A 64,660-nucleotide genomic window follows, 5' to 3' on the forward strand; every position below is an offset into this window, starting at 1 on the left:
GACAGGTGCTGACAAGGCTAGAAAAGTAGGTGCCTCTTCGATTTCTGAGATCGGCCCTCGTGGTCTCTGAGCAGCCCAGCTTTTGAGAAAGCGAGCGCCTCTTCGATTGATTCCGAGAACGATGCCTCATCGATTTTTGAGAAAGCAATCATGCTGGGGGTCTGGCTCTCGAGATTCGGGGAGCAGTGTCTCTTCGATTTTTTAGAAAGTAATCATGTTGGGAGTCTGGCTCTCGAGATTCGGAGGGCGGTGCCTCTTCGATTTTGGAGCAAGCAATCTTGTTGGGAGTGTTTTCTCGAATGTGAGTAAAGGTTGGGCATGTTTGCTAGTCTACCTTGCCACGAAGCACAGAGGTTGACACACAGGGACTTTCCAATTATCCAGCAATGGTACTGTTCCTTTACCCTCTCTTCGATTTTTAAGAAAGTAGTCATGTTGGGAGTCTGGCTCTCGAGATTCGGAGGACGGTGCCTCTTCGATTTTGGAGCAAGCAATCTTATTGGGAGTGTTTTCTCGAATGTGAGTAAAGGTTGGGCATGTTTGCTAGTCTACCTTGCCACGAAGCACAGAGGTTGACACACAGGGACTTTCCAATTATCCAGCAGTGGTACTGTTCCTTTACCCTTGTGGGTAATAATATGGTAGCTAGACCTTCAAAATTTATGGGTCTAAACTTTGTTAGTGCTGTTTCTTTGCTATTCTTTTACCCTTCTTGGTCAGAGCGATGTAGTGGGAGCTGCAAGCTTCACGTGCTCAACTTTGGCAGAGAACTTTGCCAAAGTTATCTGTGGTACCCATGAGCTATTGTTGCGTGTGGGAAGTGGGTGATTGAACAGTAAGATTCATGTGTTTTCTACTTCCCCAGAAGTCTTTGACAGAATGCCCATAATTTCCGCAAAACTGAGTGTGCGTGTGACAGGTGCTGACAAGGCTAGAAAAGGCTGGAAAAGTAGGTGCCTCTTCGATTTCTGAGATCGGCCCTCGTGGTCTCTGGGGAGCCCAGCTTTTGAGAAAGCGAGCGCCTCTTCGATTTTTGAGATCGGCCTTCGTGGTCTTTGAGCAGCCCAACTTTTGAGAAAGCAAACGCCTCTTCGATTTCTGAGATCAACCTTCGTGATCTCTAAGCAGCCCAGCTTTTGAGAAAGCAAACGCCTCTTCAATTTCTGAGCAGGCGCCTCTTCGATTTCTGAAGCTTCGTCGAGTGCAGATTTTTATAGGGGATGGCATTAAGTTCCAAAGCACACTTGAATCTCCACCAGTAGAAGCTTCATTCTTGCACTTTTAAGATCTTGATTTGTCCGACCTCTTCTCTCTTCAACACCTTTGAAAATGTCTGGCCCCTCCGACCGTCGTTTTGACTTGAACCTTGTTGAAGAGGCAGCCCCGCTTTCTCCAGACAACATATGGCGCCCATCCTTCGTCTCCCCTACTGGTCCTCTTACCGTTGGGGATTCCGTGATGAAGAATGATATGACCGCTGCGGTGGTGGCCAGGAACCTTCTCACTCCCAAAGATAACAGACTACTTTCCAAACGGTCTGATGAGTTAGCTGTTAAGGATTCGCTGGCTCTCAGTGTTCAGTGTGCAGGTTCTGTGTCTAATATGGCCCAACGCCTATTTGCTCGAACCCGCCAAGTTGAATCATTGGCGGCTGAAGTGATGAGTCTCAAACAGGAGATTAGAGGGCTCAAGCATGAGAATAAACAGTTGCATCGGCTCGCACATGACTATGCTACAAACATGAAGAGGAAGCTTGACCAGATGAAGGAAACTGATGGTCAGGTTTTACTTGATCATCAGAGATTTGTGGGTTTGTTCCAAAGGCATTTATTGCCTTCGTCTTCTGGGGCTGTACCGCGTAATGAAGCTCCAAATGATCAACCTCTGATGCCTCCTCCTTCTAGGGTTCTGTCCAGTACTGAGGCTCCAAATGATCCCCCTCCGGTGCCTTCTCTTTCTGGGGCTCTACCGACTGCTGAGACTTCTCCTAAGCAACCTTTGTGAAAGCTCCCTCTTGTGTGCTTATTTTGACTCATGTATATGTACATATTTGTAGCTTATCGGGGATATCAATAAATAAGCTTTCCTTCATTTCAACGTATTGTGTTAAATACACCAAAGCCTTCTTCGCTAAGTTCTTTGAATTTTCTTTTGTTAAAGCTTGTATGTTGAAGCTTTCTGAGTGGAGCATGTAGGTTGGGGTAGTGTTCCCTTAATTTCCCGAGTGAGGAAAACTTCTCGGTTGGAGACTTGGAAAATCCAAGTCACTGAGTGGGATCGGCTATATGAATCTTAGAACGCCATTGTGCTCGATCCTGTGTCATGTCCTTCGTTAGATCCAAGTACTCTAAGTCTTTTCTTAGAGTCTCTTCCAAAGTTTTCCTAGGTCTTCCTCTACCCCTTTGGCCCTGAACCTCTGTCCCATAGTCGCATCTTCTAATCGGAACGTCAGTAGGCCTTCTTTGCACATGTCCAAACCACCGTAACCGATTTTCTCTCATCTTTCCTTCAATTTCGGCTACTCCTACTTTACCCCGGATATCCTCATTCCTAATCTTATCCTTTCTCGTGTGCCCACACATCCAACGAAGCATCCTCATCTCCGCTACACCCATTTTGTGTACGTGTTGATGTTTCACCGCCCAACATTCTGTGCCATACAGCATCGCCGGCCTTATTGCCGTCCTATAAAATTTTCCCTTGAGCTTCAGTGGCATACGGCGGTCACACAACACGCCGGATGCACTCTTCCACTTCATCCATCCAGCTTGTATTCTATGGTTGAGATCTCCATCTAATTCTCCGTTCTTTTGCAAGATAGATCCTAGGTAACGAAAACGGTCGCTCTTTGGTATTTCTTGATCTCCGATCCTCACCCCTAACTCGTTTTGGCCTCCATTTGCACTGAACTTGCACTCCATATATTCTGTCTTTGATCGGCTTAGGCGAAGACCTTTAGATTCCAACACTTCTCTCCAAAGGTTAAGCTTTGCATTTACCCCTTCCTGAGTTTCATCTATCAACACTATATCGTCTGCGAAAAGCATACACCAAGGAATATCATCTTGAATATGTCGTGTTAACTCATCCATTACCAACGCAAAAAGGTAAGGACTTAAGGATGAGCCTTGATGTAATCCTACAGTTATGGGAAAGCTTTCGGTTTGTCCTTCATGAGTTCTTACGGCAGTCTTTGCTCCTTCATACATATCCTTTATAGCTTGGATATATGCTACTCGTACTCCTTTCTTCTCTAAAATCCTCCAAAGAATGTCTCTTGGGACCCTATCATACGCTTTTTCCAAATCTATAAAGACCATGTGTAAATCCTTTTTCCCATCTCTATATCTTTCCATCAATCTTCGTAAGAGATAGATTGCCTCCATGGTTGAGCGCCCTGGCATGAACCCGAATTGGTTGTCCGAAACCCGTGTCTCTTGCCTCAATCTATGCTCAATGACTCTCTCCCAGAGCTTCATTGTATGACTCATTAGCTTAATACCCCTATAGTTCATGCAATTTTGTACGTCGCCCTTATTCTTGTAGATAGGCACCAAAGTGCTCATTCGCCACTCATTTGGCATCTTCTTCGTTTTCAAAATCCTATTGAAAAGGTCAGTGAGCCATGTTATACCTGTCTCTCCCAAAAGTTTCCACACTTCGATTGGTATATCGTCTGGGCCTATTGCTTTTTTATGCTTCATCTTCTTCAAAGCTACAACCACTTCTTCCTTCCGGATTCGACGATAAAAAGAGTAGTTTCTACACTCTTCTGAGTTACTCAACTCCCCTAAAGAAGCACTCATTTCATGTCCTTCATTGAAAAGATTATGAAAATAACCTCTCCATCTGTCTTTAACCGCGTTCTCTGTAGCAAGAACCTTTCCATCCTCATCCTTGATGCACCTCACTTGGTTTAGGTCCCTTGTCTTCTTTTCCCTTGCTCTAGATAGTTTATAGATATCCAACTCTCCTTCTTTGGTATCTAGTCGTTTATACATATCGTCGTAAGCCGCTAACTTAGCTTCTCTGACAGCTTTCTTCGCCTCTTGCTTCGCTTTTCTATACCTTTCACCATTTTCATCAGTCCTCTCCTTGTATAAGGCTTTACAACATTCCTTCTTAGCCTTCACCTTTGTTTGTACCTCCTCATTCCACCACCAAGATTCCTTTTGGTGTGGGGCAAAGCCCTTGGACTCTCCTAATACCTCTTTTGCTACTTTTCGGATACAACTAGCCATGGAATCCCACATTTGGCTAGCTTCCCCCTCTCTATCCCACACACATTGGGTGATTACCTTATCTTTGAAAATGGCTTGTTTTTCTTCTTTTAGATTCCACCATCTAGTCCTTGGGCACTTCCAAGTCTTGTTCTTTTGTCTTACTCTTTTGATATGTACATCCATCACCAACAAGCGATGTTGATTAGCCACGCTCTCTCCTGGTATAACTTTGCAATCCTTACAAGTTATACGATCCCCTTTCCTCATTAGAAGAAAATCTATTTGTGTTTTTGACGACCCACTCTTGTAGGTGATCACATGTTCTTCTCTCTTCTTAAAGAATGCGTTGGCTAAGAAGAGGTCATATGCCATTGCAAAATCCAAGATAGCTTCCCCATCCTCGTTTCTCTCCCCAAAACCATGGCCACCATGAAAACCTCTATAGTTGCCTGTCTCCCTGCCCACGTGTCCATTTAAATCTCCTCCTATAAATAACTTCTCCGTCTGAGCAATTCCTTGCACCAAGTCTCCAAGATCTTCCCAAAATTTCTCCTTCGAACTCGTATCCAACCCTACTTGAGGTGCGTACGCACTAATCACATTGATAAGTTCTTGTCCTATTACAATCTTGATTGCCATGATTCTATCTCCTACCCTCTTGACATCTACAACATCTTGTACCAAGGTCTTGTCCACGATGATGCCAACACCGTTTCTCGTTCTATTTGTGCCCGAATACCAAAGTTTAAACCCTGAGTTTTCTAGATCCTTTGCCTTACTACCAACCCACTTAGTTTCTTGTAGGCACATAATATTTATCCTTCTCCTCACCATAACTTCCACTACTTCCATAGATTTTCCCGTTAAGGTTCCTATATTCCACGTTCCTAAACGCATTTTGCTTTCTTGAACTCTACCCTTCTGTCCTAGCTTCTTCACCCTCCCCCGTCTAATAGGATCAAAGTACTTCTTTTGTGTGTCCCGGGTAAAGTTGATAGGAGCATATGCTCCCAAACAACTTTGAGTGGAGTCGTTCGAAAAGAAGTTTCTATGGCCCCCTTGCTCATTTAACACTGCATCCGGGTGCCGATGGAGATACAGCGACCCTTGCTCACTTATCACTGTGCTCAGGCCACACAGCGCGCCACTTACGGGTGACGCCCTAGCTTTAGCGCGATTTTGTTCTGGATTCATTTTCATAAGGATTCGACGTGATCATGGAGTGTCGGTTGTCGACTACCTGACGCCCTCCCCCTCCTCCTTTATCCGGGCTTGGGACCGGCCATGTAAGACATAGGCGGAGTTTAAGGACGTTAATCAACGGTTAAGTAATAATCTAATCATCAACAATCATATTATTTAGTCGCAAATTTGGTTTAAAATGCTTGGTTTCCCTAGCATTGTTCATAAAAATGAGAGAGATACAAGAAGGAATTGTCACACACAGCACACGCCTCTCATACCCACGTGTCTTGCGCGAGTATCTCTAAGACGATGTCAGCTGGCACAATCCTAGCCTATGAGCTAGTCTAATCTCAGCTATCAATTTTCAATTCAAACAAACAAGAATAAGAGGTAAAGAACTTAAGTTTAACTCTAAGGAAATCAGCTTCAAGGCTTAATCACTAACAGTACATACCTGATCGAAAAGGAATAAAAAACAACTTTACAACACACGGATAAGTAAATACTGACTACGTACAAACCGCAGGTGAAGAAAGAAGTAGGTGAAAAAGAAAAAAACCAAATAGAAGAGCTCCAAAAAATACAGAAACCAACTCAAAACTCCAAAGAGTCGCAAACTCCACCACAGAAAATCACCCTTTCTTCCTCCTCCCTTGTCCCAAGTCTTACTATTACATCAGTGATGATGCGCCAAATACCTCAATCCCCATAACCCCTTGACCCACAGATGCAACCCCATATCCTCCCACCTCTCCTGGATGCTGCCACCGCCTTCTCCTCCTCCTCTGCCTCATGTCTCGACTGCTTGAGATCACTCAAAATTGCCTTAACAGCCACCGCCTCCTTTTCCTCGTAGCTTGAGGCCACCATATCACTCAAAGGTGCGGTGCTCTGAAACTGATCCAACTACCCCAAAGTGCTGAAAATTTGCCGTTTTGGGTGGGAACCGGTTGATCCATGATTGTTGTCTTGATATATACCAGTTTCCTCTAGCATATTCTCTACCTCAAGGAACTCCAAATGTCGCTGCCTTGTCTCTTCCTCATAGCTTGACTTCTCATGATCAATCAAAATTTCTGAATCATCGCTCCAGGTCAGAAGGGATTCCTCATCAGCCGTTGCCTTTTTTGCTCCTTGTTTGGGCCCACAATATAAATCGCAGGTGCGGTGCTTCGAAACTGAGCCAAATCTCCCAAAGTGCTAAAAAACCGCTGTTTTGGGTGGTAACGACCCGTTGGTCCATGGTTGTTAAGTAAAAAAGCTCCCTCTACGTCAAGGCGCTTCAAATACCACAAGTCCTGAGGCAACTTAGAAAGTTTTGAGCACCCAGAGAGTGTGAGCCATTCGAGACTTAACAAATTGCAGATACTGTCCGGAAGATAGACCAGGCTTTGGCAATTTTTCAAATTTAACGACACTAGCCCCTGAAGCCGTTCAATTGATGCGGGAAGCACTCTGATAGATGTATGATCCAAATCAAGGCCGGCTAATCGTTCCATATTTTCTAATATGTCTGGAAACACCTCAAACTTTCTACAACCAGAAAGAGAGAGATAATTTAGGGACTTGAGTTGACAAATGCTACTTGTAAGACTCTTAAAGTATTTGCTATACCGTCGCGTCAAAGTAGCAAGTCCCGTAAGACTATAAATTATGGATGGCAATTCTTCAATAGGAATCCCTGAAGACATTTCAATTATTCGGCCGCGAGAGGTTTGGTGATATTCAAGCTCTATAAGATTTTTTAATATTGATGGGTCTTTTGTAACTGTAGTCCAATCTAAATGAAGCTCTGATAGGTTCTCCAATCTGGAAAATTCTTCAGATTTAAGCAGCCAGAAACATTCAGGGCTTGAAGAGATCTCATTTGAATGTTGCCGGGAAGAATCTGTAATCTTCTGCAATCCTTCAGGTTCAAAGTAACGAGTCCCGTAAAATTTGTAATAGACGAGGGCAGTTCTGAAATTGCAGTCTCATCTAAATTAAGCTCTAATAGGTTCTTCATAACTTCATGAATTTCTGGAAACTTCTCCAGATTTGAGCAACGGGAAAGATTAAGGGTTTGAAGAGATCTCATATGAATACTGCTTGGAAGGCTATGAAGTTCCTTGCACTGCTCTAGACTCAAATGCTCAAGGTTTTGAAGAGATGAAATTGATGGGCAAAGGTCTCCAACAGATGTCTCATCCAAGCGAAGCTCTCTTAATCCTTCCATATTTCCAACATTTTCTAGAAAGGCCCTGAGCTTTGAACAACCAGAAAGATAAAGAAATTTAAGGGACTTTAGTTGAACAATACTGCTTGGAAGAATCTCAAGTTTTCTGCAATATTCAAGATTCAAAGTAACAAGCCCCGTAAGATTGTGAATTGACCGAGGCAGTTCTTTTATTGCAGTCCCTTGCAAATAAAGCTTTGAAAGCTTCTCCATAACTTCTGAAATCTCTGGAAACTTTTCAAGTGTTGAGCAAAAAGAGAGATCAAGGGTTTCAAGAGATTTCATACAAATGTTGCTTGAAAAGGTCTGGAGTTGGCCGCACCAACTTAGATCCAAGAGGACAAGTTTTTCAAGCGCAGAAATGGAAGGGTGAATCTCAGATAAACTTGTACAACCACCAAGATTTAGTTTCTCAAGATTCTTTGCCTCAGTGAAGTCGGGAGTAAGCTTTAGGTGATAAGAGCCTTTTAAATTGAAAATTTTCAACTTTTCCAGAGGCTGTCAATATACATGAAGGAAAATATGAATTACTTACACAATAAAGCATATAAAAACCAAAACATGTAAAAGCAATATATATGCAAATGATGAACGTACCTTGGTTCCCTTCCAGAGATGTTCAACCATACTATATTGCATGTCAATGTCAACAAGATTCTTTGGGTTAAAATAGGGGGATAAAGACTTTAGGGGACATTTGTGCCAAAATAGATAACTTAACTTTTCAGAGAGAAACGTTAAATTCTTGTACTCCCATTGCTCATCTTTCTGATCCATGACTTTTGGTGATAAATAGTGGGTATAGATTTTGAGTAGTCTTAGTTTTGTCATTTCGACAAAAGCATTATCTAATTCCACAATATTGGTTGAGTGTGGCCAACGAACAACTATGCTTTCAACAGCTTTCGTAGCCTGCATAACCAAAATTGCAAATCAAATGAGTATGAACTTAAGATTATAATGCTTAATGCACATATTTCTCGTGAATTGGATTTTGGTCAAAGTTGAAGCTTTATACTTTTTTATTAATTGTAATTTTTAAAATTTATTATTATTAAATGAACGGATAGCATTCAAAGCAATTACACACGAGAAATGCTAAGGAGACTCTCAAAAGTGTGACTTTTCATGAACTATCTGCCACCTCATGTTTTTTGCACTATTAAAATTTTAGCAAGGGAATTGACGTTAAACTGTAATGTGACAGAGAGTTTATGGAAAGTCCTACTTTTAGAGAGCCTCCTTAGCATTTCTCATTACATTAATTTAAGGGAGGAGGGAGTTTCGAACTCAACACATACGGGTTGAAACCCAACACCCTATCCACTTAAGATATTGGACCACATGCAAAACTGAAGTTTTTACTAATGACTGCTACAAAAGGAAAAGAAAAAGAACAATAAAAAAGAGGTCATGAGTATAATGTATTTCTTACCGTTTTTTGAGTTAGCACATGACGAACATCTTCATAGTTCCACAACCTACTGCGCTCCCCAGGCTCTTTAATAGATTCCTGGCGTACGATTTCGCAACCCATTTCCTCTAGTAAATCATGCATCTGGAGTACACCGTCAGATGAGATAGCGACTAGAGCTCTCCTAACTAGAACGTCTAATCCGGCATGGGGATGGAAGCCACAACCCTCCAAAATCCTTGTTGCATCGTCTTTCTTCATTTGTTTAAAGAAACATGCAATATCAAGAAATATTTCCTTTTCTAAACCATCTAGTCCATCAAAGCTTGTTCTAAGGACTTTCTGAATTCCCAGGTGCGGGTTTCTCGCTATTTTCTTTAACTCGTCTTTCCACACAAGTACACTTTTGTTATCGAGAAATGCTCCCAAGATTTGAAGTGCTAAAGGCAGGCCTTGAGCATACTTTATGAAATGGCTTGAAAGATCAATTTGTTCTTCTGTAGGTTGCATTGTACTGAAAGCGTACTGCATAAACAGCTCGCGAGCGTCACTGTCATTTAACAACTCGGGCTTATATATTTGATCACCAAGTCTACTTAGTGACTGGTTATCTCTAGTTGTTATAATGATTCGACTTCCTCCACCAAATGAGAGTTGCTTTCCAATTAAGGCTTCAATTTGGGATGAATTCTCCACATTATCAAGAACAAGTAAAACTTTTTTCTTACCAACTCTTTCCATCATCTTCTGAAAACCATTTCTCAAAATCTCTGAACTCCCCACCTTCCCATTCGTGATACTAGATAGAAGTTGTGCCTGCATTTCCAGTGGTGCTTCACCTGCACCGGTTGACGGAAAACGTCCCTTGACATTTTCAAGAAAGCAACGACCTTCGAAGTGATGATTGATTTTGTCATACATAGCTCTAGCGATGGTGGTTTTGCCGATACCACCCATACCCCATATTCCAACAAAGCGAACGGTATCCACCTCTAGACATAATAATGAATCCATTTTCTGTAAGCGGGAATCCATTCCAACCAAGCCATTCTTTTCACTTGATGAGATATTGATCAATTTCTTAAAAATATCATCTACAATCAACTCAACAAGCTTGGCATCATCCCTGCCAAATATGAAAAACAGTATTGTGAAGTCCTGCGATTGCTAGTAATTTGAACTAATCATCTTTTAGGTAAAGAAAGTGGACTTTGATTCTCTCCACATATTTTACAGACCTTTTAATCGTGGCCGTATATATTGATCTTGCGGTCAAGAATTAATTTAACTTGTTCTTTTTTTACTTATTCATGCTGGATGACGTCATTTGTACACTATGCCTCTTCTCTTTGTTGCTCTTCACACCTGCTCTTTCCTCATCATGAAAGAGGGAGAAAACAGATTTTGTGCGAACAAAGCCTTCGTCCCACGTGAAAAAGTAAATAAAAAACAATTGAATTCTTCACCACAAGATCAATATCAATGGCCCCTAAGATTACAAATCAATCTTCAAGAGGTCGCACTTGGTGCGATGGCAAGTGCCTTCGCCCATGAGCGGTAGGTCTCGGGTTCGAGACTTGGGAGCAGCCTCTCCATAAATGGGGGTAAGGCTAGCCGACATTCACCTCTCCCAGACCCTGCGTAAAGCGGGAGCCTTGTGGTACGACCGACCTTTTTTTTTTTAGTTTCCTCTTCCCTTCTCATGGCAAAGATCTAGGTGTGGTGGTATAGAGTTTTGCAGAGAGTTGGTGAGTCTTCAATTTTGTAGGGTTGGTTGGGAAGCAAGTCTTGGTTCTAGTTGTATTATAACACTAACAACAACTTTAACATTAACATTTTAACACTATCTGCATGAATAATATCACAAATTACAAAATAAAATAAAAAAGTAGAATCGTAATCTTAAATGAAATAAGAAAACCCCTTAATATGTTGTAAACTAGTAAATTAAAATGGACCAAAACGGGAAATTAAATAGCTAAACTTCTAAACTAGTAAACTAATTAATAAGATTATAGAGAGGAGTGAGAGTTACTGGTAATTTCGCGAATCCCAGCCAGATAAATTGGGGGCTCTTTGTAGAGCGGATCTCCATTGCCGCACCTCTTCCATGTCGGCATTAGGATCATGTTCATGTTTAGAAAAAGCTTCCCCAAAACTGCCCTCGAGTTTACGAACATGAGATGGATCTACTTCGTAGAAAATAGGAATGACAATCTGCTTCTTCTGATCCATGCATTGCAGGATCTGGACGAGTTCTTTCAAGCACCATGTTGAAGAAGCGTAGTTTTGAGAAAAAACTACAATCGAAAGCCTCGAGTCACGAATGGATGTCAGTAGCTGCGAAAGGTCGTTGCCTTTTCTGAGCTCTTCGGCGTCAATGAAGGTGTTGACTGCGTTCTGAACTAGAGCTTTGTACAGATGGCTCACGAAGATCTTGCGAGTGTCTTCGCCTCTGAAATTCAGGAAGACATCATACTTCCAATCAAAAATGGAAGAACAAGAAGCCATGAACAAGAACAAGATCTTGTTGGATTAGATGGATGCTCAACGAGAAAGAGAAGGTGAAAGAAGATGGATCTTCAAGGGGTAGCTCGGAATGATTCCAAAGTTCAACGGTCAGCTCGGCTTAAAAGTCCAAGAGAGGTGCCCAGAACACTTACGCTATGCCTAAAAAATAATTGAGTTAATTTGTGCCGCAGGATTGTATATGAACGGCCAGGGTAAAACCGTCCTCTGGCTCCACCCAAGAAGGATCCGGAGAGGATCGGAGTCCACCTTACACCATCGTGTCACTATTGTTGACCAAAAATATAAAACAAACCAATCATTCTACAATAAGAATCAACTAATTAATGAGCCGTCTAAAAAAAAAAATCTTATTTACCTCCATATTATTAAATTTAGTATTTGGGACTTGAGTAAACTGTCGGTTTACCCCCTGAACTTTTACCTTACTTTCGATTTCACCCCTAAACTTTTCCATTGGAAAATTAAGGACTCAAACTAATTTTTTTAGCCAATTTGCCCCTACCGTTAGTTTTTCATATATTTCATCCATATTTCCGTTAAGTGAGACCATGTGCACAACATGTGAGGGTAGTTAAGTTATTTCACTCTTAAAAATGATTAAAAAACTGAAAATAATAAAAAAAAAACAAAATTTTCCCTCTATTTTTTCACGCTAATTCTTATCCTCGATTTTATTTTTCCCTCTCATTCCTATGCATGAGAAATGATATATGGTGTTATTGTCTACCATTTTTATTTTCTCTAACAAATTAATAATTTGACAAATGCTAATGGTGCTATTGTCTCCAAAGCAGTGCATTAATATAAGAAACCCTAGTCTTTTTTATAGACATGTTTCTTATATTAATGCACTGCTTTGGAGACAATAACACCATGAGCATTTGTCAAATTATTAATTTGTTAGAGAAAATAAAAATGGTAGTACATGCTTCAAAAAAAAGATTAACTTAGCTACTTATGAAGACAATAACACCATATGTTATTTCTCATGCATAGGAATGAGAGGGAAAATTAAAATTGAGGATAGGAATTAGCGGGAAAAAATAGAGGGAAAATTATTATTATTATTTATTTTCAGTTTTTAATCATTTTTAAATTGAAATGACTTAACTATCCTCACATGTTATGCACATGGTCTCACTTAACGGAAATATGGATGGAATATATGAAAAACTAACGGTAGGGGGCAAATTGGCTAAAAAAATTAGTTTGAGTCCTTAATTTTTCAATAGAAAAGTTCAGGGGGGAAATCGAAAGTGAGGTGAAAGTTCAGGGGGTAAACCAACAGTTTACCCTTGGGACTTTAAATTTACAGAAGCCTGATAATTTCATGCCAAGTTATAAATGCATGGTTCTAGTAGACGACTGATAGATTTATATTTTCAGTATATGTGTATGCTAGTGGGACAAGGACGTTATCGCTAATGGGGACATGAAGATGCACCGGCACTAGAATCCAGATGTGTTTTATACTGATTGGGGTACAATTTGTATGTTGGTTGTCCATCATTTCTTTACAAAATTTAATTTTTATTTTATTTTAACGAACAATATTATCTACATTAAGGGAGAGGGGATTAGTTTACCTTCACAATGACTAACAATAATATTGTTCAAATTCGTTTTTGGTGATATTATATATATATATATATATATATATATATATATATATATATATATATTTGTGTTTGTCTGCAGGAACCTATGAACTTGAAGTTCATACTCCTTTCAAAACCCGAAGTATTTCAAAACATGCCTTGTTTGAAAACCTGAAGTTTTTCTTAAAACATCACCCATGAAAACCTGAAGTTTTTCTTGTAACTTTAAACCAATAAATGTCTATTAGAATCTGAACATTCTACTCCTATGTGAGTGGATTGATTTGTCTCCATTACACTAACCACATTCTCGTCCATTTATTTTATGACATGGACATGTCAAATTTGAACAAACTCGACTTCATCGTTTTATAGGTCTGTGGAAGAAACTACCTCAAGTGGGTTCAAGATATGAAGTTCCACCTCACCGCAAAGAATTTGTGCCCAGCTATTGAAGTTGAGACTGATAACTCCGTTGGCGAAGCTGAGAAAGCCATTGCTATAATCTTCATCCGAAGATATATTCATGATGCACTGCAAACCGAGTACCTTGCTGAGGAAGATCCATGAGCACTTTGGGTCGTTATAGCTGATCATTTCGATAACCAAAGGGACATCTTCTTGCTTGAAGCAAGACACGATTGACAACATCTGCGCTTCCAAGACTTTAAGCTTGTGAATGAGTATAATTTTGAAGTTTGTTGAATCCGATCACTTCTCAAGTTCTGTAACAAGGACTTGACCGAAAAATGATCTTCTGGAGAATACCTATTCGGCCTTCTCTACGACCAATATTGTCCTGCAAAAATAATATAAGGCTCAGAAGTTCACTAAGTTTTTGGATTTGATCTTTGTTTTACTTCTTGCTGAAAAGCAGAATTAGTTGTTGATGAAGAATCATCAAGCCCGACCTACTAGGGCGACCGTTGTGCCTGAAGCACACCATAGCGAGAACCAACGCCCAAAATGCCATTCTAGGCATGGTAGGGGTGGCCAGAAGCCACCTCGTCTAGGTCAACGAGTCAAGGCCTATCTAAATGAGGAAACCGAGCCCAGAAGTGTTCTAACCTCACTCCCAAGGTCTCGAACTTGAAGAATAAGGGCAAAACACCTGATACCATGGATGCAAATATATGCTACCATTGTGGTTCAAATGACCATTGGTCCTGTGTTTGTCTTGCTCCCTCGAAGCTTGTAATTGAATATCATTCTCGTCGTAAGAAGTTTGAATCAAACTTTATGCAAGTAGATGAACCGGAGAATACCAAGATGGAGGTTTCTGATTTTTCAAGAGGTTGTTACCCCTGAGGAAGATTCGAATCTTAGGACCATTTTTTAGTTGAATTTTAGACCCCTGGAGCCGAATTCCACTAAGTGGCTGAAACCCCCTTTGTTTTTTTGTTTAAGTTTGAGCAATTTTCCTTTATGTTTAGATTATTTGTTGGTGATTTGTTTTAATTTTCAATATTAAATTTATGAATTACCATCCTCGAGTACTTAATTTATTTTTTTAGAACATTTATGCATGTGACCAATTCAAATTAATTTTATTTCTAGGTATAATTACTGGAAAAGTTAGTTGTTTGGCAGATAGTGTAACCATACACACTGTGTTGCTTGAACGCATCTATTTCACTAACTTCGTACCTAAGAATACACCTTTGACAACCTTCTTAGGCCCATAACCTGATCAAAGGATACGGTAAGGCCCGTATAATGATGTCCAATGGTACAATCTTGACCATTGATGAGGCACTTTATTCTCCACATTCCGGAAGAACGTTGTTAAGCTTTAAAGACATTCGAGACAATAATTACCACGTTGAAACCTATGTAGAAAATGGAGTTGAATTTATGTGCATCACTTCCTACAAATATGGCCAGAAGTGTACTGTACACTACAACCATATGCCCTATAGAAAGGCACTATGTGGGGACTGCGCACGAAATTACACTTTAGCATGATCGTTTGAGACACTTTGGATAAACAGCAATGCGCAGTATCCTTAAATCTTCACACGGCATCCACAACCCGAAGTTTAGGTTCGATTCAAGGAATCGCATGTCAAACCTGCTCCATTTAAGCCTTCTTATGACAAGATTCATTTGAATCCTCCTACTTTTCTACAAAGGATTCAAAGGGACATTTGTGGACCGATTCAATCTCCATGCGGACCATTTAGATACTTTATGGTATTGGTTGGCGCTTGCACACATTGGTCACATGTGTGCATGTTGTCCACAAGGAACGCTGCCTTCTCCAAACCGTTGGCTTAGGTTATCAAGCTCAGGGCTTACCACCCCAATTATCTGATCAAATCTATTCGATTGGATAATGCTAGAGAGTTCACATCTAAAACTTTTGATGAATATTGCATGTCAGTTGAGGTTGAAGTTGAACATCATATACCTTATGCTCACACCCATAATGGCCTAGCATAGGCATTTATTAAGCGCTTACAAATGATTGCTCAATCGTTGCTTGGGGCCATACAATATTGCACATAGCCATGTTGGTTTGCCCGAGGCCCGTCGCAACCCAACGATATATGCGTTTTTGTTTGTGCGGTCTATGTGCCGATTAAGCTGCCTTTATGTACAAAAATTGGTCCTCAGAGAATGATGGGAATATATGTCAGATATGATTCTCCTTTTATTATTCGTTACTTAGAACCTTTGACAGGTGATTTTTTTTACCGCTCGTTTCACGGATTGTCACTTCTATGAGACTGTTTTCCTGTCGTTAAGGAGATAAGAACGTCCCCGTTCCTTAAGAACGACGCGAATTATTGTGGACGACTCCCACTTTGTCACATTTAGATCCCACACCGCTCAGTCTGAAGCTGAAGTGCAATACATATATGATCTTCAAAGTGAAGCTCAAAGCATGCCAGATTCTTTCACGGATCTAGCGAGCAAATGTGCATGCAAAGATGGATGTATCAAATGTACAACAGACTTCCCTCCTAGAGGCTCGAGACACTCAAGTGGCCGATCCACATACATTAGTGGCTAGCCAATCCTTTACTCTTACACAAAAGCGTGGTAGACCTCTTAGTTCAAAGGATTCACCACCCCAGAAGAAGAAACCCACGACACAGGCTGTTGAGCCTACCATGAATCTGACTGTCGCCTACTCATTCTATCCAACTCATGAGGAAATTCTAGATTACGGAAGCGTCCTGGAAAAAATGTATCCATCCCCCGAAAATCATGAGATTTTGGTCCATTTTACTAGTTTGGATGATGTTTGGTGTAGAAATGAGATGATAATAGATGATGCATTAATGTATACAGTAGCTACCACTGAGCGATGACATTGAACCACATTCTATTGATAAATGTTAACGTAAAATTGATTGGTCAAACTAAAAACAAGCAATCCAAGTCATACTCGATTCGCTTGCAAAACGTAAGGTGTTTAGGCCTGTAGCTCTTACTCCTTCACATGTGAAGCTCGTTGGCTACAAGTGGGTTTACCTTCAGAAGCATAATAAGAAGAACGAAATTGTGCGTTACAAAGCTCGTCTTGTTACACAAGGCTTTTCATAACGCCCCGGGATTAACTATGACAAAACTTATTCACCCGTTATGGATGTGATTACTTTTTGCCACCTTATTAGTTTGGTAGTTTCCGAAAAATTGAGTATGCAACTTATGAGCGTAATAACTGTGTATCTCTATAGGGATCTTAATACAGAAATTTATATGAAAGTTCCCGAAAGACTTACATTGACATGATCAAATAGTTTCAAACCTCGGAACACACTCTCAATTCGGCTGAAGCGTTCACTCCACAGTTTGAAACAATCCGAAAGAATGTGGTATAACCGTCTGAGTGAGTATTTGACTAGTCATGGATATGTGAACATCGAACTATACCCTTACGTGTTCATAAAGAATTCACATTCTGGTTTTGCAATTGTTGCAGCCTATGTCAACGACATGAATCTCATCAGAACTCCTGAAGAGCTCGGGAGAACTATCGCGCACTTGAAGTTGAAATTTGAGATGAAAGATCTTAGGAAAACTCGATATTGTCTCAGTCTAAAGATAGAGCATCGTGCGGATGGAATCTTAGTACATCAATTGAACTACACCCATAAGGTATTGCGTGGCTTTAACAAGGATAAAACGGAACCTTCGAGTACTACTATGGTCGTTCGATCGCTAGATGCAAAACAAGATCCCTTTCGTTCAAATGAGGATGAAGAAGAGATTTTGAAACCCAAAGTTCCTTATCTAAGTGCAATAGGCGGTTTATTGTACTGAGCTCAATGCACTAAACCCAATATCTCCTTCACTGTTAATCTTTTGGCAAGATACAGTAATACACTGACACGCAAACACTGGATTGATGTTAAAGACATCTTTCGTTACCTTAAGAGTAAGACAGATATGGGTATGTTCTATCCCTACGGATCCTTAAGTGATGCCACAACCCCCTTGGTTCTTGACTCGATTCCTGCCTTGTTGGTTATACCTACGAAGGTTACTTATCTGACCCGCACAAGGTGCACTCACAAACGGGTTACGTCTTTACCGTTGGAAGCACCGTAATATCTTGGAGGTTAACCAAAAATACCGTAGTTGCCACTTCATCTAACTAAAATAATAGTTTTACATGAAATTACTCGGGAATGCTTCTAGCTGAGAGTAGTTGTGGGCCATATTCAAAGCTCTTGCGATCTTTACCCCGTCATTGATGTCCGCACGATGATCTATGAAGATAACGCAGCATGCATCAAACAGCTCAAGAAGGGTTACATCAAAGGAGACAACACCAAGAACATTACGCTGAAGTTTTTCTTCTCACTTCTACAAAATGAGTATTAGAAGATTGAAGTCACGCAAATTCATTCACAAGACAACCTGGCAGACCTATTCACCAAATCACTATCGAAGGTGATGTTTCAGAAGCTTGTTCAAGTAATAGGTATTCGTAAACCTTCTAAGTTGTAACATTGTTAGTTATCTTTGGAATTATGTCAAACTCAGAGGGAGTATCCTGAAGTATACTTGCTTAATCTTAATGCATTCTTTTTTACTACAATTAGGACCATTTTTTTCCTTTGGGTTTTTGTTACCTAACGATGTTTTGATGAGACACCTACTTTGGGTTGATCATATCTTTAATGATGTACCATAGATGTTTCATTTGACTTTGTATTTCTCACGCACTTTTCCTTAGACTATGAGTTTATTCCCTACTTGGGTTTTACCATAGCCATTGGGTTTTTTGTAACACTTAGTTCCATTTGCAAGTTCCTTCTTTGCTAGGACTAGTGTGTTCCCAGAATCAATGCTAACGAGTCAACTTCCTCAACTCTACATGATGCCGAATCTACTTGAGTATTTACACACTAAAAGGGGAGTGTTATAAACATTGTATTAAAGTGTGGTTATGTAAATCCTAGATTATATTTTATACTAGTTATTCTTCCCTATTAGGACTTGTATTTAGTGGAGAATGATTCTTCCCTCCCTTATTACTATAAATAAAGGCACTGCGTAGGGGGAATAACACATGACGCGCCTCCCCCCTCTCTCTTGTCAAATTAAATAAGCCATAACAAGAAGTTTATTACTTAATAGAGGTGTCATTACAAAATTTATTTATTTTAGGGTAAACATCCAAAATAGTCCCTGAGATTGTCCACCATCCATGATTTTGGTCATTCCGTTAAAAACTCTTTGGGCAATTTTCAAAGCTTCGTAACTCAATCGATTCTTAACCAAATTCTATCCATAATATATCAAAATGAAGATAAGAAAGTATAGAACAAGATTATACCTATTTGGAAGCCCAATGATTGCCGAAGATGGTCGGAAAATAGCCTGAAAGGTGACTGGTCCGCTCACCGAAAATTGGTTAAATTTGAAACGTTCATAACTTCTTCAATACTCAACAAAATCAAGTGATTAAAAATAAAAATCATACTTCTCGACAAGACGAAGAGAATGGCATCTTTCTTGACTGCTAACTCGTTGTGGTTTGGTCGGAAAACTGCTCGAAAATGGCTAACTCGAAAATAGTTAGCCACTTTCGAGCCGTTGTCTGACCAAACCATGGCGAGTTAGCCTTCGAAAAATGTATGATTCTCTTTGTCTCGTCGAGAAGTATGATTTTCGTTTTTGCATCACTCGATTTTGTTAAGTATTGAAGAAGTTATGAATCGATTGAGAATCAAATTTGGTTAAGAATCGATTGAGTTACGAAGCTTTGAAAATTGCCCAAAGAGTTTTTAATGGAATGACCAAAATCATGGATGGTGGACAATCTTAGGGACTATTTCTATTGATTTTCAATCTCATGGATCATTTCTATTGATCATGGAAATCTCAGGGACTATTTTGGATGTTTACCCTTTATTTTATTTAGTTATATAATGAAAGCTTTATGGATACAAATATCTACATGAGCAGTGAGCATGTCAATTTTCAAGACGTAAACATTTAAAAAAAAAAGAAGAGAAACCTCAGCCTCAATATTAACTAATGCATGCGTATGTAGTGCTCTTTTTAATGCCTAAAATATGCTAATAAGTTGTAAACATGGTTGAGAAGTTATAAACACTTTAGGTTTAAGAACACAATGTCATGTTGATGTACCCGCATGCTCAATGACATAATATCAACTCCAAAGAATAAATCATTACCCTAGATAATTTTAGAGAAATGTTTTATTTTGTCTTAAATTTTTATTTGTGACATTGCATATTTTTGAACTTATTGACAATTATTACTATATAGAGACAATTTTCTTAAGATGAGAACTAGAAAAATTATAGCTTATTACAATGTGATATTTATTCCTGTATATAATTGGCCCAAGTTGGGACTGGAATTTTTTATGACTAGATGAAATATTTTGAAATCAAACCAAGCGAAGGTTATTCCTATATAGATATCATTATAGAGATATTGTACTATAATATCAAAGAAAGTTTGACAATACTTTCACAAAGAAAAACAACAATCAATGAGCAAAGTTTGACATGGCTTATACAAACTCTATAAACATAAGTATTCAAAATCAAGCAAAGAGTCTCAGTATTCTAAAAATCAGCCTAGGCCAGGTCTAGATGCTGAGTGGTGGGGTTCCGTGGTGATTTTAGGCAAAATGATCACTAAATGCAGGAAGGGGTTAGGCAATCTAGGTGACCTAGTATCACGCCCCAGCCCGCGAATAAAGACTATTCACGAGCTATGTGAGTCATATCTTAGCTATAGAAATAAATTCTACAACCAAGATATGGTGGAAAATAAAATTAAATTACAACGATTACATTGTATAACAAATCTTTCAGAATAAAAGCTTGAGTTTACTACATATAATTTATTGAATACACAGCGGAAATAAAATATTAGTGTACAAAATTCATTCATACAAGCACTTCCCTTTAGAATATGAGTTAACTTCCGTTCATCCCTTAACCTTAATTTTTGTAATTAAACTCTTAGTTTCCACTTTATTATACAAACACTTCCCCTGACGCCCAATTGTATATTCAAGCCCTTCCCCCGACACTTGACATATACAAGATTTCATTATTTTTATAATCAACCAATTTGTATACTCAAGCCCTGCACCCTACACCTGACATATAAAAGGTTCATTATTTTATATTTAAGGCAAACTTCAACCCTTGAATATCCTCACAACTTAAACACTTTACACAAGTGAGCACTTGACATAACACAACTCTTTTTCTTTTTTTGCATGAATGTTTATGTATATGTCATGTTCATATAGATATCAATACTCACATGTTATCTAACAAACCTACAAGCTTCCACATAAGTCAAATTGATTAGTAACAAGAGTAATATAATCATAATATTAACAAAATAATAATCTTTAATGTAAATGATAAGCAATATGTTACCATTTCCTCATTTTTTTATTGTTTCAATTTCATTTCCTCCCTCTTGTTCTCTTTCTTCCTTCACCACTTCCCCTTCCTCTTCTTTAATATAGCTGAAATTCTACATATGCAATTAGAGTCGGATTGCTGAAAAACTTCCATGAAAGGGAGAGAAAGAAACTGGAGATGTTGGCCATGCAAAGAGGTTGGCAGAGAAGGCTAGCTCAACCGAACGTCAGCTGTTCGAACTGGGGTACAAGTCAGCACATAGATTGGATTATTGTGGTTTTTGGATACGTTATAGAGGAGATGATAAGGAACAACTTTTGTGACGGAAGTGTTTCAATCGGAGCTACGAAAAATGGGGTTTTGGTGCTGATAATATGACTGTCCAGTTTTCTGCGGGATTAAAGACTCAGTTGGTATTTTAAACATATTGGACAATCTCACCGTTGGAGTTTCCTGAAATTTGGATATATCATGGTAGAGAGATAGACAAACAACTCTCATGAAGAAAGTACTATGATATAATTATGGATGATGGTGTTTTGGTCTGTTAAATAGGCTAGACGAATTTCTAGTTTTTGGTATCTTTCTTTTGATAGATGAAATGACGGTGAGTTTGGTGGAGATTTGTTGGGTAAGGTCTCATGTATTTTTCTGGGATTTGTCTCACCTTTTGTACATCATTCTCAAGGGAGATAAATAGAGATTTTCGATAGTTTGGTGGAAGTGCTTCTCATGGCAATGATCTCCAAATGTAAATGCATAAACAACACAAGATTTAAGTGGTTCACCAAATCGACTACATCCATTGGGGTTTGCTTTCATTGTATTTCACTATATATATAAGGGACTTACAAATACAATGAAAGATGGCTTAATACCCTAAGAACATTTTAAAGAAATATAAGAAGGTAATATGAAAGGGAGAATTGTTTTCTTGTTGGAGTGGTTCTTTCTTTTCTTTTTTTTTCTTCTTCTTCTTCCTCTCTCTTTTTCTCCATGTCTTCCATTGGTTCTTGCTCCTTCCTTTATATAGATTGCATGACATCTTCATCTCCAAAATATCTCCCAAGTGGGCCAATCATTAGACATAAAATGTGTTCCAATATCAAGGCAACAAGTGTTGTCCTAATGATTAAGAATGATAAGTGTTCAAGTGGCAAAGCAACAAGTGTCTAGTTAATTATGAATATCATGCAAGATGTTTCTTGCATCAAAGGCCACGTCCAAATTCTAAGGAATATGAATCCTTAGAGTTTATTGCTTCATGTCTTCCATTGGTTCTTGCTCCTTCCTTTATATAGATTGCATGACATCTTCATCTCCAAAATATCTCCCAAGTGTGCCAATCATTAGACATAAAATGTGTTCCAATACCAAGGCAACAAGTGTTGTCCTAATGATTAAGAATGATAAGTGTTCAAGTGGCAAAGCAACAAGTGTCTAGTTAATTATGAATATCATGCAAGATGTGCCTTACATCAGAGGTCACGTCCAAACTCTTAAGGAATATGAATCCCACCTGTTCCCACCTCATTGGAAGATTTGGAACAAAATTAAATAGAGAATATTGTAGCCAAATGATTAAGATTCCTCTTAGCCTTGTGAATCATCACTCTAAAACCACAAAATATTGCCAACTCATGCACCTAGACACATGTATAAGCCAAAGGCTTCCCACCTCCACATTTAGAGTGGTGAATAATCACCAAATCATTAACTCCTAATGATTACAAACTTGCCAACTCATCCTTATGTAGACTTCCACCTCTTCACCCTAATCATTAACTTCTTTTAATTTCCAACTTCCCCCTCAACCTATCTAAAGTAGTGACTAACTCCTCCTATTTATTCTTTTATGGTTGCCAATAGGGCTGGGTTCGGTTTGAATCGGTTCGGTTTTTTGCCAAAACCGAAACCGAACCGAAATTTCGGTTCGGTTCAGTTCGGTCCATTTTTTTTTCGGTTTTTTTTCGGTTCGGTTTTTTTCGGTTTCGGTTTTTTTCGGTTCGGTTTCGGTCCGGTTCGGTTTTTTTCATTATTATTATTATTATTATTATTATTATTATTTTAAGATATGGATATTGGTAAACTAGCCCAAAAGAGCACCTGCCAAACTGCCCAATAGATCCAACAAACAATACAGGCCCAAGCCATAAAATACAACAAAAGAAAACCTAGGGTTCTACTGCATCACCCGCCGCCAAGCATCCACAAACCCTCGCCACCAACCAACCGACGCCTCGCCGATTGTAACATCCGGCCACGAGCACCTGTCCGAACACAGCCAAACAGACGAGATCCAAGGGTTTAATAAAGAGTATAGATCCAAAGACCAAAGATCTCTACCACATAAATTCACGAACAACATCAGCCAATTTTTCTTCAAAAATTCACAAAGCATAGTCAACAAATAAATTCACACAGCATAGTCAACAAACCAAAGAAATAAAAACTATTAATCAATACACAAAAAAAACTACCATTTTCAGCACTCAAAGAATTAAACAAGAAACAGAAAAAAAAAAGAAAAAAAAAAGAGAAATTGAATACTTACTGTTAAAGAAATCCGGAGGAACAAAGATGGATGTCTGGACCGTGCGACCTCCATATGAATCCCAGATTAAAAAACTATTTGACTTGTATTTGAAAAGCAGAGATCGAAAGTTTATGGAGAAAGCAAGGAATATTTGACGAGGAGCAGAGAGAGAGGAAGAGAGGAAGAGAGGAAGAGAGGAAGGAGAGTTGAAGTGAGGAAGAGAAGAAGGAATGAAAGATTGAATGAGGAAGCAGAGAGGAAGAGCTGCGGATGGGAGAGAGGGAGAGAGAGAGTGAATGTTTGAGAATGAAAAGGTAAAGGGGGTGACGGCTGCTACTAGGGTTTGTAAGCTTTATAAATTTTATAAAACATTAAAGATTAGAATACCTATAAATATTATGCTGGTACAATCATAGCAATACAAACCCTACAGTCAAGTTGGCTTGAATGAGCTATCCCCAACCTGGACGGAAGGGGTTCGAACCTTCATTCCAGCAGGTTTTGAATATTTATCTTTTATTTTCATATTTCGGTTCGGTTCAGTCCGGTCCGGTTTTCATACCTAAAAAACCGAAACCGAACCAACCAATTTCGGTTCGGTTCGGTTCATCAGATTCGGTTCAGTTTTTTTTTTCGGTTCGGTTTTTTTCGGTCTCGGTTCGGTTCGGTTGTCGGTTTTTTTCGGTTTTCGGTTTTTCCAACCCACCCCTAGTTGCCAAACGCCACTTAGCCTTTGTGAGAAAAATAAAGCCAAACTCATCATAATCCCCTTCTCCAAATTCAACCTAAAAATATCTCTAATTACATATGAACATAAAATACTACTAGCTAGTTTTTGAAATAATTTGTAGCCAAAAAGATTTTACATTGAAACTATTTTACATATCGAAAGTAGGTTCTTGCATAAAAAAAATATAATAAAATCATTACATAAAAATAATTACCCAACATACACCCATATATATATATACATAACCATTTTTTTTTAAATACGGGGTATTACACCTAGATGGTTCCAATTTTTTTTTAATTAACCAAGTAAGTTAAATTGGGTAACGCGTAGCCTACCCTAAGGAATTTGTTAAATTAACTCAATTGTTAATACTGTTTTTATATTTGTAATTTGTTAATTTTGCTTACTGACTTTTATTGCATTTTATCTTTATTTTATTCTCAACATAAGTATATTTGTAATTCGTAAATAGGCATTTATTTATATTATTTAATAATAAAATATATTTATTTAAATCCCGCTTAGATCCTAGCTCATTGCCCGACCAGCACCTATCATCTTTAAAACCAACCAATATGTCATATTACTCACACTCTATGCATTTGAGTAGTTACTAGATTCAGGCTGCTTGATCCTATATATAGCTCACTCAAACTACCAGTAGAATTCTTTACTTAATATGCAAAATAGATTATGAATATTGTACAAGGATGATGCTATCCACACATATCTAGTTAATTTATATCATTTGATAATTTTCAATTTATTCGATCTGACGACATAAAATTGAAACAAATGCAAAAAATTAAAAAAAATATGTAATAGCAACCCCTTACATAAAGGCGTTCCAACTATAGATGATGTTTGATTTGTGATATATATAAAACTACCACTTGCCAAAAGCATAAATCTCCAAATGAAATCATAAACCTCAATAACTAGGAAATCCAGCAGGCACATGGGTCCGCATAACCATTCGAATCCGGATGTCGATTTAAAATTAGGCTACAGGTTAAACCAAGTTGGTCCACGTTGGAAAAGATTCGTCCAAATCCGAATGTGATATAAACAAGGCTAAAACCAAGTTGGCCGTCTCACTTTGTTTGTGCTCATGTTAAAATCTCTTTCTACTAAGTAATAATACTACGTTTACATTTTACAGTGTAATGAGTCATTTCTTTTTATATTCACGTGATATTACTTCAGTATATAATTATTATAATTAGAATTGTTTATTTTCTTTAATTCTGTTCAAATATCATCTTTAATTCTTAATTCAAAGAGGTTGTTTAACAATTCATATTATCAAACAAATAGACAGTTATAATAACAGTGTAAGGAGTTATTGAGGTTAATGATTAGTTGTCAAATCGTTTGAATCATATAAAGAACTAAGCAACCTCAAAATTCAAAGAGATTTTCTTAAAAGTGATCTTTAGATGACGATGAAGAGAATGAATGCTTGAATTTTGACGTTTGTTCAGCAAAATGATATCACATCGTTATGTAAAGAGGAATTGCTTGTTAAAAGTAAGAAGTTAAGTAGTGTCCCAAATAAATAAACGTAAAAGTTATGATGAGTCGATGTTGAATCAATAATTATTGTTTAAATTTCACTCTTAATGTATATGTATTGTTGTGCATAAGTAAAAAGGGATTATAGATACAAGGGTCCACAGATTAGTTAAAACCTTGAATTGTACTCCTCCATGATCCCACATCATTTCAAAAGTTAGGTGTGTAGCCCCGTCATTTTATATATTTAGCCTTTATCCACAACTAATCACATCCAAAATTCCAATATAAGTGTCTCAACTTTCCTCCACTAACTAGCATGCGCTTTTAATTATTTACAAATATTGAGAAAAGAAAACAGAGAACGCTAGGTGGATATGGTCGAGACATAACATCAATCTAACAATTATTAACATAAGGGTGCGGATTCTATAGAGAGATCTTCTTCAGATCTCACTATTCAGAGTCTAAAGATTAACAATTCAAACCACCCAAATTAAATCCGATGATTTTCATTAACTTATTTCGCTAGCGCATTTCACACAAACCAAAGAGTTCTGATCTCTCTTGGACAAAACAAAAGCTCGAGTTTCAGGGTCGTTAAGCTTCGGAGGATCCAAATTCGCGGATTGTGTCCTACTTTACCTAATCTTCTAATCTCAACCGGAAATAATAAATTAGTTGATGACTTCTACTCAATTTTTTAATCCAAACAATCCTGTAAACACTCTACAAATAATTTATTTTTATTTATTTTTATACAAACGAAGAGATTCAAACTTAGATACGGAGATGAGAGTACTAATCAGCTTAGCCCTAACCAACTTGACTAAGCATTAAATCACATAGCATAAATTAAGAGAGCATTAAGGCACATTAACATCCATATTTTAGCTAGTGAACGACACACTGTTGATTGAAATAAGGTATTTAATGTATACAGGAAAGCCTGCATTGTATTACATTTGATCAACCAAGTGTGCAGGTTAATAATATAAAGGAAAAACAGAAACAACTTCTTCCTTGCAATGAAGAAGAGAAAACAACTTGAGATAAAATTAAATACAATTAGACCTATGATCGATCTAACATCTGTTTCTCTGCTGTTTTTATCATGTCAATACCTCTTGATTCTTCGTGGAGAACCGTTTCAGAAACTCGTAGGTGGTGATCATTGTTGTTGCAGAGACTGACATTGAAGCCCAACGCGGCCCCAATCCTCTGTAACAAGCCGTCCACCCACCTTCCTTAACCAGATTCCGAATAGTCTGTCCAATTGTTGGTCCACGACGGCCGTTCTCCTCCCCATCCAAAACTTGCAGCCTTGTCTTAACTGTATCGAGGGGCATTGTGATCAGGGCTGACATGCCACCCGCCATGGCTGCACTGACTCCCTGAACTGCCATGACTGTTTTTGAACCCGGTGTATACGTGTTGACTCCATTCTCATTGCTCAAATCACCTTTTTTACAAAGGTAATACCCAACTCCATCCCAAACTGTTCTTTGGGCAACAGAGTAAGATGCCCACCAAATTGCACTTGACGGTGCATATGTCACAATCGATATCCCAAACCCTCTATACAATCCTCTTGGCCCATCTGTCTTCATGATTTTCCTAAATGCATCGATCCCGTTAACATATTTACAATCAGATGCACTAGGAACTTTGGGATTTGACTTCACACCACCTTGCACCATCAATCTCTGACTCACAACATCAATTGGAGTCCACACAAGCTGTGAAGCCATTGATGCACTCAACCCTGCAGCGGCATTGGCAATGGTGGCAGCAGTGGACTCCGAGAACCCTAACCTAATTGTGGCAGTTCCGACTTTACTCTTAGTGACCTCAAGCGCCGCCATGTAAAGCGCCCGGGCAGGTATTGTACCCATCAAAGAAGTCCCAAATCCTCTATACAACGCCCTAATTCCATCATGCCTAACAATCGAAAGCGCGGTCTTGATGCACGAGACTTGGGATTGAGCTACTTGTTGCCGGGTTTTCAACACCACAACAGGGTAAAGAGTCGCTGAAACGCCGGAAAACAGCGCGGCGCCAAGGACGAAGAACTTGGATTTATCAAGCATCTGCCAATCAATTTCAGCAGGAATACGAACTTCTTGCGCCGATTCCTCCTCGGCGGTGCTCAAGTTCATCTTAGCCACCTTCTCTACGACTCAAATTCCCCAAAACTGATCAAACCCAGACCCCAATCACCCCCAAATTTCACCACTCAAATCCCTAATCTCCTCCAATCTCGCACGAAGTTCCACAGTTTCAACTACAAACCCTATATGTACACAAATTTACAAATCGAAACAAAAAAAAAAAAAAAAAAAAAACTAATTTTGCGAGCTTTACAAGGATGAAGCCTTCAAATATGATACAGATTCGATAAATTTCATGACGAAAAAGAGGATCGAATTTCAACGGATCAGGGTTTTTTTCCTCCTGTGAAACCAGGTCTTGGATGGGACAAGAACCGCTCCGAATGCGTCCAACATTTTCAGATAAAAAAAGAGCGAAGCTTGTCGGAGAACCTTACCGGAAGAGAGATCATCGGTAGCCGGAGAAGCTCGCCGGAGCAAGCTAGGGTTCCGATGGGCACCAAACAGAGGAGGAGAGGCAGTCAGTGAGAGAAAACAGAGAGAAAGAGGGAAATGGAGAAATAGAGAGTTGGTGACCGGTAATATGGCGGGTTTTATTTTAGGCGGAGAGTTGAGAACCGGTAATTTGTGCGATCCTATCCGTTTCAGTAAAAAAGAAAAAAAAAAAAAAAAACCTATTTTATGAGCGTTGGTGGGTCCCCCTCCCACACTCCCCTAATATTCATTGGCTTAAATTAAAGTTTGGCAGTTAGCTTTTTTTTTTTTTTTTTCTGAAAATAAAACTTCATTAATGACCGGGAATGTTACAGCCTTACGTAAACAAAGCAGACATAAAACCAAACTCAAGAGGCCCAAGGATTCGCAAACTGGTGGAGTGGATTCGGAGCAGAGGAAGCCAACATGAAGGTGGGAGAGAGGAAGTAGATTCGCCGGAAAATAAACAGTGACTGTGGGAAGCGGGAAAGAGAAGGGAGCTGTGGAAGGGGTAGGAGGACTAGGAGAGGATGCCGCCAGCCCAAGCCTGACAAAGGGCCAGCGGCACATGCGTTTGTTTGGCAGTTAGCTTAATTATCATGAAATTAATCAACACACTAAAAGAAGATTTTGCTCATGTGTGAATGAAGCCAGATCCATGACACCACTTCTTCTACCAAACTATTAACACAAATTTTTATAGAGCTCACTTCATAATATATTTTAACGATCCGAATCAAACAACGCATGCGACTCATAAAGATGAAAATTTGCTAATTTATGAATTTATCCAACTAGACAATGACAATCCATGGCCTCATACTGACATAACAAACACGGTCTACGACTCATAAGGATGAAAATGTTGGTCCATCTCATGTCTTATGATGTACAAATAGTAGGCGAGATTACAAAACTCTAGTAAGATATGGTGCATGTGTAATGTTTTCTTTGGTTAAAAAATAAAATAAAATAAAATGCTAGTCGACAATTTATTTACCACATGTAGAAGTGTTTTCTTCGGTAAAAAAATGCTAGTCGGAGAAGTTTAGCCGTGCTACCACTATGATAGTCTCAGAGTAGGCTATTTACATGTTAGGCTATTCACGTGTTCATCCCAAAGGCCAAGTATGAGAAGGGCAGCCAAGCTTACTGTATTCGACGCTTCAGTTGTCGAGGAGTTCACCTTATCAGTCGAGGCCATTTTGACAAAGGGACATCCCACATAATTTTTTATAATACCTTCACACTTCACGCTCTCACCATACATCTTATAATTTCTAATTACACCTCGCATTTTTACATGCTTTCTTATAATACCCTCATACAGCACACTCTCACCATACACCTTACATTTTCTAATACACACCACATTTTCTACATACACCTCACACTCTTCACATCTTATGTGCAAATACATAAAGTCATCCAAGGCACCTTCGGTATGGAGCTGAAGCCGGTGTGATCCAGAATTTTTCTAATTTCTCTATTGGATGTTGGATATATGTCAACAATCTATGATAAATTTATGTATGCAAATAAATAAACAGTGTATGAACAATGAACTAATATTAAATAGAAATATTGAAGATGGAGGCTTGATTACCGTAATGTCCTTGAAACAGAAATTTTGCCCCTACTCAATGCTTGTAGTTCTCCGGACGTCTGTTTTGCCAGTATTCAACGATCGAGTTAGAATTTCAACAACGGAAAACTTAACTTCTGGCGAATTTCCTTGTGGTGCTCTCAGTAAGAATGCTATGGATTATAGAAGGAGATTTGTGTGTTTATGTGTTCTAAATGTCATGCAGACGGATGTATATATAGAGGGATTATGCATGTTCGCAACAGGTATAAGAACGGATGTATATATAGAGGGATTATGCATGTTCGCAACAGGTATAAGAATGGGATGTGACTGTTGGGAAACATCTCTTCAGATGGGATGCAGTGCTCTCTGCCTTTTTATTGACTTCAAACTTCATCTGAAAAGATGAGTCTGTTCAAATAAAAATTAATTAAATTAAATTCAAAATTAATTAAAAATAATTAATTAAAGAATTTAATTTTCAGAGCCCAATGCCCATCTTTTGATAATTAATTATAATTAATTACTACCCCAAAGCCCAACCCCAATGGTGAGCCCAATTTTATTGTCCAATGCCTATTACTCCAATCACTTTATATAAAGGACAAGGTCTTATAAAGTGATGAAATTTTTTGGGAATGACCAATGTGGAACAAAGAAATTTCTACTCAAACTACTTAAATTTCCAACATTGGTGTGATTCTAATACAACTTTGGTCTGACGGATGCCAAAGGCCGAGTGAGTCTGGATCTCTTCTATTTCTCTATCCTTGCACATTGTCCTAAATACTACCGTCCTACATCACTTAATATCTGGACGATGTGATACCAACAATTGTTTGTTCCTATTTGCATGTGTTTATCCCATCATATTTCTCCATCACATTATATTTCTCTATCCCTTCAATTGTTTGATCCTATTCGTTCCATGGAAAGAGATGGAACGCTGTGAGTATTCGGCGTCAGTAGATGAGGAATATGATTTTTGCTCAAAAGAGGATGATGCTGAGGTTTGAATTATTAGATCAACTGAAGGAACTACAATCCAATATTACAGACACCGATCAACATAAATGCCATGCTTGTTGAAGAGTCAATAAGGCTTTCTCAAGCACCTGCAAAGCACTTCTAACCATGCAAGATGAAGACACCGCTACCGAAAGGTACGTTAAGCTATGTGCTTGTATGTGGGCGTGTGAGCATATGCATGCAAGTGCTTGTGTGTGGGTATGTCCTTAATTTGTTAGTATGTTCTCAAGTTTCTATACTGTTTGTGCAGCCTAGAAATATTAACTCCCCTCGCGGATGCGTCAGAGGATATAAGTGTTTTGTGCACATTGTGTGGATGAGCTTTTGAAAGTGAAGCAGGGAGCAGCCCAGAATCATTCTCCTGTTGCTAAAGCATTAGCACTCAACTGCATCTTCGTAGGAGGACTTCCTCCTTCAGTGGACTCTGGTTAATCTCATCACTCTAAGAAACTTTCATACAAAAGGATTTAAGTTGTATGAATTATGAATACTCAAAAATTTATCAACGATTTGTTTACATGTCTATCTATATAATAAAGCGAGAAGGGCACTGAACAGTGAAATTTGGTGTCACCGGATGGCGACAAAAATTTTGGTGTCACCCCCTTCAACAAAAATATTTGGACCAAACTGCCCCTCAGCCAAAAAAATTCAAAACCTAGCTAAAATAATATATCAAATCATGCAAGGGTAAGTTGGTAATTTGGTCATCATAAAATATAATATAAATATAAATAGGGAGAGAGAAAAGAATTAAAAAAATGAAAAGGAAGAGAGAAAAAAATAAACAAATGACAAAGTTGATGGTGCCCACGTGATAGGGAAGAAAAATATAATAAAAATAAGAAAAATCATGAATGTTGTGTTCAAAACATTTTAAGAGGCGCATAGTGCCGGTGATAAAAAAAAGAAAATAACGAAATCAAAAAATATTGAAGCAATTCACGAATATAAATGCATTTAAAATGTATAAGTCGCGCGTAGCACGCTGTGATTAAAAAAATGTCTTTTGCACACGGTTGTTTATTAAATATTATTTCTCAATTTTTAAACACTTAAGAGGTGCGTAGTGCTAGTTACAAAAAAATCTCTCGCACAAGTATAATAATGTGATTCAATTAATTGTAAATTTGATTTTTTTTTTTTTTAACAAACGATGTTATTTACACTAAGGGGGAGGGGGTGGGCTTAGCCTCACAATGGGCTAGCAATAATGTGATTCAATGAATTGTTTATTAAATATTATTTTATTTATTTTTAATGTAAATTCTATAAAAAAAACAATTTTATTATGTGAATTTAGTTGTTTTAATTGGTTTATGAGGGGTTTCTTCTAGCATGATCTAAAATTATTCATTTACTTCAAATATTTGACCTTCATTTTGTCAATTTATGCATAGAAATACATTTAAAGCGTGTAAGTCGCGCATAGCATACCATGATTCAAAAAATGTCTTCTGCACGCATGTGAGCTCATGCATGAAAGATAGTTATATATAAAACCGAAAGGTTGATGAATAATGGAGAGCAGTGTGATGAACAGTGGAATTTGGGGTCGCGCATGAGACAATTTTTGGTGTCACCCACTTTAACAAAAATAACTGGACCAAATTGCCCCTCAACCACAAAAATTCAAAACCTGCTCAAAATAATATATCAAATTATGCAAGGGTAAGTTGGTAATTTGGTCATCATAAAATATAATATAAATATAAATGGGGAGAGAGAAAAGAATAAAAAAATGAAAGGGAAGAGAGAAAATAATAAACAAATGACAAAGTTGATTGTGTCCACGTGATGGGGAAGAAAAATATAATAAAAAATAAGAAAAATCATGAAAGTTGTGTTCAAAACATCTTAAGAGGCACGTAGAGCCGGTGATAAAAAAAAAATAAAATAACGAAATCAAAAAATATTAAAGCAATTCAAGCATATAAATACATTTAAAATGTCTAAGTTGTGCTTAGCGCACTGTGATTCAAAAAAATACCTTTTTCACTCGGTTATTTATTTTAATATTATTTTTCAATTTTTAAACACTTAAGGTGTGCGTGGTGCCAGTTATAAAAAAAGTCTCTCGCACGCACATAACAATGTGATTCAATTAATTGTCAAATGATCATTGTTTTTACCAAATGATGTTATCTACACTAAGGAGAGGGAGTGGACTTAGCCTCACAATGGGCTAGCAATCAATTGTTTATTAAATATTATTTTTTTTCAAATCTTAATGTAAATTCAATAAAATGTAGATGGAAATTGAAAGACCACTTTTATTAATATGGATTCAGTTGTTTTGATTAGTTAAAAAATGCTTTTATTAAATGCATTTATTATTCATTTCCATCTACCTTAGTAAAAACATTTAAAACATGTAAATTGCGCATAACACGTCATGATTCAAAACATGTTTTCTGCACGCGCGTGAGTGCGTGAATGGAGGCTAGTTATATATAAAGCCGGAAGGCTGATGAACATTGGAGAGCGGTGTGATAAACAGTGGAATTTGGGGGTCACACATGAGACAAAAATTTTGGTGTTACCCACTTTGACAAAAATAATTGGACCAAACTGCCCCTTAGCCAAAAAAAATCAAAACCTACCCAAAATAATATATCAAATTATGCAAGGGTAAGTTGATAATTCGGTTATCATAAAATATAATATAAATATAAATGGGGAGAGAGAAAAGAATAAAAAAATAAAAGGGAAAAGAGAAAATAATAAATAAATGACAAAGTTGATGGTGCCCAGATGATGGGACGAAAAATATATTTAAAAATAAGAAAAATCATGAATGTTGTATTCAAAACATCTTAAAAGGCACGTAGCACCGGTGATAAAAAAAATAAAATAACGAAATAAAAAAATATTGAAGCAATTCACGCATATAAATACATTTAAAATGTCTAAGTCGCGCTTAGAGCGCTGTGATTCAAAAAATACCTTTTGCACGCGATTGTTTATTAAATATTATTTTTCAATTTTGAAACACTTAAGATGTCACAGCCCGTCCCTGATTTTTACGAAAATGCACTAGAGGTGAAGGGTTTTTGACTTTCGTTGACAACGTATAGTGAGAAGTACGAAATTATTTTAGCGTATTCCTGAAGTACTTGACAATACGAACAGAAGAGGATATGGAGTTACGGTTAAAGTTTTACGAAACTCTAACCTGAGAAATACTTTTACTTTGGTTAATATATATATATATATATAAGTATTATTATTTTATTAGTTGTTATTAGAATTAGAAATGGGAAAAGAAAGAGGAATGCATCGGGAGGAAAGGAAACAGAGGAAAAGGAGAAAAAGAGAGATTGGGCAAAGCTACCCAATCGGAGAAAAAGAAGAAGAGGCCGAATGGGGAGAGAAGAGAGGAAGTTGATTGGCCAACCCGAAGAAGGAAAGGAGGGAAAGGAGGAAGAAGGAAAAACAAGGGATCGGTTGGGTCCATTTGGCCCGCGCGGCGACCCGCTCTCGCAAGGCTATTTTCCGACGGTTTTCCGTCCAAATTTCTGGTTTTCTTCAACCTCCCATCAACCCCAAACACCTGCAAGATATCCTAGCATCCTAATTGACCAAAAAATCAATGAGTTTCATGGTGATTTCGCGAAGAACACCCACACGGGTGCCGTGAGACCTTTGCTCAAATCTACCAATTTTGAAGAAATTTCCTTCAATTACCACTACCATTAGACTCTCCTAGAACCCAGGAACAAAGCCCAGGCAGTGGTGGAGGCGTCGGAGCAAGTTTGGGGGTCGAATTGAAAAACACCCAATTCTAGGGTTTCGCACGGGTTTGAGCAAATTGGAGCCTTTCTAGGAAAAATTGGCATTGGCCTCAGGTATAACATTTACTCTACTCATTGAGATCTTCATTTCTACAAAATTTGGTAATTTTTGGAGATAGTTGGATTTTCCGGCAAGCCAGGGCGGCCGACCGTCACCCATGGCGGCGCGTGCGGTGGCGCGTGGCCAGTGAGCCGCCAATACCACTTTTAGGCCATAATTTATGTTTTGAATTTAGTTTTGGTGAATGAATGACGTATGATGATCATTCAAACCTAAATTTGTTACGATGCGTGGTTAGGCCAAAACATGAATTGACGATCCAACCGTTGGATCGTCACCAAACTTTGATACGTTGTAATACGTAATATTTGAGGATTATAGGAACTTACGGATTGAGAATCCGATTTATGGATCTTTCGGAATTGGAGTTGTAAGTTCATAAGATAGAATGTTAACCGTCACTTGGTTTTGGCAATTGACGGAGATCTGACCGTTGGATGGTAATGAAATTTTAAGATGTTGTCCTAGAGGTATATTTTAGATCTTTGGAAGTTTCAGATCAAAAATCTGAGTTGCAAATCTTCCAAATCGAACTACGTAATGACGTGTTTTATATAAGTTATATTTTATCGATATGATTTATGAGGCATATCTTGATGATTATTCTAGGCGCCGATCGTCATGACGCCTTGATGTGTGGTGCTAGGGAGTTGTAGGGCAAACTCCAGATGAGTGGGCAGTTATTTTCAGTATATATATATATACTTGACGTTTTTCCCAAAAAACGTATTTAAAGGAAATGTGATCTAAATGCTATGCTATGCCAATGCCTTTATATTTTGAATATGCATTTCATGGTTGCATATATATATATATATATATACATACACACACATGTGGTGCTGTGGAGGCACAGGTAAGTTCAAGTAAGTTATGTTTGGTTATGTGAATCATCGATGATATGAAATGTGATATGTGATTGAGTAATGTTGAGCTCATAAAACTGTACCTAGGGTGATTGTGATTTAGCCAGAGAGAGCCGGCACAGGTCTATATATTATGTCACCTCCCGCACTATATGCTCACATTGGATCCAATTTAGGTGCACAGTCTTGTCGTATAGACCACTATAGGTGGTTCCGACTCGTAGGTGACTAGCAATTTATCGCACAGCTAGCATGAGGGTGTAGCATTGAGCATAACTATATTACACCCAACCTTGTTGTACAGACCATTTCAGTGGTTCCGACTTATGTGTAGTATATTGCCATATAGGTCATTGTAGTGACTCCGACCAAGTTGACTTTTGAGCTATGACTTCAGCCGTACAGACTACTACAGGGGTTCCGGCTAACATATCATATTTCTACGAAATCATTCTTACCTGGATTGTTTACTCTATTATATCTTGGCATGGCATGCATAAGTTTATGATTATGTGAAGTATGAATTAATTTGATACGAGTTCATATATATATTTATGTATATGCTTATATCTATTTTCTGGGAAAGTAACCATATACTTGTTTTACGGCGAGGGGTTAGTATATTCAAAGGAAAATAAGGTTTTCATATAAATGTGTTTTACTGAACCACTCAATTTTGTTTTTTTCGCCCCTCCAGGTCTTAGGTAGCAGAGTTTGTTGGTCAAGAGGAATCCAACGGTGTTCTGACAAAATCCGAAAAAAAATAGGATTCCCCTTCGAGTGTTGTATTTTAGTAATTGTCATACTCGACTACAACTAGACGTTCTTTTTACTCTGAATGTGTATTTATACACTGAGTTTAGTACTAGCATCATTTCTTAGCTAGTGTTTCAACTTTTATTTATTCGTAATTCTATTTATCTTTTTAGCTTCCGCACTGTGCAAAATGGTTACGTCACTCGCAAGTGACAGTCAGCACGCCCTCCTTCGGGACGGGGTGTCATAAGAGGTGCGTAGTGCCAGTTATAAAAAAAAATATCTCGCACGTGCCTAATAATGTGATTCAATTAGTTGTCAAATAATCTTTTTTTTTATCAAATGATGTTATCTACACTAAGGGTAGGGAGTGGGCTTAGCCTCACAATGGGCTAGCAATCAGTTGTTTATTAAATATTATTTTTTCTAATCTTAAAGTAAATTCAATAAAATATAGATGGAAATTGAAAGACCGATTTTATTAATATAGATTCAGCTGATTTGATTAGTTAAAAGACCTCATTTATTAAATGTATTTATTATTCATTTCCATCTACATTAATAAATACATTTAAAACATGTAAATCGCACGTAACACGTCATGATTCAAAAAATTTCTTTTGCACGTGCATGAGCGTGTGCATGGAGGCTAGTTATATATAAAGCCAGAAGGTTGATGAACAGTGGAGAACACTGTGATGAACTGTGGAATTTGGGGTCAAAAATTTTGGTGTCACCCACTTTGACAAAAATAATTGGACCAAACTGACCCTCAGCAAAAAAAAATTGAAAACTTGCCCAAAATAATATATCAAATTATGCAAGGGTAAGTTGGTAATTTGGTCATCATAAAATATAATATAAATATAAATGGGGAGAGAGAAAAGAATAAAAAAATAAAAGGGAAGAGAGAAAATAATAGGGGTGTGATATTCACATCCCATTTTACTTTTCACACACCTTTCTAATTTTCAGCCGTCGGATCAGATGAATGAAGAAAATCAACGGATAGAAATTAACAAGGGGTGTGTGGATAGCACACATCAAATAATAAACAAATTACAAAGTTGACTGTGCCCACATGATGGGGAAGAAAAGTATAATAAAAAACAAAAAAAATCGTGAATGTTATGTTCAAAACATCTTAAGATGCACGTAGCGCCGGTGATAAAAAAATAAAATAACGAAATAAAAAAAATATTGAAGTAATTTACACATGTAAATACATTTAAAAGTTGTCTAAGTCGTGCTTAGCACGTTGTGATTCAAAAAATGTCTTTTGCACGCGATTGTTTATTAAATATTATTTCTCAACTTTTTAAACACTTAAGAGGTGTGTAGTGCTAGTTATAAAAAGGTCTCTCGCACACACATAATAATGTGATTCAATTAGTTGTCAAATGATCATTTTTTTTTACCAAACTATGTTATCTACACTAAGGGGAGGGAGTGGACTTAGCCTCATAATGGGTAAGCAAGCAGTTGTTTATTAAATATTATTTTTTCTAATCTTAATGTAAATTCAATAAAATGTAGATGGAAATTGAAATACTGCTTTTATTAATAAGGATTCAGCTGTTTTGATTAGTTAGAATACCGCTTTTATTAAATGATTTATTATTCATTTCCATACACATTAATAAATATATTTAAAACACATAAATCGCACATAACACGTCATAATTCACAAAATGCCTTATGCACGCGCGTTAGCGTCTGCATGGAAGCTAGTATGTTTAACTATTTTCTCTACATGACGCGCGTGCATGGAGGCTAGTATGTTTAACTCTATTTCTCTAGATGACGTAATTTTCTTATGTTACTTTGTGAAGCATATTTGTTGGGCAAGTTTTTTGAAAAAGAATTTGGGCCGGTGAAAGATGCCATAGTCATTTTAGCTCAAATGGAAAACAAGATACATTCTCGAGGCTTTGGATTTGTCACTTTTAAGAAAGAGAAATCTGTTTCTCTCTAAATAAATATGCCAAGGGTTTAGTAGGTGTGTGATCATCATCATCAACCATATTTTTTAAGAGATATCACTTATAACGCATCTATAAGCATGTCAATGTCATTGAAATCACTAAAATAATGAAAAATATGAACTCTTACCTCATGTTAACACATACATAGTTATATGGGGACAAGGAAGGGAAGCCGCCCCTTCGGTCGCCAAAAATCGCCACTGAGAGTGAGGATTTCGCCCTTTTAGTCCTTTAAACTATTGTTAAAGTCTGTTGCGCTACTTCACAGCTTCTGGGTTTTATGCTTCACTACTTCTTCTGCATTTTATTTTTAAAATAACCAGACCGAAAAGACGTTGTTTTGGTCCTAGGATAAAAAAAAACATAGAACATAGTCATTAAGGAGGGCTACGGTAAAGCTGTCATTGTTCAAGAGTCTATTAAGTTATTTGACAATATTAACTAATTGGGTGTGCAAAGAAGTTTCAAGTTTTAGAGGCTCTATATAAGGTCATTATGCGCCATAGCCAGTATATGATGGCCAAGTGGTATTTTAATGTAATGTTGAGTGAGGAATAGAGATCAATAGCCACACTTATAAATCATATGAGTCACTCAGTCATGCCTACAAGGTGTTTGACGAAACACCTCACTTAACTGTCTCTCTCTCAAATGCCACACTCTGTAGCTACTGTAGAGATAATCGATCGGAAGATACCTTGTATCTCTTCCATAACATGTTATTTGAGTTAAGAGACAATAATGAAAAGTTAGATAATTTCACCATTCCTATTACCTTGAAGGCGTGTACGAGGTTAAGGCACTCACATTATGTGGGGTGCTAGTAAAAAACAACATTTTAAAAAAGAAATCAATTAAAATAATTGAAATATTAATTGATAGCACCTGTGAAATCCTGTTGCTGAATTTCACTGTTCAATTTTTGGTACTGCGTATTTTCTGGAAATTGTTATTATTTTTCGTTAATTTTAGAATCTTAGTTGACTAGTTACAAAGTTTGATTTCATGCAATTAGTTATTAAAAGTCGGTAGACCTTTTGGAGTCACACTAAGTATGTTTGGATAGAGCTCGACATCATGAACATGTAGGCGAAAGTCGATCGAGAAATGGAGTTGTAACAAACGATTTGCGAGGCACTAAACTTAGGGGCAAAATGGTCATTTAATCCTCTTTTTATGGATGGTCCTGCTTAGTTAATCTGCATTAGGGGGCCATACTATTATATATGTGCATGCTTATGGCCTTGCCTGGTTAATCCCCATTGTGGATTATATGCATTTTAGGGGTGACTCTGTCTGGTTAATCCTTGGGGATTATATGTATTTTAGGGGTGACTCTGCCTAGTTAATCCACATTAGGGGGTCACTACCTATCTAGTTGGTTACATTATTTTCCTAGATAGTTTCGCTTAATTAATCCTTATTGGGGAACCACACTATTGGAGGCATGCCCATGGTCCTGCCTAGTTAATCCGCATTGGGGGACCAATACTCATTTTAGGACTACACCTAGTTAATCCGCATTGGGGGTCACTGCCCACTCAGTTACTTACTTCCATAGGTGGTCATGTCTGGTTAATCTGCATTGGGGGGCTATACACATTCTAGGGTGACTCCGCCTGGTTAATCTGCATTGGCAGGTCACTGCCTACTTGGTCAAATTATGTTATACATGGTCCTGTTTGGTTAATCCGCATTTTAGAGACGAATTTTGTTGAGTGGTCCGAAACCTTAACTTCGTTAGATTCTGTTAAGTGGTCTGAACCCTATCTTCATTATATTTCGTTGAGTGGTCCAGAATTCCTTTCCTAATTCAGTTTCATTGAGAGATCTAGAACCATAGATTATTGTGCATAGAAGTTGCTCAAGTTTATGTTTGTGTTTGTAACTTAGGGTTACAATGTTATTGCTTTGGATTTCAGATAAGGAAATATGGCAAACTTTATGGAGGTTGTCTTTCTTAAAATTAGTGAAGTGATAATTGATCTTGTTAGTTGATTAACATAATTAAATGTTAATATGATGCATCTTTGATTCATGGAATTGATTACTTGTTGTGAATGTGGAACTGTGGTTAGAAAACATTGTGAGATGTGAAAAACAAAATGACAGTCCTAGTTATTATATGGTTCGTTAAGCAGTCTGAAATCTAGTGAGTCATGCTCGTAAAGTCCATTGAGTGATTCTGGAATCCTATGTTTTTCGACTGTAAGTATTATGAGAAATGTCGGAGTTTAGCAAAAGGGTGAACTACGAATGGTTTGATTCTATGACCGGATACATAGATAGTCTAACACAAAGATTAGATGCAGTCATAAAGTAAACGAAAAGATACTATGTTGTTGGAATATGGGTTGTTTCTGCTACTTCACTTTGTGAGACTACTGAATTGGTTTACAAGTGCTTATATATGTATATTATTGAAGTACGAAATCTAACTTGATTGTTAATGCTTGTCTGCTACGTCTCGACGTCATGTGTCGATTTTGGACATATCTTAAGGTCGGGGCATGACAAAACCTTTTCTCATATGTCAAATTTGACAGCAAAAATTTCATGTCTATCCATGTAGGATTAAGACATCAGTTGAAGTTTCTCCATCTTTCAAATTGAGTGACATTCTACTTGAGATTTGACTTAAGAGCTTTTTATAAAATAAATTTTTTTTATTTAAATGGTACTTTCCTTTTGGGTGAAATTCAAATTATACTTTCTAATTTAAGGAGTATGATAAACATTGCTATGAAATTCAAATCATAAGGAGTATGATAACATTTATATTAACATTTCTGTAAAATGTAGTTAAATTTTTTTCTTTCTTTTAAACCTTCCCCATTTAAAACGATAATCTCCCAAGTTCCAAGTCCCGAGTCCTGACCATGGTCTAAAATATCCATAATATCCCGATATTTCCATCGAAATTTCCGTGTTTTTGGACTACCGATATTTCTGATATCATTGATATTTTAGACCTTGCTAAGTCACTCATGTATCTTACCATGCAATGTATAAAGTGTAAAATATTGTACTAATTCATTACATAGAAATGATTATGGTGTGTTTAAACTTCTTTCATTAATTACTACATATTTTCTACACTCACAATGTTTGCCAGCTCGCTATATAATCAACTTAAATCAATTATATTTATCATGCAATGCATTTCCTTTCAATTTTTTGTGATAAACTAATAGATAATTGACTAAATAAACATCCTGCAAAGTTTCAATAAAAATTTCTAAGTTTTTCTTACAATTTCCGTGGTTTTTATTCAATTTTTATCGATATCGATAATATCCCGATATTTCCATTGAAATTTCCGTATTTTTAGACTACCAATATTTTCGATATCATCGATATTTTATACTTGGTCCTGACCCAGTTATATAATACAAACCAATCAGCCACCGAAGCCCCCACTTCCCCTTCCACACACACACTCTCTCTCACATTCTCCAACGATGGCATCTTCCTCTCTCTTCCAATCTCCCCCTCTCTCCCTCAAACCCCAAAACCCCGCTTCCCACCACGCTCCAACCAAACCCCAATTCGCCACCACCATCAAATGCGTCTCCACCTCCACCCCTCCTCCCTCCTCCTCCTCCGACCACCCTCACCACAACATTCGCGACGAGGCTCGCCGCCACAACACCACCCACTCCCACCACTTCTCCGCCCGTTACGTTCCCTTCAACGCCCACCCATCTTCCGCCGCCGCCGCCGAGTCCTACTCCCTCGACGAGATCGTCTACCGATCCAACTCCGGCGGCCTGCTCGACGTCCAGCACGACATGGCCGCCCTCAAAAACTACGACGGAAAGTACTGGCGAGACCTCTTCGACTCCCGCGTCGGCAAGACCACCTGGCCCTACGGCTCCGGCGTCTGGAGTAAGAAGGAGTGGGTCCTACCCGAGATCGACAGCGACGACATTGTCTCCGCATTTGAAGGTAACTCCAATCTCTTCTGGGCTGAGCGTTATGGCAAACAGATTCTGGCCATGAACGATTTGTGGGTCAAACACTGTGGGATCAGCCACACTGGAAGTTTTAAGGACTTGGGTATGACTGTTTTGGTCAGCCAAGTGAACCGGCTGAGGAAAATGAACCGCCCAGTGGTCGGCGTGGGCTGTGCCTCCACTGGAGACACATCCGCTGCCTTATCAGCCTACTGCGCCGCAGCTGGGATACCCTCGATTGTGTTTCTACCAGCGAATCGGATATCTCTGGCTCAGCTGGTTCAGCCCATTGCCAATGGGGCCTTTGTGCTGAGCATTGATACTGATTTCGATGGGTGTATGCAGTTGATTCGAGAAGTCACAGCGGAGCTGCCGATTTATTTGGCTAATTCTTTGAACAGTTTGAGATTAGAGGGTCAGAAAACCGCTGCAATTGAGATTTTGCAGCAGTTTGATTGGGAAGTGCCGGATTGGGTCATAGTTCCAGGGGGAAATTTGGGTAACATATATGCTTTCTACAAAGGATTTCATATGTGCAAAGAGTTGGGACTAGTCGATAGGATTCCTAGGCTCGTTTGTGCCCAAGCTGCAAATGCGAACCCGCTGTACTTGCATTACAAGTCAGGGTGGGATCAAGAGTTCAAGCCCGTGAAGGCGAACACTACGTTTGCATCCGCAATTCAAATAGGAGATCCTGTTTCGATAGACAGAGCCGTGTATGCGCTGAAGAAGTCGAATGGGATTGTGGAGGAAGCCACTGAGCAGGAGTTGATGGATGCCATGGCTCAAGCAGACTCCACTGGCATGTTCATATGCCCTCACACTGGTGTGGCATTGGCTGCATTGATTAAGCTTCGGAACCAAGGGATCATAGGCACTAACGACCGGACTGTGGTGGTGAGCACGGCTCACGGGCTGAAATTCACGCAGTCGAAGATTGATTATCATTCAAATGATATCAAGGATTTGGCTTGCAAGTATGCTAACCCGCCGGTGCAAGTGAAGGCGGATTTTGGGTCCGTGATGGATGTTTTGAAGAAGTACTTGTTGAGCAAGGCGCCGAAGAATTAGTTGCTGAGTGTGATCTGCTCAAGTAATCATGTAGTCTTGTGTTATTGTTATTTGGTTAATAGGAAGTGGTTGAGTCTCTGTGTTCACTTTTTTGGTTCGGTTCCTCAATGGTTATAGGTTGAGCAACTATTTTGGCTTGTTTGTAGAACTCAGGGGAACAATTCTGAGGCAGCATCGCCAATTTTTGTATGAGTTAATTATCATTCGAATTCCATCATAGTTTTCTTCATGGTGAGTTTCTTTCTGCCCCCTTGAGATTGTTTCTCTAGAAAACATCTATATGCGCATAACTAGGGCTGGTTTTCGGTTTGGGTTTCCGTTCGGTACCCAATCCGAAGACCCGTTACCGAAAATCGAAACCGAATTATTTGGGAATAAGAAACAAAAACCAAAACCAAACCAAAATTTTAGATTTACCGAGAATTGGTAAAACCGAAATAAAAACCGTTTTTGATCGGTTTGGTAAACTGAAATTACATTCTTCTATGGATTCAACGGAGGATTCGATGATGAAAATGCAGATTCGACAGAGAATTGCAAGAGGAATCGACGGAATTTTGCCCAGAATTGTAGGGGAACTTGACAGAGGAGAACTGAAGAAATCCCGGGTAGGATTCACCTTAAATTGCTTCAGAAACACTTCTCTTTTTAAACTACTTAGAACCCAGATGATTAGAAATTTAGAATTAGTAAAATTATATCAGACCTCCGTCGAATCCAAAGTAAAGTAGGAGTGACCGGGAAAGTATAGGATTAATAATGAGGGTATTAAAGGGAAAGTAGGAGTGGCTGGAATTGAAGAAAAAATGAGAGAAAATCAACCAAAGTAGTTTGGACATGTGAACCAATGATCTACAGATGCTTCAGTTAGAAAATAGACTATGAGACGGAAGTTCAAGGAAAAATGGTACATGAAGACTTAGGAAGTCTTGGAAAAAGACTTTAAAAAAAATGTGGAGTACTTAAAATTAATAGAAGATTTGGCACAAAATCGAGCACAATGACACTCTACGATTCATACAGTCGACCACACTTAGTAGGATAGGACTTGGTGGTTGTTATTATACAATTATATCAAACCGCAACCAATTTTAAAATGCCCAAATCGAAACCCTTAAATCAATTCCAAAGTCTCCAAATTGAAAACCCTAATTCAATTTCAAAATACTTAATTTTTCCATAAAAAAGAAACACGAAATTATTCCGAGTTAGAGTGAAAATTCTTACCTTCAAGCTTGTACGACGAGAATGGCCGTTGCAGATGGCCATTGATGGTGGGAATGCTTGGAGAAGTTGCAGAGAAGAAGCTTGTATGGCGTCAGAGTGGTGTGGCGTGGCATGGTGTAGTCAGAGAAGTTGCAAACTGAGTTGAGAGCATTGTTCTAAAAATCCCCACTTATCGTCGCCTAAGCCCCACCTAGGCACTAGGCGGCTAGCTACTGCCCCTACTAGTGCCTAGGCGTTTGAAAATTAAGAAATGGTGCCCAAACTTGCTGAGACGCCCGCCTAGACCACCTAAGTACCCGCCTAACCCATCCAATTCCGCTTAGGCACCTGCTTAGGTTAGACTCACTTAGACAGGAAATATATGACTTTTATTTTGTATTTAATTTTTTTCAAAAAGTTGTAAGAAACTTGTTGCATACTTAAATGAACACATATTATATCCGTGTTTCCTATATTTTCATTATGTTTCAATACTTCATAATATATATGTCATTATATTTTGTAGTTTATGATGAAATTATATATATTTTAAGTATAAGTAGACACTTATTTACACAAAATGTAATAGATTTACTTAAATCTGCCTAGTCCGCCTATACCCCGCCTAGCCGTCTAAGCGCTTGCTAGGCCCCAGCCCGCTGTCCGACTAGCGCCTAGTATTTTTTAGAACCTTGGTTGAGAGAGTGAGAGAGGGTGTCATAGTCAATAGAGGGGAAGTGAAAGTAAAACTAGGTGAAAGAGCGAAGACCTAAGAAAGAGAGTTGATTTTAAACGGAGGGTGAACAAAATATAATGGTTAATAATTCCATTAATAAATAAATAAACAAACATTTTTTTGTTTTTTTTTGTTTTTTTTTTTGTGTTTGGTTTTACTAAACAAACCGTTTATGCAAACTAAATAACATGTGAAAGTTCGGTAAGTTTCGGTTATTGAACTATTCGAGATTATCGAGTCGGGTTCGATTTTTTTGGATAGCTTTTTCAACTTACTTATAAGTGCTTTTTCGGAAGAAGATTATATTTTTCTGCCAAATAAAAAGTATTTTTAATTGTTAGAAAACACTTTTACTTCTTGGAAAGCGATCACAAACAAGCCTTAGCTTCCAAGGTTCTACTTGTACTTTTGTGTTAATAGGTGAAATTTTCTTTGTGTTTTAATCTTCAACTCGTCACTTTAATTACAAACCTTGAAGAGATTCATGCATGTTTTCTCCCAAGGAATATTTTAGATGGTCCAAGTTTTCAATTCCCAATTCACTCTTTTAAATTTTTTTTTCTATTTTTATTTATTTTGAAAAAAAACCTCACTTCGACTTCTTTATATATTATTTTCCATAATCTTTTAATTCACCCATCCAACGACATGTTCGCAAGCAACATGTGGAACACGGTCAAGTACATTATTAAGTAATTTCAATTATTCAATCAATTGTAATATTACATTTTGTAAACCGAATCGTGTTCATGTCTAGTGTTCTAAAAATCGGCCTAAGCGTTCACTAGGCGCTAGGCAGCAGAGCCCTGACTCGATTTGGGCCAAAACGTTCACTTAAGGCATGGAGGATTTAGGTGGGCCGCCTAGGCGCCCGTTAGGCATTCTAAGCGGTCTAGGCGGCAGTCAAGGCGGCTGTAAATCCCAAACTCGCTGCAACTCTCGCAACAAATCTGCAACTTCCGATATCGTATGTACAAGCAAAGCCCCGATGAGCTTCTGAAGCTTGCCGTTTATGAGCAGATGAGGGAAGAGAGAGAGAGAGAGACTACTTGACATTCCAATCAATTGCAGCGCAAGTTGCAGATTTAGTTTGAGTTTCTGAAAGGGCTAATGAAGAATAAGAACGAAAGGGTTCAACGGGAATGGTATTTTCACTTTCCAATGGGTCAAAAGGTGGTTTTGATCTCGGCTTCACCTTGGGGAATGTGAGAGAGGTGGAGTGGAACCTGGTTTTTAATTTTGAAATCACCCACTGCATTGTCTTTTTATCTTTTAAAAAGTTGGGGATATAAATAAATACTAGCCTTCTATTTATCAAGGGCGCTGGACGCCCTTAAATTTTTTAAATATGTTTGATAAATGTGTAAACAACATAGCGTTAATGTTTAATAGTAAGACGTAGGTCACGTTTCTTCAAGATGTCATGTGCCTCCTCTATTTTTGGAGGAAGAGATATTAATATCACTTAGCGTGTTGTGATTAAAAAAAGACATTTCGCATGCGTATGAGTGCGTGCAAGAAGGTTAGTACTTTATAATATGAATAGTTTAGATTATAAAACAGAGTGGATGAAGTGGCCCGACTACTGCCAAACCCTATGATCACATCCTTCATTTAACTTACACTGGTTTGCGAATTTGGGTCAGACCCACAACCTTTCCTCCTCTCCTTCCATTGTACAATTGAGTCTAAACCCTAGCGTAATACAGGCAAGATGGGGTATCGACAGACAATAATAAGTGAAAATAGAAAAACAAAACAAAATGATCTACTCCAAATGTGTTTGATAACTGTGTAAACGACAAAACATTAATGTTTAATCGTATGACGTAGGTCACGTTTCTTCAAAGATGTCATGACCAAATTTTGGACGTACATACAAAAACATAAAGTTTACTTGTAACATCATGGTTCCATTAACAAATCATGGTCTGTTTTAACGGTTTAGTCTCATTAATCATGGTCTTTTTTATGTCCACTTACTACTATTTTCCCATTTTTTTTTCTCGCATACTATGCTATCTTTACCAACCAAATAGCCTAAAAAGTTGTGACTCATTGCACATCTGCAAAACATTTTCCTTTACTTACAAAGTGGCAAGAAGAAGGCACCACCCAACTGAACATAGTTAAATAAAAAAAAAGTAAACCAATTGTAAAACCACATAACAATAAAGAAGAAATATGACTACCCTTTGAAGCCGATTTACACAACAAAAAAGCCACCTCCGTCGAATGACCTGAGAGAGGGAAAAGATCAACTACAAAAACAGACAGAACAGCGCGGGGGGAGGTAAAAAATGTAAGAACAGCTTTGAAACCAACACACAGGCCGCACACAAAGAGAGAGCCCTTAGGACATAAACCTTAAGATTTTACCTGCAAGCCCACTGTCTAAGATAACAACACCAAATCATTGTATGCCTTCAGAAATATAACATGATGCTTCACCTTGACCCAGTGACCAATGATGATGGGCAATAACACGTATATATTAGAGAAAACAATACAATAGGTTATAGAGAATATGAAGGTAAAATATACGGTGGTTGTATATTGAAATCAACCATTACAACCCCTCTGGGTCTAAATCATTGAAGAAGAAATATCTACAGTAGTTTGGAAGCATGAAACTCCACGCAGAAAGTAGATTAACGTGGGTCAACTACATCTTCATGGTGCCAAGAAAACAACCACAATGGTATTGCTATTCATAGGAATATGGAACACCCATTGTACAATATACGAACTGTTAAGGATTAATTCAGTCAATTTTGAAGCAAAAGAAAAAACCTTTGTACAAATAAGCATTATTAATACCTTGTGAAATCGCAATGTGATTTTGACACTGTAAAACCCTAAAACGTTGAGCGAATGAATGAATGTGCACTTCCGTATCCCAATCCTCTGCAAGATAGAAAAGGATAATTATCCATTGTAGGAGCGATTGGGAGAACCAAAACAAAAATCAAAAGGAGTTATTAATTTATGAATTAAGAAGTAAATTTAAAATTAAAAAAAAAATCCAAAACCGTTCCTCTTTATAACTATTCCGCTCTGTTTGCAAAGCCAGAGACGTAGAGGAAATAGTAATGTGGGTGGGACGTTAGGGGAAAAAGCAAGGCTATGCGTGCGAGGAAGAAACGTGGAGGGGTTTGAATCCCACGTTCAATTTTTTCTATTTTTTTTTTCTCTTGTATATATTATATATTTTACTTTTTATGTTTTATTTTACAAAATAAAGTGAGCATCCTAAAATGGTGAAACATTCAAAATACCATAAATTGTCCTTTAAGAATTTCATAAATTACAATTGAACCAAAAGAAGCTAAAGTATTTAACCATATTTTTATTTTGAATGAATTTAATATTTAAAATTATAGAAGAAAAAAAACAAAAATAAAACCTCCCACATTAGTGGGTGGTTTCACGTTTTTAATTCTTTTGTTTAAATGTAAATTAATTATTTAAATAAAAGATATATAAAAATGCCAACTGCCACACGCATATGCGTGTGGCAAGAGGCTAGTTTTACAAAAGTACCCATACGAATTATGATCTTGATTTCTTTGTCTCTTACGATTTTTTTTGTTTCAAGGGCTTTTGTGTCCACTTATTTTTTGTGAAGCCTTGAGACACCAAAACTGTCACTTCCCAGCCCGAGCCCCCACCACATCCCGACCTTGACTACGCCGTAACACAATATTGTCCGCTTTGAGCCACGACCACGCCCTCACAGTTTTGTTTCTAGGAACTCACACAAGAACTTCCTAGTGGATCATCCATCATAGGATTGCTCTCGCGCGAACTCACTTAACTACAGAGTTCCGATTGAACCGAAGCTAGTGAGCTCCCAAAAAGCCTCGTGCTAGGTAGAGATGAGAATATACATATAAGGCTTACAGGATCCATTCATCTGAGCGATGTGGGATATTACAAAAACTCACTTCTCGCATTCTAATATTAGAGATTAGAGATATATCTATACATATGTTATATATATATAAATGTTATATGAATTATTTAAATAAAGAATTTTTTTCCTTAGACTATCATATTATATACATAACATAAGTAATTATATAGTCATGTAATATATAATAAATTTAAATCCGCCTAGTCCGCCTAGGCGCCTAAAGGCTAGGTCTCAACTCGCCGCTCGACTAGGGTCTAGCGTTTTTTAGAACCATGTGTCACATTGAAAAATTTCTCCTTTGCAAGATCTAAACTAGTATCTCTACTAATTAATAAAACATTCATTGTCAACCAAAACCCTATGAAATTACCAGTTTAACCCTCTAATTAAAACAGAACATGAATAAGAAATACAGGGTAGAAATGTAATTTCACACAACCAAATTTTGCTTTTTTTTTCAAAGTCTTACCTACATGTAATCCTACCATATCTCTAATTTAAAAAAAAAATAAATAAATAAAAAATTCCCACTCCCACATTCTTTATCACTCTCTTCCTCTCTCCTTTTATTTCAAAAACAAAAATAAAAAAATTTCTTACGCACTTTGTGTGTATCCATATGCTAGTTAACTATTAAAAAAATGCTTTATTCTTTTCATTAACTCCGATGATATTTAAACTTAAAACCTCTTTATCTGTCTTTAAAGGGGAAGTAAAATTAAACTAACGTCTTCCAAACTTAAGAAACTTTGAGAAGAAAAATATTACCATAAGAGTTAGTTGATATACCGAAACTATTCTCTATTGAAGAAGGCAATAATGTCCATCACTTTGGCCCATTCATGGCAAGGAGTTGACTAAAAGCACATAAAAGAATAACAACCACAGGAACAGGAACATCACAAAGAACGAAGCATCAGCAGGTACTATTATCATTACCGGCTGGATTCAAGACACTTCACTTCCCTAGGCACTGAGATGGAGCAGAAGCAAAGCATACAAGGATTCAAGGGCCACGCAAGGTTGCCAAATTTTGCAATTCCGAAACGCTACGATCTTCATCTCAAGCTTGATCTCTCGTCAGCATGCGCCTTCTCCGGCGTTGTGGAGATTCACGTTAGCATAGTCGAGGAGACCAAGTTTCTTATCTTGAACGCTCTTGAACTTGATGTTCATGAAGTCTTGTTCACCAGCTCTCATGGCCAAGTAACTAATTCTTGATCGACAATGATTTGATTGTATTGGATTTTCGTTTTGTTGGGTTTTTTAGTATCTTCTTCATTTGCAGCTTTACCGCCCGTGTGATGTTGTTTTGGACGGTGATGATGAATCTCTTGTTTTGGTGTTTGATCAAGCACTTGGTGTTGGTGAAGGAGTTCTGGGGATTGAGTTCTCTGCAGTCCTTAACGCGCACTTGAAAGGGTTCTATAAATGGTAAGAAAATTTAAATCAGTTGTAGATAACTTATAAGTTGCTGCAGGCTGCAGCTATGGAATATAGTTTATATATATTTCCGATACACAATAAGGTGATTTCTGGCTTTTGAGAAGAACTTTTCATTGTCACCAAACAATGATATTAATGAAGAATCTGACTCTTTTCCCAGCACTTATATGGATGGAGGAGAGAAGAAGAATATGGCAGTTACTCAATTCGAACCTGTGGATGCACGGCGGTGCTTTCCATGTTGGGACGAACCTGCCCTCAAGGTACGCATATTCGACAAGTTCCCATAATTGTTGAAATATTATGGATGTAACCTCTACGTTCGCTACTTAAAAATTCCATGATTAAACAGTCATATATAAATTTGCTTAAATCCGGAAACTCTTCTTTATTGTTTTGAGTCAGGCCACCTTCAAGATAGCAGTAGATGTACCGCCGGAGCTGACAGCTTTGTCCAATATGCCAATTATCAATGAGAAGCTTGATGCAAATGTTAAGACTGTTTATTTTGAGGAGTCTCCTATCATGTCAACTTATTTAGTGGCTGTTGTTGTTGGCGTGTTCGATTATATTGAAGACACAACATCCGACGGTATGCAAATAGGTGAAGACTTTGTTCAATTATGGAACAGAATTCGTTTTCGAGATTACTTAAATTTCGTCTGCAGGGGTACTGGTTCGTGCATATTGCCCTGTTGGGAAGAGTGACAAAGGGGAGTTTGCTCTTAATGTCGCTGTTAAGACGCTCGATCTTTTCTCCAAGTAAGTTTTGTATTATTTTTTCTGTTTTTCTGTTGTGCTAATTTTATTTAACCTAGTGATCGTTACATCTAGATACTTTTCAACGCCGTACCCTCTCCCCAAACTCGATATGGTTGCAGTTCCTGAATTTTCTGGTGGGGCAATGGAGAATTATGGTTTGATCACATACCGTGAAAATGAACTGCTTTACGATCCTTTGCATTCCACAACAGCAAGGAAGCAGACAGTAAGTCTAATTTCTAGTTCTGCTTTAAGCTTTGTCTCACTTTTGCAGTTGTAAAATGCTCCTCTGAAAAGTCTGATGAAATATCTATAACCCTTTTCTTATTCTGTTAGATGGCAATTGTTGTAGCGCACGAAGTAGCACATCAGTGGTTTGGCAACCTGGTGACGATGGAATGGTGGTCCGATTTGTGGCTTAATGAGGGTTTTGCAACATGGGTAATTTCCGGTCATTCAGCTCTCTATACCTTTCCAACATGATGGCATTACACCAGAGATAATTATCTGATTTTTGTGTGCCTGTTTGATCTTATATTTCCAGGTAAGTTATATGGCCACAGATATTTTATTTCCTGAGTGGAAAATATGGGCTCAATTTCTTCAACAAACTACTGGCGGCCTAGTTAAGGATGCACTGGAGCAGTCACATCCAATTCAGGTAAACATCATTTGATACTATTGCTCAGGTGAAAACTGCTTAATCAGAGATATGGCGGTCATTAAAAGTAAGAACCGCCATAAAAAGCTTTCTCCTGTATCATCTGTAGCATCAACCAAAGACCAGTGTTGACATCCAAAGTATAAACAATAATATGGTTAGAGTTTCTGAAAAAATGCACTGGACTCCGTCAAGTGAAGTTATTGATAAACATGTGTGTCAATGTATATGGAGAAGGAGGAACCAAGGAAGTCAAGGAGCAATGACATATTATAGTTTCACCTTGATGATCATCAAAGTGTCAATATCCATTTTAACAATTCACATGGGGTGTGGTGGTTTGGATGTAAAGTGCTCTATGCAGTATATTTATCTGCTGGTTGGCATAATTTCAGGTGGAAATAGACCATGCTCGCTCAATTCTTGAAGTCTTTGATGATATCAGCTATAAAAAGGGATCAGCTGTTATTCGAATGCTGCAGGGTTATCTTGGGGATGACATATTGCAGGTACAAAACTGATGTAGTGAAATTACCTTTCATACCGTACCCCAAGTTTTCATAGTGAATACTGTATGTGGAAGTACTCTTCTTAATCTTATCACCAAATGGACTGCTTGAAATTAGGCTTTGCAATCCTATACAGTTTTCTGCAATGTCATGCGCAATTTAAATCCCAGTACCAACCAATTTTGTTCCCTCAGGACAATATAAACATATGTAAACTGCAATAGATAGTGCTTTGAACAAAAAGGACTTAAGGGCAAAGACGGGAAAGACGGGAAATGGAGTAGTTCTTGTTATGAAGACATTCTAGTTTGTAGTTCATTGTCATTTTCCTCTATGTAATCAGCGAAATTTGTTAACATATTTCAGTTTGTTTATTTACTCTGTGGCTCCATTATCCAATCAGAAATCGTTAAGTTCCTACATTAAAAGATTTTCTGGCAAAAATGCGAAGACAGAAGATTTATGGAGTGTTCTTTCGGAGGAATCTGGTGTCAAAGTCAGTGAAATGATGGATGGTTGGACAAAGGAAAAAGGATATCCTGTTATCTCCGTAAAAGCCAAAGATCATATTTTGGAATTTGAGCAGGTACTATTAATACTCAACGCCAAAATCATATTATCTGCCGAAATCTAATGAAGTTTTTGTTTTGCAGACACAGTTTTTGTCATCCGGTTCGCATGGTGATGGGAAATGGATTGTTCCAATAACTTTTTCACTTGGTTCGTATGAGAGGCGCAGGAATTTCCTTTTGGAAACAAAGTCCAGAGAAGTGAACATATCAGATCTTGTTAATTCATCTGATAATGATCTAAAGGATAAAGAGAAATATGATGAACAACTGTGGGTCAAGGTTAACATCGAGCAGAGCGGTTTCTATAGGGTCAATTATGAAGATAAGCTTGCAGCTCGGCTTAGGAAGGCTATTGAGCATAATAGCTTAGAAGCAACTGACAAATTCGGTGTGTTCCATTTGTCACTTTTCAGATTGTTTTTATTCTGTGGCTTTGTTTTTCAGATTGTTTACTTGATTTTGGGCCATTGTAAACCACTCATGAGTCGACGATATATAACTCCCAAGTCTCATATTTCAGGCATTCTGGATGATGCATATGCTCTTTGTGAAACTTGTGAACAATCACTTTCATCTTTGCTTTCCTTGATGGATGCATACAGAAAAGAAGAAGAGTATATTGTCGTAACAAAATTGATAGATGTAAGCACATAAACTTTTGTCTTGGTGAATATCAGTAGCACCACCAACTATTTATCGTAGCGTTACCATTTGCGTTGTATATGCAACTGCAGGTTTGTTATAATGTCATTAATATTTCAAGTGAGGCCATCCCAGATTTGGCAAATGAGTTGAAAAAGTTCTTCATTAGTCTCCTCCTGTTTCCAGCAGAGTAAGAACACGCATTATTAGTATGAGTATACATTTTTTTCCTTTTAACTTATTGAATGAGTTGGTACTTTGGCCTGCAATTGTGATTCCGATGCCAATGGAATTGGTTTCTCTTCTTTCCTTTCCTAAATGAACATTGTATCTCGTCGTGATGTTTTGCAGTCTCCTCGCGATCATGCACTAATACTTGATTTAGGATTGCCAAACAAGAGTTTAGCGCTAACATACTTAATATTTTTTAATGTATTCATACAGAAAACTTGGTTGGGAATCAGTACCAGGAGAGAATCACTTCGGTGCACTTCTGAGAGCAGAAATCTTGCAAGCTTTGGTTACATTTGGCCATGATAAAGCTCAAAAAGATGCATTAGACCGATTTCAGACATTATTGAATGATAGAAACACTCCGCTTCTTTCAGCTGATACGAGAGGGGTAATAAATCTTTCCATGTGTATCACTTCCTCATCCTTATTAGGCATTTTCAAAGCTAACAGGCAGAAGTCTGAACACTGTCCTGCAGGCTGCTTACATTGCCGTGATGAGAAATGCTAGCAGCTCCAATAGAGAAGGTTTCGAGTCCCTATTAAATTTTTACAGAGAAGCGAATACAGTGCAAGAGAAGGAAAGGATTCTACGTAAGATTGAAATGCGTTGCATTTTCTGGCATTCTCCTATTTTCCATCTCTTGTCTAAGCGAAAGTAACTTGGAATTTTTCCTTTACAATTTAATCCTGTACAGGGTTTTTGGCGTCTTCTCCAGACCCAGATACAATTCTGGAGGTTCTGAACTTTTTCTTATCCGAAGAGGTATTTATTCGCAGTACTAAATTGTGGTCTGCAGCAGCTGCACTTCCATTGCCAGTTTATATGTACTTCATCTCAAATATTATTTTCAGGTTCGAGATCAAGATATTATATATGGACTTTTTGGTATAAGCTCAGAATGCCGCGAAACAGCGTGGAGGTGGTTAAAGGTACAGGTTTCATTAATTCCTGGAAACACGATTTAGATAAACATGGAATCGGTATAATTGGCATTGTGAAAGTCACATGGAATTGGAGAGTTTTAACATTTTTGGGTTATGAATGCAGGAGAATTGGGACCTGATCCTGACCAAATACGGCGCTGGGATGCTGCTCACCCATTTCGTAAAAGACATTGTGACACCGGTAAGTAGAATGATTTCTGTCCTTAGACTGGTAGGCAATTGTGCCTTGTAGAACACGGTACAATTGCTGCTTCTGATGACCGCTTTGTGTTACTTATAAAATCTTCGTTGGCAGCTTTGCAGCAACGAAAAAGCTGATGAGGTTGAAGAATTTTTCGCTAGCCGGGCGCATCCTGCAATTTCCATGACTTTGGAGCAAAGCATTGCGCAAGTCCGAATCAAGGCGAGGTGGGTTGAACACATGAGGCAAGAGCAATCCCTTGAAGGGCAAGTCAGAGAACTAGCAGGCAAGAAATGATTGTTTGTCACTTGTGTAATTTGCATCTTAAAGATGACAATTGGAAACGTTCCTTCTGATGGTATATTGGTACTTGTTTATCCATAATATATACTGCTTGAGAATTTAATTGCCTCTAAAGATGCCAACTCGTTAGCAACCACTATTCTAAAAATTCTCGCCTAGCCCCAGGCGATTAAGCCTTAGGCATTTGAAAATTAAGAAATGACGTCTAAACCGGCCTAGGCGCCCGCCTACCCCGTCTAAACCAACCTAGGCAGTTGCCTACGTCATGACTCACTCTTAGACAGAAACAATAACTTTCATTTTGCATTTTATTTTTCTTAATAAATTATAAGAGACTTGTGAAATACTTAGATGAACACTCATCATATGCTTGCTCCCCATGTTTTCAATATGTTCTAATACTTTATAATTTATATATCATTCTGTTTTGTAATTTATTTATTCTAATACAATTATGTATTTGTTTTAACTATATGTTGACATTTATTTTATGTTTATATAGTAAATTTAATTACCATTAAAAAAAAACCCACCTAGGCCCCGTTTAGATGCCTAGGCACTAGGTCTCTATCCGCTGCCCGATTAGCGCCTAACATCTTTTAGAATCTTGTTAGCAACTGGCACTCCAGTCTAGTGATATTTCTTTCTACTTGTAAGTGGAAAATCTCAAGTTTGATTATCAAGAATGATTTATTTGATACCTAATTATAATTGACTCATTTCGTGGCTTAGCCCAAATTTTCACCTCAAATATCATTGTATAGAAAAAATGTCAACTTGGTATGTAATGCCTTGAACAGGTTCCTCTTTTTTGGGTCAAGACTAAGATATGGCAATCATACCAAAAAACAAAAGATTTTGTTGTTGAATTTCTAAGTTTCTTTCGCTTGCAGCTTACTAATTTTATATAATTATATATACATATAAATATAATATACATACGTATGTACATATGGATGCAACTTGCAATGCATGCATTAGTTGACCAATGTTCTCTAGAACAAAATATGTGTCTAATTTCGGTGGTATTTTTTCTTGCTTTAAAAACCACAATTTGCATTGTTTCTTCTTTACAAAGCAAGATAATTATATTGAAAATTTGGAAATAGATGACTTATAGCCTCCCTCCCTACAAACCACCTCTGCAAGTTACCGTCGTCTTCGTCATTGACGGGAAGAGATCCCATCCGGATCTCTCCCACCAAGTCCTAGGAATCCGGAGATCCAGACCCTTAAAATTTGATCAAACGGTTACAATTATTATAACTTTTAGAGGGGTCTCCTGTTTATAACCGTTAGATCAAATTTCAAAGGCTCGGATTTCTGAATCCTTAGGATTTGGTGGGAGAGATTCGGATGGGATCTCTTCCCGTCATTGACAACAAATCTATATCATTAGCATATTCATATTGCATATGCTTGATCATTTCTTAGTGTAAATTTTATATTTAAAACCCGTCAAACTGTTGTATAATGCGGTATTTTTATTATATAAATTTGTCGTCTATTATGTATAACACGTAAACTGGTTATCGTATTCAATAACGTATACTATTTCCCCCCCCCCCTAAACTACGCCTCAAATCATGGGAGCGTTAGTCCTCATTCAGAAAGCATCCACAATTAGTTTTGTCATCCAGCTGTCCAGTGCCAAAGGAATCCATATGAAGTTTGTTGGTTTCCAATTTCCAAATTCCAAATTTATAAAATTCCAAATTCCATTAGTTCTACGAGTTTAAACTGTTACGAAGTACAGTAGAGCACAATATGTGGAATTCAACTTAGAGAAAATACGTGGCCTGGTTTGGATTGATTTCACGTATCAGTTACGGTTTAAGTAAGTAATCAATCGTTTCGATTCGCCCGATTTACCTCAGTGGCGAATTGGCACACTTGCATGGAAGGAGGCAGCATATGCCTACTCGGCGCAATTGCTCCCAATCAACTTCTTTTGCGATGAAAAATGGCTCCAACTAAAAATATAAATTACCCTTTCATGTTCTATACTTTTTCTACTCTTTCACCCTTTCTAGTCATGTAATTTTTTTCATTAATGTTCTAAACACCAATTACGCAAAACATGTACTTAGTGGGATAATAAGTTGATAACATTGTACCGAATTTCAATTTTTAATTTCATTATTTAAAATCGTCCCCACAGAAAAACGTTTTTGGCTCCATCCATGCACGCCTTCATCAAGCAATAAAAAGACGAATTTGGATCCCATCTGGATCCAATTTGTAAAGGTCCTAGGGATCTTCACATCTTATTTGTTCATCATACATTGTGTGACCATAAATCATTTGAACTTTTATTTAAAATTAAACACAAACAGTACTTAACGAAAAATGATCTGAAGATGTGCAATGAACAGACATGATGTGAGGATCCGGATCCTCACAAAGAGTATCTATGAGAGGATCTTCATCCAAAAAAGACGTAATTAAATCTTCATTACTCGATCTATGCGCCACGTAGACTTGATAGTTTTTAAGGTCAAAAATACCCAATTATATGCAAGTTTTTGTCAAAATTAAGAATCAATATTCGTATCTATTAGATGAGGTTGACAAAACCACACAAATTGTATGGGAAACAGCGAATTAATTGAGAAAAAAAAAGTACAAAAATTGGTATCAAATCCTCCTTGAATCCCCATTAAAATTCTGACAATTACATGAAATCCAAATTCCAATACTCACGCACACCCTGATCTGATGAACAATGCACTCCCCTTAGTCCCCTACTATGTATTAATTAAGAAAATTAAATAAAAGAATTTTTCTAACCACCAACCATTATAAATAAATAAATAAATCCTGTACACCTCTGTATAACTCCCCACTGTATATGTCAGAAAAAAACTCATAAACAAATAAAATCAACATTTCTATCTCCACAATCCTCAACCACAAGGTCTTCGGCCAATCTCACGCTGTTTTGTATTTTAACTTTCTCACACGTCCATAAGTAACGTCTATAGGTAATTGGTTTATGTTACTGCTACACCACAGTATACTTAACCAGTCCCAACTTGTATGTATTTTAACTTTTCCGCATGACTATAGATAATTAGTTTAGGTTATCGGTATACCGCATCACCGTGACATCCCAATTGCATGCAATCAGTTTTAGTAACTTGGGCCTTCTTCTCCTTCACTTGAATTTGGGCCTAGATTGGACCTTGCCCTCACAGAATTCATCTTCTCCAACTTCAAACCAGCTCTGAACCTTGCAATGAAGGTATCAGCTTTGGTGTTTACGTCCGGGCTCCGACAGAACATAGCTTTCGTCGGCGACTCTCTGCTCTCCAGTGGAGTTCTACTACCAGCTTCCGTGGTCGGCGATGGAACTGAATCCTGATCACTATCGTCCAAATCCGGCGAGCCGCTGCGTGAACTGTCGTTGCTTTTGATCCTAACAAAGTCCCCGTGCACCTTGTATTTCATAACCGGCATTCTAAATGGCGGTAGCGGCGGTGGCGGCGGTATTCCAATCAATGGCGACTCCCCACCACTGTTAGCATTCTCATCATCCGCATTGCTGAACCTACTAACCTTGACTGGCTGTGGTGGTTTTTGGGTCGTCGTCGTGGGCCACACTTGGGTTTTGGTTTTCGATAAACGCGCGGTGGAAGTGACCCGCCGCGGCGGCGGTGGCGATGGCGGTTGTGGAATTGAGTGAATAATTTTCTTGTGTTTGTTGGATTTCTTTGAAGAAAACAAGTTGTGAAAAACCGAAGGCGGCGGTAGCGGTGGCGGAGGAGGCGGCGGTGAGGGCGGCGGAAGTAAAGACAAAGCAGCCGAAGAAGCAGAAGCGAGGAGAGTCTCAAAATTTTCGACGCTCTTTTGTCTCTGCTTCTTCTTATTCCTCCTTAATGACGTGATCAAGAACTCTTTAGTGGTAGCAACTCCCTTCTTCTTCGCATATTTCCCGGCAGACGTTTTCTTGTTCTCAGCCTCCTTCGACATCCACAGCGGTGGTGATGGCGGAGGTAAAGGCGGAGCAGGCGGTGGGGGCAAATTTTTCTTCACTTCCAAATTGTCAGCAGCATTCGATTTTTCTTCCTCTCCAATAGCTTGGTACATCCTCTTTGTCTTGCGCGGCAGCGGAGGAGGTGGCGGAGATTGTGTCCGCGGCGGAGATGGCGGCTGAGGATCGGATTGATTAGCCGGAATTTGTGCGTTTGAAGAACTAGCTTGCTCCGTACGGATCACAAAAGTGTCCGCCGGTATATTCTTGGTCCGTAGTACACGTCCTACTTGTTCTTGTGCTAGAAACGGTTCTTCACGTGCTAGAAACTGCGCCGGTTCTTCATGCCACGACCGGTGACGGCGGTGGACCTGATTCTGCTGATCTGAATCCGAAACCCGATAACCGGCCACATGGGTATCGTCGTAGGATCGCCACCGTTCGTCCCTAACGACATTCCACGAAGATTCCTGTTGGCGTAGATCCGGGTACGAGCTGCTGGTCCTCACTCGTCTGTTCATCGTACTAGCACCAGTGGTTTGATTATAGACCGTCCGATCGGAATACTGATCGTACCACTGACGTGGGGTTGATGGGTTTGACTTCTCAAGCTTTTGTGGAGAAGAAGCATCGTACGACGTGGGACTGCTAACGTTGTTGTCGTTGCCGGTGCCTCTGCTCAGAAATCCGCAAACAATTGCGAAGAGTACGAGGACGAAATTGAGAGAATCCCAACTTTTTTTTACCAAATGCGGCCTGAAAATTTGAGAAGTGAAGGACAAAAGTGATGGGATTATGAAGAAAATAAACACAACAGCTACAGCAAGCAAGGCGAAAATGAAAGCGCCGGAGCTGAAGAAAACAGAAGAGGAGGAGCGGCCGAGGCGGCGGCGATGGTTGGATTGCCGGAAAGAGTCGGAGGCTTGGAGCCAAGAGGGTGGCGACATGTTTTCCTCTTCATCCATTGTGTTTTGGGGTGGGAAACTTTTGCTTTTGGTTTGGCTTTTGGATTTTGCTTGTGCTTTTCGGTGGGTGCTTTTGCTTATATAAAGGCTAGAACTAGAAGGAAAAGCATATTGATATAGAGACTAGAGTGTCGTGTGTTGGCTGTCATTTGACAGCTAAATGAATTGTTAGATGGTGATTAAAAATTTGAGAGTAAACCATGTGCTTTTAGGCCTTTTGATTCAAATTGGTCATGGTCATACACTCATACAATCCGCGTATGACAATCATATTCACACATATAATTGTATTTTAATGAAACCTACATAAAAAAACAGACGTGTACTGGCTTGTACGCATTAGTGGTTGAAGCTTAAAAGTTTTTGGTTTGGCTTTCATCTTTCATCGTCACGTGGTATTACTAATCAACTAATGTTCTAAATTATAAAACTTGCATTTATATATAAATATTTACATGTTACGTTCATAAAGTGTCGATTATGTTGTTTATTCATATTTTAACATGTGACTTAGTAACACCTTGTAGTTAGAGGCGGATCCACCTTGGAGCAAGGGTGATCAGCGAACCCCCACCCTCCTAGCTCAAAAATCCTTCATGGAAAAATTGTGTGCTGCCTTCTGAAAATATGATATGTCCTTAAAAATTGTCATCCTACTACTCGACGAATTGCCTTTAGGGCCACTAGGCAAGGCAACTGCTAGCCTCATCCATTTGCATGCGTTGCTATGGCCATTTGTCTATAGGCTCACTCGCATATGTCGGCATCTATGGACATGCTCTCTCAAAGCTATTGACATTAATCGACATGCTTGCTCTGAAGCTATTGACATTTGTCGACAGAGCATGCAATATGTCTTGGCAAATGACCTCAAACCCACCAAATGCTCGATAAAATAGCTCACTATAAAATTTGCATGCTATTTTGTCCTTAACTTTTTGCGAGCTATGCTATTTTTACTGAATACTGAACCCCCCCCCCCCTCTTCTTCAATAATTTTTCTTAAATCCATCACTGGTGTAAATCGTCACACAAAAGAATGACATTGGTGCCATTTGTATCATCTTTCCTTTTCTTTTCTAAAAACATAAAAAAAAAGTACAAAAATAATCATCGGCGGATCTTTAAGCCATACATATCAAACTTGACCCTAACTATGATTTCTTTAAAAAAATTACAAAATCAAATACAAGAGTGATAATACTTATGTCATAAGATCGTGAAAGTATATATAGTCATGTTTACTTCCTTAAAAGTATGTTGAAACCGAATATTAGAAACTTGCCTCGATAAATACTGTTTGTACCATACTTAGGGCCTCCGTATTTAGGTCTCGTATAAATACTCAGAGGACTCAAATGTAATTATGTAATAAAGGAAAGTGCAAATATGTAATAAGTGAGGAGCCCTTATTCTATAAAAGAACCCCTCACTCTTCTCATATCAGGAGGCCATTTTCTTAAGCCCCCTCATCCTCTCAAAGCTCTCACTTTCATATTCAGAGCTCTCTCTCCCTCAGAAATACAATATCAGTGTGAACGTAGCCCAAACCTTGGGATGAACCATAATACATCTTGTGTTATTTACATTTCTTGCAGATTCACGGTCGGATTTACGTTGTTCCAAGACCTCCGGTTCTGTGCATCAACAAATACCATATATTTTGAATAATGAGCATTCGCCATGGTACTTGTGCTTTTTCGTGTAGAACTATGATTAAAATTGCCATTTTCTTAGTATAGGAGTAATCCCACCTTATAATACCGGCAAACTAATCCCCTTCTTGTGATGCCAGGTAGCACATGAGGCGACAATATATTTTTAAATCCCAAGTTAAACAATATGTCAAAGTAAAGCTGATGACCCTAAAATATACATTCATGAGAGTTCGAACTCGAGTTGAAGGTTCCAAACATTTGTTTGCTTTTCACTAGACCAAATTAAAATTGCCATGTACTTTGTTTAGTCTCTTAAAGGGTATGATTAGTCTGTATCATAGTTTGGGTGCACGAAATTGAACATTTTGGTCTGAAAGAATGGTGGGGGAATATATGCCTGTGTGCCACAAAGACGAACAAAATAACATGAAAAGAAATCCTGGTGTCTTTCAGGCCAAGTCATTCATATAATTTGGAATGTTTTTGTGTCCTTCAATTCAATTATTTGTTAGGGTTTTTATTTTTGTTTTTGGGAAATTACTTTTGTTGGAATAATTTGAATCCTATAAATAAAAAGGAGGTGTCCCTCTCAAGGGCCCACCCCAATCCAGTTTGCAAGAAATACAGCTTGTGCACGTTGTAAACTTGTGCTTTAAGACACTGTCAGGAATCCGGATGGCATTCAGCGCTCCTTTCCCGGAGTCATGACTCAAAAGTAAAGGTTGTATTTGGGAGATTAGATATTCTGCATCCAAAATATGTGTGGTTTTATTGTGACCTCAATAAATGTATGACAGATATTAAATTCATAACAACAAAATTTAGAAAAGTTAAGATAATGAATACGTGTCAATTACTTATTGGGGCTACAGATAGGCCACACCAAATTTGGGTGCAGAAGATTTGGTCTCCTATTTATTTTTATCTTTTAAACAGCGACAACATTATTGTTAGTCTATTGTGAAGCTCCGCATTCCCCCTAGTGTAGATATTATCTTTTGTTCATAAATAAAAAAATTAAAAAAAAAAAAAAAAAAAAGAGGGACAACTGGTGGCAAGCCACGGTTATCCATCTTTTTCGGACTCGTAAAGGCTATGGGGAATTTCACCACCTTATTCGTGACGACAGTCAAACAGACTTCATCATTTTTGCTTTTAGTTTTTTTTTCTTTAATTTTATGAAAATAAAAATTAAAACTCTTCTAGTAGCTAATCTCAGTGTTTAAAAAAATGAAACATACAAACAAAAAAGTGAAGAATGGTGCTATAATTATCATATATATGTATCATCTCTCTACTAGAGGTAGAAGCTACCAACACATATAAGTCTCTTAAGTTCTTAAAAGTTGGCCTTCACTTTTGTAATTTATTTGTGAGGATTTTTGAAAGCTGAAAACATGAGATATTCCGAAGCATTTTAGAATTTTTTGTTGTTTGCAAGGGAAGGAAAGAACAAATAGGGGTCCCTCCTCCAAAGAAAAGGCCTATTGTGTCATCTTAATAGCTTTGGTTGCCAGAGTTGGGATTCCAATCTCGCGTGAGAAATCAGGCTAAATGGTTTATCCATCAATTGGTGCTCCATTTTTGTTAAATTGTGTTTTGGATATTCATTTTTTATTAAAAAAAAATCCCCAAAAGTATAACTGTATTTTATATAACTTCTGGTACATGAAATTCTCTCATGCAGATTTTTTGGTTTTGACTTAATGGAGATCTCAACCATAGAATACAAGCTGGATGGATGAAGTGGAAGAGTGCATCCGGCGTGTTGTGTGACCGCCGTATGCCACTGAAGCTCAAGGGAAAATTTTATAGGACGGCAATAAGGCCGGCGATGCTGTATGGCACAGAATGTTGGGCGGTGAAACATCAACACGTACACAAAATGGGTGTAGCGGAGATGAGGATGCTTCGTTGGATGTGTGGGCACACGAGAAAGGATAAGATTAGGAATGAGGATATCCGGGGTAAAGTAGGAGTAGCCGAAATTGAAGGAAAGATGAGAGAAAATCGGTTACGGTGGTTTGGACATGTGCAAAGAAGGCCTACTGACGTTCCGATTAGAAGATGCGACTATGGGACAGAGGTTCAGGGCCGAAGGGGTAGAGGAAGACCTAGGAAAACTTTGGAAGAGACTCTAAGAAAAGACTTAGAGTACTTGGATCTAACGAAGGACATGACACAGGATCGAGCACAATGGCGTTCTAAGATTCATATAGCCGATCCCACTCAGTGACTTGGATTTTCCAAGTCTCCAACCGAGAAGTTTTCCTCACTCGGGAAATTAAGGGAACACTACCCCAACCTACACGCTCCACTCAGAAAGCTTCAACATACAAGCTTTAACAAAAGAAAATTCAAAGAACTTAGCGAAGAAGACTTTGGTGTATTTAACACAATACGTTGAAATGAAGGAAAGCTTATTTATTGAT

The 64,660-nt window shown here is 38.1% G+C and overlaps 5 protein-coding genes and 1 long non-coding RNA gene across 8 annotated transcripts; 2 read left to right on the forward strand and 4 right to left on the reverse strand.

Moving 5' to 3' along the window:
• Window positions 1–5,555: 5,555 nt before the first annotated feature.
• On the reverse strand, window positions 5,556–11,661 carry LOC126581899 (disease resistance protein RPV1-like). 2 transcript variants are annotated; one of them, XM_050245832.1, is made up of 4 exons: window positions 11,073–11,659; window positions 9,059–10,163; window positions 8,221–8,535; window positions 5,556–6,937 (listed from the first exon to the last, which is right to left on the reverse strand). In XM_050245832.1, the coding sequence occupies exons 1-4, from the start codon at window positions 11,546–11,548 to the stop codon at window positions 6,503–6,505; spliced, it is 2,331 nt and encodes a 776-aa protein (XP_050101789.1). In that variant the 5' UTR covers window positions 11,549–11,659; the 3' UTR covers window positions 5,556–6,502. The 2 variants fall into 2 exon arrangements, with proteins under 2 accessions (XP_050101789.1, XP_050101788.1); XM_050245831.1 differs by having other exon boundaries at window positions 6,799–8,121; window positions 11,073–11,661.
• Window positions 11,662–23,125: 11,464 nt separating this feature from the next.
• LOC126581920 (uncharacterized) lies at window positions 23,126–24,286 on the reverse strand. The gene is made up of 2 exons (XR_007609196.1): window positions 23,599–24,286; window positions 23,126–23,314 (listed from the first exon to the last, which is right to left on the reverse strand). It is a non-coding gene; the product is annotated as an uncharacterized LOC126581920 (long non-coding RNA).
• A 2,430-nt stretch (window positions 24,287–26,716) lies between these two features.
• On the reverse strand, window positions 26,717–28,528 carry LOC126581910 (uncharacterized). The gene has a single exon (XM_050245849.1). The coding sequence runs from the start codon at window positions 27,985–27,987 to the stop codon at window positions 26,941–26,943; it is 1,047 nt and encodes a 348-aa protein (XP_050101806.1). The 5' UTR covers window positions 27,988–28,528; the 3' UTR covers window positions 26,717–26,940.
• Window positions 28,529–41,897: 13,369 nt separating this feature from the next.
• Window positions 41,898–43,748, forward strand: LOC126581907 (threonine synthase, chloroplastic-like). Its single transcript, XM_050245845.1, has one exon. It carries the CDS (start codon window positions 41,954–41,956, stop codon window positions 43,517–43,519), a length of 1,566 nt encoding a protein of 521 aa, XP_050101802.1. The 5' UTR covers window positions 41,898–41,953; the 3' UTR covers window positions 43,520–43,748.
• Window positions 43,749–50,221: 6,473 nt separating this feature from the next.
• LOC126581900 (aminopeptidase M1-like) lies at window positions 50,222–55,735 on the forward strand. Of its 2 annotated transcripts, none has more exons than XM_050245833.1 (19): window positions 50,222–50,583; window positions 50,666–50,811; window positions 50,984–51,086; window positions 51,229–51,415; window positions 51,492–51,585; window positions 51,658–51,811; window positions 51,922–52,026; window positions 52,130–52,246; window positions 52,642–52,755; window positions 53,159–53,341; window positions 53,409–53,715; window positions 53,848–53,969; window positions 54,062–54,159; window positions 54,414–54,591; window positions 54,680–54,794; window positions 54,899–54,966; window positions 55,056–55,133; window positions 55,252–55,329; window positions 55,444–55,735. In XM_050245833.1, exons 1-19 carry the CDS (start codon window positions 50,356–50,358, stop codon window positions 55,624–55,626), a joined length of 2,658 nt encoding a protein of 885 aa, XP_050101790.1. In that variant the 5' UTR covers window positions 50,222–50,355; the 3' UTR covers window positions 55,627–55,735. The 2 variants fall into 2 exon arrangements, with proteins under 2 accessions (XP_050101790.1, XP_050101791.1); XM_050245834.1 differs by having other exon boundaries at window positions 53,207–53,341.
• A 2,528-nt stretch (window positions 55,736–58,263) lies between these two features.
• LOC126581903 (uncharacterized) lies at window positions 58,264–60,712 on the reverse strand. The gene has a single exon (XM_050245838.1). The coding sequence runs from the start codon at window positions 60,568–60,570 to the stop codon at window positions 58,765–58,767; it is 1,806 nt and encodes a 601-aa protein (XP_050101795.1). The 5' UTR covers window positions 60,571–60,712; the 3' UTR covers window positions 58,264–58,764.
• Window positions 60,713–64,660: the final 3,948 nt, after the last annotated feature.

The sequence above is a fragment of the Malus sylvestris genome, chromosome 9, assembly GCF_916048215.2.
Source record: "Malus sylvestris chromosome 9, drMalSylv7.2, whole genome shotgun sequence".
In the NCBI taxonomy this organism is placed as follows: Eukaryota; Viridiplantae; Streptophyta; class Magnoliopsida; order Rosales; family Rosaceae; genus Malus; species Malus sylvestris.

Bases quoted from the DNA above. Each gene is read 5' to 3' on its own strand.
- LOC126581903 (XM_050245838.1), bottom strand. From the start codon at position 60,570: ATGGATGAAGAGGAAAACATGTCGCCACCCTCTTGGCTCCAAGCCTCC.
- LOC126581900 (XM_050245833.1), top strand. From the start codon at position 50,356: ATGGAGCAGAAGCAAAGCATACAAGGATTCAAGGGCCACGCAAGGTTG. The intron at 53,970-54,061 runs GTAAGCACATAA...ATGCAACTGCAG, and splicing joins TCGTAACAAAATTGATAGAT to GTTTGTTATAATGTCATTAA. The intron at 55,330-55,443 runs GTAAGTAGAATG...CTTCGTTGGCAG, and splicing joins TAAAAGACATTGTGACACCG to CTTTGCAGCAACGAAAAAGC.
- LOC126581899 (XM_050245831.1), bottom strand. From the start codon at position 11,548: ATGGCTTCTTGTTCTTCCATTTTTGATTGGAAGTATGATGTCTTCCTG. The intron at 10,164-11,072 runs GTAACTCTCACT...CATATTTGGCAG, and splicing joins TGGGATTCGCGAAATTACCA to GGATGATGCCAAGCTTGTTG. The intron at 8,536-9,058 runs GTAAGAAATACA...TTGGTTATGCAG, and splicing joins ATGTGCTAACTCAAAAAACG to GCTACGAAAGCTGTTGAAAG.
- LOC126581907 (XM_050245845.1), top strand. From the start codon at position 41,954: ATGGCATCTTCCTCTCTCTTCCAATCTCCCCCTCTCTCCCTCAAACCC.
- LOC126581910 (XM_050245849.1), bottom strand. From the start codon at position 27,987: ATGAACTTGAGCACCGCCGAGGAGGAATCGGCGCAAGAAGTTCGTATT.